The 72,089-nt window shown below is 34.1% G+C and overlaps 6 protein-coding genes and 1 long non-coding RNA gene across 7 annotated transcripts; 5 read left to right on the top strand and 2 right to left on the bottom strand.

Moving 5' to 3' along the window:
* Nucleotides 1–1,422: 1,422 nt before the first annotated feature.
* On the bottom strand, nucleotides 1,423–2,023 carry LOC130629985 (uncharacterized). Its single transcript, XM_057443381.1, has 2 exons — nucleotides 1,970–2,023; nucleotides 1,423–1,722 (listed from the first exon to the last, which is right to left on the bottom strand). The coding sequence occupies exons 1-2, from the start codon at nucleotides 2,021–2,023 to the stop codon at nucleotides 1,423–1,425; spliced, it is 354 nt and encodes a 117-aa protein (XP_057299364.1).
* Nucleotides 2,024–13,248: 11,225 nt separating this feature from the next.
* On the top strand, nucleotides 13,249–18,067 carry LOC130629967 (uncharacterized). Its single transcript, XM_057443361.1, has 7 exons — nucleotides 13,249–14,164; nucleotides 14,207–16,412; nucleotides 16,544–16,640; nucleotides 17,236–17,310; nucleotides 17,394–17,462; nucleotides 17,959–17,984; nucleotides 18,043–18,067. The coding sequence occupies exons 1-7, from the start codon at nucleotides 13,249–13,251 to the stop codon at nucleotides 18,065–18,067; spliced, it is 3,414 nt and encodes a 1,137-aa protein (XP_057299344.1).
* Nucleotides 18,068–29,402: 11,335 nt separating this feature from the next.
* Nucleotides 29,403–31,172, bottom strand: LOC130649419 (uncharacterized). The gene is made up of 3 exons (XR_008983045.1): nucleotides 30,791–31,172; nucleotides 30,651–30,704; nucleotides 29,403–30,577 (listed from the first exon to the last, which is right to left on the bottom strand). It is a non-coding gene; the product is annotated as an uncharacterized LOC130649419 (long non-coding RNA).
* Nucleotides 31,173–40,963: 9,791 nt separating this feature from the next.
* On the top strand, nucleotides 40,964–41,851 carry LOC130629956 (uncharacterized). Its single transcript, XM_057443351.1, has 2 exons — nucleotides 40,964–41,132; nucleotides 41,624–41,851. The coding sequence occupies exons 1-2, from the start codon at nucleotides 40,995–40,997 to the stop codon at nucleotides 41,849–41,851; spliced, it is 366 nt and encodes a 121-aa protein (XP_057299334.1). The 5' UTR covers nucleotides 40,964–40,994.
* A 93-nt stretch (nucleotides 41,852–41,944) lies between these two features.
* Nucleotides 41,945–43,112, top strand: LOC130641433 (uncharacterized). Its single transcript, XM_057448273.1, has 3 exons — nucleotides 41,945–42,053; nucleotides 42,227–42,310; nucleotides 42,434–43,112. The coding sequence occupies exons 1-3, from the start codon at nucleotides 41,949–41,951 to the stop codon at nucleotides 42,605–42,607; spliced, it is 363 nt and encodes a 120-aa protein (XP_057304256.1). The 5' UTR covers nucleotides 41,945–41,948; the 3' UTR covers nucleotides 42,608–43,112.
* A 592-nt stretch (nucleotides 43,113–43,704) lies between these two features.
* LOC130629948 (uncharacterized) lies at nucleotides 43,705–46,032 on the top strand. Its single transcript, XM_057443342.1, has 3 exons — nucleotides 43,705–43,726; nucleotides 43,807–44,741; nucleotides 45,520–46,032. Exons 1-2 carry the CDS (start codon nucleotides 43,705–43,707, stop codon nucleotides 44,673–44,675), a joined length of 891 nt encoding a protein of 296 aa, XP_057299325.1. The 3' UTR covers nucleotides 44,676–44,741; nucleotides 45,520–46,032.
* A 137-nt stretch (nucleotides 46,033–46,169) lies between these two features.
* On the top strand, nucleotides 46,170–48,442 carry LOC130641353 (uncharacterized). Its single transcript, XM_057448161.1, has 2 exons — nucleotides 46,170–46,379; nucleotides 47,115–48,442. Exons 1-2 carry the CDS (start codon nucleotides 46,295–46,297, stop codon nucleotides 47,363–47,365), a joined length of 336 nt encoding a protein of 111 aa, XP_057304144.1. The 5' UTR covers nucleotides 46,170–46,294; the 3' UTR covers nucleotides 47,366–48,442.
* The last annotated feature ends 23,647 nt before the right edge of the window (nucleotides 48,443–72,089 follow it).

Genomic DNA, 72,089 nt, shown 5'->3' with positions numbered 1-72,089 from the left:
GCATCCACTTTTTTATCCTTTTTGTCTTCCTCTTCCTCTTGTTTATCATCTTTTGTGTCGTCAACTCGTGCTGTGTCATTGTTGTCTTTACCGTCTGTGTCGGCGTCAGTCATCTCACCGTCCGCAATTACATCCATACTTACAACACCATACATATTCACCTCCATATTCACCCTTACAGCCACCCGCAATTCCTACTCAACATTCCACCCCATTACTTCCTGCACTGCTTCCACTTCGAACACTTTCACACCGTGGTTGTGATTCAACAGTGGCATCGATACCGATGCCACAATGTGACTTCTAAAATCCTGATCAGGTATGACAGTTCTCCCCCACAGCACTACGATACGAAAGAAGCACTCGAGCCTAAAGACATGGGATCAAAGACGTTCTCACTACTCTACTTTACATAGTTTCGGTCATCCTGGAAACTTCTCTTAGCAAGTGCTCCCATTGTATTGTCAGATAAATTACGTGTCCAGTGCAGGCTAAAAATGTTTTTTGGGAAATTTGGATTATTATGGGAGGTTGAACGCCAGTTTTAGCCCTTAAGTACAAGTAAACCGTATCGTACATTATTATTTTTTTGGAAACATTGTATACGGTCCGTCGTCATAAAAGTTTACAGAAATGTAAAATAGATCTGATTTTGAGGGGCACATCCAAATCAACAAATATCAGTTCATTTAGCATGTTGTATATTACCACTACCCATAAATCTTCCACAAAGGGGTTATGAAGCACAAGTTATTTAGTGCACACAGTCTTCACTCATTAGATTACAAAATATAAAAAACAAACAGTTCATTATACAAAATAACAGAAAAAATTTACAATAAAATACACGAGGCTATTCGTAACATCACATGTTCTTACTCATGCAGCACTAAAAAGTGACATACACACGTTTTTGTAGAATAACGAACAACAAGATCAACAAGAACAACAACCAAACATCAACAACAACAACAAGAAGAAGCAGGCCAGGCGGAGGAGCCTGAACAACAGCAACCAGCACCACAGCAAGGACAAGTGTGGAGGAATGGGCAACGATACTTTGTGTATCACAACGTCCGAAGGGTAAGTAACATAAAATTATTTTCTCCTTACGGTTCTTTACCATCAAGTTATTATCGACGTTTTTATCAATTTAGAATCCGAGAAGAGCCGTCAAGAGAGTGGCGTAAGTATTTTTCTTGCTATATATTTTTTTATGTCAGCCACTCATCCGCCAATGCATGCTTTAAATAAAGTATCCAACTTTCTTACCTCAGAAATCGTCTTGTACTAGTATTTGAAAAAACTAACCACATTAAATAAAGAACATGCTTCAGCAAGCAGTCGCTTACCAATATTCAAAAGCAGAAGGACTATTCAGTTTTTATTTCTTTCTTGTACACCAAATGATGGCCAGCCAGTTTATGTGAGAGAGTGACGGAGGAGGAGGGTAAACCGAGATCCATCAGCACCACTACCGCAGCCACCAGCTCCACCATCACCACCCCCACATCCTGCTACACCAGAGCCACCACCACCACCGGAGCAAGCACCACCACCAGTGCCAGCACCACCACCACCACCGGAGCCAGCACCACCACGGAAGCCATCACCACCACTGGCGCCAGCACCACCAACTTTACCTGGACCACCGCTACCGCCACCACCACCATTAGCTGCACCACCTGCAGCTCCTGATGCACCCGCAGCAGCTGAGCAGTTCTATGTTATTCCGTATGTATAACGTTTTTTCTGCGAATTTATCAAAATTAGGAATTTCTTTTCGCGCGTTTACGTGATTTACGTGATGAAACCAGTCTCGCTAATTTGACTCAACCTACTACACAAGTAAGTTTAATAATAATAAATATTTATTTAATAATAAATATTTAATAATAAATAAAATGTATGATGTATTTAAAACTTATCCTTTATTATTTAGCGCACACCGTTATGGTTCAGGAGGTACCTGGATGCAAGGAAGGATCGGATTCGTGCATTGGAGACTCGTGTTAAGGTACATTTAATTAACAACGTCGCGAAAGAAGGGATTCATGACTCTCAGATTTTTATGAACATCCTTAGTTTAGCATTTTTTAACGGCGTTACTGACGAAAATCAATTTCAATCTCTTAGCAAATCGGTAGAACAGTGGAGATTTGTCTCTTTGAGGAGTGACCGCATAGAATATGTGTTGCTTTGTGATTGAAGTGGACTTCCCATTTATAGACGAAAGGAAGACACGAAAATATCTCTCTTGTGCGAATAATTCCAGAAAAGTCATACATATTTCTTTCATTACTATTTCTTGAAACCTTGCCCATTACTTTGCATGATGTAATAAAATTCACTTTACGAGGACTATTAATTTGATTAAAAGCGTATGATGCCGTAATAGCTACAAATAACAGTCCCTATGCACGCCAGTTAAAAGTTACTTGAATGTCAATTACATGCTCCAGGCAGAAAAAATTGCTTTAAACTGATATTTCCTTTTTCTTACTTAAGCAATGGAGCAAGACTTTCAACGGAGGTATGAAACCAGGGTACGCCTACGATCTGTTTCTATTTGATGTTCTGCCTCCTCATCCTCCACCTTCTCGTCTTCCTCGTCTGCAATTTCTTTGTCTTCCTCTGCCCCTTCCTTACCGTCCTCATTGTCCTCGTCTTTACCTTCTTCTTTGCATTTCTCACTTCTTTAAACACCTTCATCCACTTCTTAATCCACTTTTTCATCCTTCTGTGTCGTTGTTGTCCTTGTCTTCATCTACGTTGCGTCAGTCTTCTCACCGTCCACAATTACATCCATACTTACGACACCATGCATATTCGCCTTCATATTCACCCTTACGTCCACCCACAATTTCTTCACAACATTCCACCCTATTACTTCCTGCACTGCGTTCATTTCGAATTCTTTCACACGGTGGTGGTGATTCAACAATGGCATCGATATCGATGCCGCCGCCGATCACCTTTGCAAACACAGCCATCCTCTACACGTTCTTTATCGTCTGTTATAGTTCCTCGCCGTTCTATACGCACACACATTGTACCCGTCCACTCCCACACCACCGTTCCAATATTGTTCTTCAAAATCCATTGCCTCCTTCGCGTCGGGTTCCCCATGATAATGCTTGGTCGGTTGGTCAAGCATTAAGGGACCTGCGTGAATGGGTCAATGAATTTTGGAGGCGGTAAATCATTTATAAATTTGGATAATAAGGAATGGTGGTTTATATTTTTTTCTTGCTTTACTTTGAGTGCTATTGGATGTTTTACTAATACCTTCCAATTTGTTTTTATGTTTGAGAAAGTACGCATCCTTACGTAAAGTTTTATACTGTAGTACAAATGTTTTCCTTTGTTCAAGAGTTTGTAGTAAGAAATTCATACACATCCACTATGCAGGTTTTTGCAAGCAGATGTCTAACATGTCTAGTTTACGCAACACTGAGTTGCTTATCACTTTAATCCTGCTGTCCTATTCAAACTGATTGCTGTTTTACCTATCTCCGTCAGAACTTCATGACATTGCAAAGATCATGCATTGCATTTACATTATATCTAATTACCGTTTATGACAGATGGCAACACACATACAGAGGAATGCTTTAATTATTGTTTTTGTTGTATTAACATATTGAAGATTTTTTCAGTCAAAAAGTAATTAATGTATTCTGTTCTAATCATGTTAAATATTGTTTACTTGCCTTAGCTGTCACTATTTCTAAGAAGGGAGAGAAGGTAAAGGGGAAGGGGATAATTTTTTCTCGTTCTATTATCAAAATCGGTAAATTTACGACTATTAACTAAAAATGGTGAAAATTTTCTGTACAAAAGGTTGTCTTCAACATTTTAAATAACCCATTTGATATCAATTGTTAACAAATTGTTAATAAAATTTTTTAGGACGAGAAATCGGTCGAGAAAACAAGCTTTTGATTTATTATCTAAACAATAAAAACGAAAGTAATTCTAATGCTTTAAATCCGGGTTCTCTTTCCTTCTCAGATACAGGATGCATTGACATTACTTTCTTAAGATCATTTTACTCCAAAAAAAAGTTTGAACTTCGAGTGTTTTTTTATTTTTAATTCGACAAAAAAATACACTGGCTTATGATATTCGTGTCTCAGTTATATTGTTATGACAAACTATATTATTTAAAATTTGTACCTGAGTTGTCAAAGGTGAGAACACAAAAAATGTCAAAAAACGAAATTTGGAACAGGGAAAAAGTGGCTTAAGATCAAGAAAGTTCTGTAATTAATTTTTGAGGTCTTTATTCATTATGAAAATCAATTTTTAATTGTCTTGATTTTTTGAGTTTTAACATATTATATTTGTCCATATTTGTTTTATATCTTCTAATAAGTTTTGGGAAAGTATAACTGGAACTCAAGATGTTTCTTTATAAAAATGTAAAAAAAATTCCACGTTTTTTAGTAAGGAGAATAATTATTTTATATCTTCTGGTTACAAAGAGTTATAAATTGTATACTCTATATCTCATCAAACCGTTTTGCATAGTAAGATACCTCTATTTCTTAAAAACTTTTGAAAAAAACCATCCTTTAAACTTGTTAGCTAGCTTCGGCTGTCGACGTTGCAATTTAGTTGCATTTCAAACTTAGTACACTCCAAAATAGTTATAGAAAAACATTTTTTATTTAAATTATTATTTTGAAATTCAAAATACGTTCCAACTTGTTTTGTATGGTGGACCAGTGAAAAATGGGCAACATTTCTTATTCTGGACCAAAATTTAAATGAACTACATAGCAACAGCAATATCTACTTATCTTGTCGCCATATAAAGGTGTTGTCTTAGGAGAGTATACTAAAGTTCTGAAGTAGTTAAACAACTTAGCCAGTTTATTAATTTGCGACGAAAGTATTTAATGGTTTACGGATAAAAATCGTATTTCATTAATCGATCAAAAGTTTTTCGTCAACAATGCCATAAATCCAAAAGCTAAACCTATTTTATCTCAAAAAAACCGTTAGCTTAAACGCCCTATTATGAAATTTAACATCCAAATAACCCGTTAGGAGCAAGTGGTAAATACAGAACTCTGACGACTATGATATACAACAATGCAAATAATTTGTTTCTATCTTTTTTTTACTAGAAAAATGCATTTCACCAATTGATAATACTCTCCCTCTAGTTCCTATTTAGCCACAAATCAGTCACACAATTTTTTTAAACCTTATCAAGCACGTTACAATCAATTGATTTAATTTGGTTTTTTAATCCTAAGATATGAGACATAAGCCAAAATAATGACGTCACCATCTATTCCCAACTATGAAATTTGACTTTCAAGTTAGTAATGAAACTTTTTATATACAATTCTATTCTTTTGTCTTCATAAAATAAAATTGATCTCCTACTAAAACTTTTATTGTCATAGCTAGATATAACAGAAAGTTTAAAGGTTTACACCCGCAAAACAGTATACTTAGGAAGTTATAAGAAAAGTTTCTTGACCTAAATATGGGTTGAAATCGATGTTTGGTCAAAATAGACATTCCAAATCACATTTGAGCGTCACCTTTGGAATAACATCTGAGCAAGATGCATTTATTTAAGGCCAAAAGTTTTACGCAGTTAACAAAAAATATAAAAATGAAACAGTGTGGCTTAAAAAGGACTCCCACAAGTACATGCTTTTAGACTTGTGTGGAGACAAGTAATCAAAATCACCGAAACATAATAGCTACACCTTTTCCATGTTCACTATTACAGCAACTAGAGAAGAAATGCAACATAAATCCACTTTAAAAATGATTTCTTTGTTGATTTTTTTTAAAATTAAAACAGATGAAGATGAAGAAGTAGGTTTCTAAAATTTGGCATGTTTTCTTCATAATAAGAAAGCCACACTGTATTTTGATAGTATACTTTTATGTAAAACGTAGGTTGAAAATCCAAAAAAGTTAAAACTGTAAGCGTTTGTCAGTCAAAATTTTAACAGTCCAAGAATTTGGAAAGAAATTATGCAAGTTTCAGGAGTATACAATAATCTCTAAGAGCATAATAAAATAAATTAATATTTCACTAACCAGGCGGACAAGGAGATCAGAATTAAAGTTAAAATCTCATAATTTGGTTTGTAGTAGTTATCGCTCAGCGGCTGGAAAAAAGCTTTTAAGTGCGATAATTAGTGTATGTTTATCATTTTATTTTTTATGCTCGATATATTATTCAATCTAGTTAAAACATTCCTCGTTTAACTGCAAATAAAGTTGCCACAAGAAAAACTAATATATGTTACTGTTCAATTTAAATCATAATTAATTTCCCTATTTTGTATAATCGAATTAAATGACTTTCCAATGCGTTATAAATCTCTATGGAGTCACAAGGGAACTGAACATTCTCGACGGTGGAGAGCAACATCTTCCTCATGAGAATTTAACGACGCGGATAATGTAATTTGTAACGAATGAATATGCTTTAACATTTTCCCTTTACTTATTTAGATGTACAGATGAATTACTTCTTTAAAAAGCGAAGACCGTGGGGATGGCGGTGTCGTCATTGCTAGGAGGATGGTTAGTTAAAATTTCTTTAACTCGAAATTTTGATTTGGAGTACAAAAAATGTTCCCGTTCTTCACTAGTTATAGAAAACCATTCATTAGCTTTAACTAGTTTTATGTACATTGGCAAACGTGGCAACTTTAGTTTAGCTGTACTTATCAGCCTACTTAATGCTGTCATTAGTGATTAAATGGTATTGACTGTCTTTCTGTGAAAGTTAATTAAACAGTTTCAGACATGGGAGAAATTTTAAAGAATACTTGGTGATAATAAATCAAGGGGTTTCTTTGCTTTTTGTATTACAAAAAACAGTGGAATAGTGAAAAGAAATATTAGATCAGAAAAATTTTGTAAAAAGGAGACCTAAAAAAAGTAATTGCTAAAAACTTCCATGGGGGTGGTATAAATATCATCCCCTCCCACCCCTAAGCTCGAAGGAGCCTCAAAAGAATTCTACCCCAACAGTAAGGTTCATCTATCAAAAGCAAAAAATAAAATGGAATCAACAATTCCACCCAAAACTAAGAAAAATATAATAGAAAGCATATAATAGAACTTTATAAGTTTTTTGATAAGTGAAATTTTATGTAAGTTACTTTCATTTTATAATCAGTTTTCTATAGTTCTAAATTTCATGTGAATTACATTTGTTTTATAATTCACAATTTCTTCCAGGAAAGAAGCGGAGACAGTGTTGCTGCCGCAGACTTACCGGTTGGCAAAGGCCACCAAAAGAAAATGGTATGTGGTAGTTAGAAATGCTAACAATGTATTAATATGTAACTAAAGCTGAGGAAATTCTTTTTGTTTTCCTGCAACTGGGGAATTGAAGGAGATGATGTTGGAGATTACTTTGTTTAGATAACCAATAACAACTTTTTTTTCTTCCGATCATAAATCATAAAAATGTCTAGAAATATATTTACCACTGATATAAATAAAATTCTGTACTTAATTTAATAAAAAATTTTTTAGAACTTTGATTTATCGCAGTATCTTATGGAAATGTTACGTATTTATAAAGAAAATAACCTATGGCTGACAAAGAAGCCCGCCATTCCCAATTTTCCCGAAGCAGTGTTTTTAAAGGAAATTACTGCCATTACTCTGTTCTTACTGACTTTTACATAAATAACCTTTTGTTATCGTGCTGATGTATACACTTTTAGTTTAAATAATCGATAGTTTGTATATTGACGTTTAAAGCAAACAATTACACTTCGTTGGTTCTGAAAAATAAAATAATTAAAGTTCAAAATAATTAAAAGTCGCGTCGGGTCAATTGAAAAAAGTTTTTTCTGCGATGTAGAATCTTTTTAGACAACGCATAGTGATTTTTAGAGAATCGCAAACACCAGTTTAAGTGTGAGTACTAGACAGGAGGTGGAGTGTAGTACAACACTCACATTTAATGTAATCTTTGTCTACCAACAAAGATTGTATAATATTAACACTCAATGGAATAAAATGCATGAAGTTGACCTATTTATTCAAATATTATTAACCGTGCTGTATTCCAGTATTATAAAAGCGTGCTTCTAACTTTCAAAAACAAACCGTGCTACAATTTGGTTAAGCGGGATTTCACCCCATCAGCCGATTTGTTAATACTCCAATTAATGTCCTTTAAAAGGTGGATTGAAGAAAAAAAGTGATGACGATGATGCTGAAAATGATAATGTCTTTGGTATGTAAATGTTGAAATAAATTATTTTATGTACAATTAAAGATTTCAAAATTCTTAACTAGTGTTGGTTCCAGTTTTACTAATCGGTAATAAATTGACCAAATCAAGTATCACCACACGTTCTTAACCTTATTCAAGTCGGACTAAAATGGGAATGGATTGCCGGTGGGAAGATGAATGCAACGGTGTTGTGGCGGTAAAAACTGGTGTGAATGATGCTTGTCATAAAAAAGTCATGCCTGCATAATAGTGACGGTAATAATATTTGCTAGCGTCAGCATTTTATATTCTCTGAATTTTTAGAAAAACTAGTCAGTTCCAGAGGGTCGCCCGTCTTTTATATAACGTATTTTGTGTTTCCGTAGCAGGACGTGTCCGCGTCAATCAAACAGTACCTGTGCAGTTAAAACAATTGCCAACCACTTTATTTGCAGAAAACGTGTTCAGTAATTGCTTAAGAATATTGTTGTAGCCAAACTGCATTTCACGTTTTATGGAGCTAGTTAAATAGCCACAGCTTCAACACAAAACCTCCCTAACATTTCACCTTATTACTTCCTGCACTGCATCCATTTCGAACACTTTCACACCGTGGTGGTGATTCAACAGGGGCATCGTTACCGATGCCCAATGTGACTTCTGAATTCCTAACCTTTTCTATATCCAGACATAGGTATGGCAGTTCTTTCCCACAGCACTACGATACGAAAAAAGCACTTGTGCCTAAAGACATGGGACCAAAGGCGTTCTCAGTACTCTATTTTACATAGTTTCGGTCATCCTGGAAACTTCTCTTAGCAAGTGCTAGATTCTACATTCCTTTAAATTTTATGTATCAAATTCGAACTGTTCAAACAATTAACCTATAAATTAATAGTCTTTGGTAAGTAAATTTTCTTTTCGTACCTCTTACCTCGTGTTTTCATTAACATAAATAAATTATTTTATGTATAATAAAAGATTTCAAAATCCTTTACTAGTGTTGGTTCCAGCTTTACTAATCGGTAATAAGTTGATAAACAATTATTATACAGGATATAGAATTTCAATATATATAATATTGCTATTAACAAACGTCCTGTCTTTCAAAACAAAAATCAAAATATAGTAAGGTAAAAATATATATTATATAAGCAATAAAAATAAAACTAGATAAAAAATCTTAAAATTAGCTAAAACTGCCAGATTGTGTGTGAGATGATAGAATAAACAGCAAATGTCTAACATGCTACAAATAAAGTATCACAACTGAAGTAAAGTCTCCGCAGGAAAAATAAGCACGTTAAATCAAACAGAACACTATGTACTATCAAATGGAGTATGGGACTATCGGATATAAATCAAATGAAAGGTTAAAAATCTTTAAAACATTTTTCCTAAACAAATTAAAATTTTCAATTTTACGAATATTAAATGGTAGCTCGTTGTATAGTGTAACACCCATTGAAAAGAAATCAGATTTTGCATATTTGAGTTTTGTTTACCGTACAGTTGTATGTTATGCAAGAAAAATCATTCCATTGTAAATCTTTCTTTTTGACGAATCGTCGAGATAACGTTGAAGAGAAGACAACATACGTAATTTGGATATCCAACGTAGTTCTTTTCTTAACCTTATTCAAGTCGGGCTAAAATGGGAATGGATTGCCGGTGGAAAGATGAATGCCCCGGTGTTGTGGCGGTAAAAACTGGTGTGAATGATGCTTGTCATAACAAAAGTCATGCCTGCATAATAGTGACGGTAATAATATTTGCTGGCGTCAACATTATATATAGCACATTAATAATGACGTTTTTAGTTTTTCTGTCGTTCTTTCTTTTAAAACTATTTAATTATTTCATAACTTTTTTTTCACAAGTTCATACCTCACAGGGTCGCCCGTCTTTTATATAACGTATTTTGTGTTTCCGTAGCAGGACCTGTCCGCGTAAATCAAATGCAGCGCATACACCAACGTCCGAAGGGTAAGTAACATAAAATTATTTTCTCCATACAGTTCTTTACCATATTATCGACATTTTTATCAATTTAGAATGCGAGAATAGCCGTCAAGAGAGTGGATCGGTACTATTATTTGAAAATAGGATAGCACAATCTTTTTCAGTAACAACTTTTCTTGAAACAATTGTACAAATTTAAGCTGTTCTTAAGTTTGTAGTGATATTGTGCGATCGTTTGTTGAACAAGGCTATACTTTGGCTTTTCTAAAAGAGTTATTGTAGAATTTAGCATCCGAAAGACTATTCAGTTTGTTAGGCATCTTTGTAAAAAAGCGTTGTACATATATTGTAGCAAATTTTATTTTTGCGTTTGATTCTCAGAAATACACTTAATACACATAATTTGTTTCATTCAACCCAAAATTGTGGGGTGAATGAATTTTTGTAAGAATCTTGATGCACTCAATAAGGAAAGAAAGAATATGTATTATATACATTATTTCTTTCTTGTAAACCAAATGATGTCCAGCCAGTTTATGTGAGAGAGCGACGGAGGAGGAGGGTAAACCGAGTTCCACCACCACCAATACCGCAGCCACCAGCTGCACCAGCACCACCACCATCACCACCCCCACATCTAGCCGCACCAGAGCCACCACAACCACCGGAGCAAGCACCACCACCAGGCGCCAGCGCCAGCACCACCACCACCACCACCACCACCACCAGCGACGGGAGCTATCAGCATCACTGGCGCCAGCACCACCAACTGAGCAAGCACCACCACCGCCACGACCTTTAACTGGAACGCTACCGCCACCACCACTATTAGCTGCACCACCAGCACCTCCTAATGCACCCGCAGCAGCTGAGCAGTTCCATGTTATTCCGTATGTATAACGTTTTTTCTACGAATTTATTAAAGTTATAAATTTCTTTTCGCGCCTTTACGTGATGCAACAAGTCTCGCTAATTTGACTCAACCTACTACACTTTTTCATGAAAACGCATTCGTGCGAGTTTTTTATCTATAATACAGCTCTCAAATTGCTCTCACAGAGCTTCTTTTCTACGATTGACAATTTTTTTCCCTTTCACTAGGCTGGATCCACCGTAAGACTTTCAGGCTTGGTTTAAGTAAGTCTGACTAATCTTTTTTAAATAAAATGTATGATGTATTTAAAACTTATCCTTTATTATTTTTTATTTGTTAACTAGAGGTGTCCGCTTTTTAAAGTGTCGAAAGTCGACTGTGACATTTATACTATAATTAATCTAATCGTTTTGGGAGAGAGCAGACGTGTTCTGGTTATACTAGTGATGCTTAATGGTTTTGACTTGTTTTTTGTGGTGAATATTGAATTTTTTTTTTTTCAAGTTATGTACTTTTTGCTTACATGTTGGAGAAATCTTTTTTACACTCAAAACACATTTTTTCTCTCATAACATCGAACGGAGAAACCAGGCATTTATATCTGTTCATCACCAATTAATTGATTATCTAGAATCAAATAACTTACTTTCTCGAAATCAATTTGGGTACCGTCGAAAACGATCAACGGAGATGGCGACTACGTTATTAACGGACAACATCAGGAAAGAAGTAGACAGTGGCAATCTAGTTGGTGCAATTTTTGTTGACTTGTCAAAAGCATTTGACACTCTTAGTCATGGATTATTACTGTCAAAATTATGTTCTTATGGTATTAAAGGAATTGCTTTGAATTGGTTCTCAGACTACCTCTTCAATAGAAAGCAGTATTGCGTAGTAAACAACGTAGCATCCGAAGAGAAAAGTATTGTCTGTGGTGTACCACAAGGATCCATCTTAGGACCTATCTTGTTTTTACTTTATTTCAATGACTTTGAAGAGTGCGTTAAATATTCTGAAGTCATAGAGTTTGCAGATGACACAGTGTTATATTTTGCGAGCAAACGGTTACAAGACATCGAAGACAAGTTCAATTACGATCTCGAGAAGATAGCCGAATATCTCAAAGATAACGAATTAGTAATAAATCTCAGAAAAGGAAAGACCGAGTCAATGGTATTTGGAACTCAAAAACGACTCTCGATGTATTCACGACAAATGAATTTATATTACAATGACGTTCCAATATCTTCAACTACACATTATAAGTATCTTGGTACTGTTTTGGATCCATCTTTGAACATGAACGAAAACTTCAACACGATTTACAAAAGAGCTTCGAACAAGCTACGTTTGTTAAGTTCACTCAAAAAGGTCTTACTGCGGATGCTGTTAGAAAGATCTACACAGCTATTATTTTACCAGGATTATCCTATTGCAGTAACGTTCAGCTCAAATTCAGTGATACTCAAATAAAGAGACTCGAATCCATTGACAATCGTGCTAGAATTCTGACTCAACAAAATGTTCCTGAGATCAGAAAAGAAATTGAAAAACGAGCTGTGCTGTTTGTTAAAAAATGTTTGGATGGTAATGTCTGTGATAACTTTCAAGACTACTTCACTGTGAAGCGTCATCAAAGAACAACATGAAACAACGGTTTTCTTTTATTTATACCTAAAGTGAAATTAGAATTTGCAAAGGGAAGCTTCTTTTCAATGGGTGTGAGTTTATTCAACTCTTTACCCATTGGAATTAGGCAATGTGAAATTTTTGAGGAATTTAAAGCTTTGTGTCAAGCACATTTTGTTTGATAAGTGTATTTGTGAGTGTGTTTTCCATACAGCCTGGTTTAGCTTTTGACACAATCTTTTTGAGTTTTGTGTTTACATTCTTTTTCAACTGAGGACTCTATATAGTGCACCGTTTTGTGACAGTTTCTTAGTTTGTTTCCCTGTTTTTCTCGATATAGTCTTTCTCTCTTTTTGTCTCTCATTTTATTCCGTACAAATATACATAATCTTCACATTACATATTTACTTTTTATCTATTGTATATAACCATTTTAAATGAATATTAATATTTTTAACATTTTATTTTCAGGACGCATATTTATAACAGTGTTTTATATACTGACATGCAAATCCTGTATAAACATTCGTTAAATAATAATAATAATAATAATAACTTTATAAACATGAGAAATATTGTCGTTTTAATTGCTTTAATTGGCATCTTTCACACCTTGTCATTTAATGATGTTGCATCTCAAGATAATACAAACGTTTATAAAGCAAATGTTATTCGTACAAAGATAAAGAGAGGTAAATCACCTATCGTTTATTATGCGAACTCTGTATCAACATTTAACATAATTTTGTCAGGAGATATTCAAGAGAATCCAGGACCTGGTTCATCCAAGTGCACTGAGTGTAATAAAGGAGTTGGAACAAATAGAAAACGTTTACAATGTATTAAGTGTTTTTGTTTTACACATGCATCATGTTCTAACCTTCCCATCTTTGAACAGAATCGTATGACATCCAGAATTGTTGTTAAATGGACATGTAGTGGATGTATATTATCAGAGCTTCCCTACTTTGGCGTACGTAATATCGCATTTAACACAGACACTACTGATGACCCAATAACTACCGAGAACAGTCATCTAAAGCTTTTAAACAAGCATCGCAATCAAACGTCTATCGCTCATTTAAACACCCAATCTCTCTTATCGACATTCACAGAATTCTCTTTAATGTTAAACATTTATGACTTTGACATCATAACCCTAAGCGAGACTTGGCTTCAAGACAACAAGGAACAGTTAGATTACGTCAACATACCAGGATATAAGACACTTTTCAAAAACAGAAAATCTCGAGGGGGTGGAGTTGGGATTTATGCCAAAGATTCTCTACACTTTAAATCGAGAGATGATTTGACAAAACATTCTTCAATGGAAGTTTTATGCGTCGAATTTCGAGGTCGGAACAAAAATACACCCTACCTTCTAATTACAGTATATCAACCAAGCTCAAAGGAAGAGCAAAAGATCGAATGGCTCAATAATTTTGAAACATTGATAGCCGAAATATCTATTAAATGGAGCGGTGTCATTATTGTAACCGGTGATATGAACATTGACCTTTAAGGCCAAGAAAAAGAATCCACCAAACGTTATAAAGACATACTAAATTCGTACAATTTGTATCAACATGTCAATAAACCAACCAGAAAGGGAGCTACTCTCATTGATCATATTATTACTAACATTCCTGGTAAAGTGACAAACAGTGACGTGCTTATTACTGACGAAATAAGTGATCATGACACGCCATATATTCTACTTAGCATTAAAAAAGAACGTTTTGAACCGCGATATAAATTCGTTCATGACGAAAAAAATCTGGATATGAATTCCTATATCGACGATTTTTCAAAATTACCATTTAGTTTGATATTTACATTCGATGATCCAGATGAACAAATAGATACACTGAATCATCTCATATTATCCTGTATTGAACGTCATGCCCCACTGAAGCGAGTAAAGCTAACTCGCCCGATCGCTCCGTGGATGAAAGACCCTGCCATCCAAGACAGTCGAAACCAACTGGAATTTTATCGTAAAAAAGCCCAAGAAGATCCAAATTACAAAAATGACTATAAAGAAAAACGCACTAATTATCGAAAGACATTGAAGGAAATAAAAAACTCGTTCTTCAAGAAATCGTTATCGTCAAAGGATCAAAAATCTGTCTGGAATACTATTCATCGTATTCTGAGCAATCAAAAAACACGAATCAAACACGATCCTTCAGAAATGAATGAATATTTTAGCAATCTAGCAGCAAACCTAACTGGAAAATCAAACGTCGAGTCTACATTACCAGATGATATCAAAACTACTGAAAACGAACAATCGTTCAAAATTCAACATACTACTTACAATGAAATAAATAAAATACTAAAAAACCTCAAGAATGACTGCTCCAGTGGTCATGACAATATTCCAATACGATTTATCAAGCCAGTATCAGAATTCATAACATCCCCTCTGGTCCATATTATTAACAATTGCATCAACAAAGAAATATTTCCCCAGCAATGGAAGATTGCTCGTGTTTGCCCAATACCAAAGATCGACACACCAATTAGCACAAAGGACTATCGTCCAATCTCAGTACTGCCAGTATTGTCAAAAATCTACGAGAGAGTAATCTTATCTCAGTTATGTGAATTCATCGAAAGTAATCAACTTTACAATGAAACACAATCCGGTTTTCGCAAAGGTCATACGACTACCACATTGATGCTTAAGCTTCGTGACGACATAAAAAAAGCAATGGCGAAAAGTGAAGTGACACTCTCTATCCTCATCGATTACTCCAAAGCTTTCGACACGATTGATCACAAAAATCTGCTGCTGAAACTACGTGATATGAATTTTTTATTTCGTGCTTTAAAGATATTATCAAGTTATCTGAAAGATAGGAAACAATACGTTCAAATTGAAGACAAAATTTCATCTTTAAAATCAATGTTTTACGGTGTACCACAGGGTAGCATACTTGGCCCTGTCCTGTTTAACCTCTACGTCATCGAGTTATCAAATCAAATCAACTCCGCCAGTATCCAATATGCTGATGATACAACATTATATAAACACTGCAAAGTCAGAGATCTATTTCAATCAATCAAAGATATGGAAAAGGATGTAGATAACCTTCTAGCTTGGTCAAAAGAAAACAATCTTTTGTTCAACAGTGACAAGCTTAAATTAATCATATTCCATTCTAAGCGACTGAGAGCATTTGATTCTGACCGAAGCTATCTTTGTCGTTGTGCTGGTATGTCAATCGAGCAGGAAGAAAATGTTAAGTTACTTGGCATTCAATTCGATCAAAATCTATCATGGACCTGCCATATAAACAATGTTATAAAATCCTCGCACTCAACACTACGTGCTCTACGAAAGTTTAGTCGTTTCACACCTTTCCATGTACGCAAAACCTTGGCGGAAACGTTGATCTTATCAAGGATAAGTTACGGTAATGTTGTCTTCTCGCAAATACCTGATTATCTGATATGTCGGCTACAAAAGATCCAAAACATGGCTGCTGGTTACGTTCTCCGCCGTTATGCTAATCTGCAAGAAGTCACGAATCTAAAATGGCTTCCCGTAAAAGAACATATTGAATTCAGTATAAGTAAACTTGTACACAAATCGAGAATTGATAACAACCATCCAAGCTATCTAAACGTAGAGTTTGTTGTACCAACACGAAATTTGAGATCTTCTACGAAGGAGCCTCTTGTTAAAAATGTTGGAAATGGCACTTTTCAAAACCAAGCACGGTGTTACGATGAAATCCCGGATAGTATAAAAATTATTGAAACTCTAGAAAAATTTACTAAAGAAGCAAAACAATTTTATCTAAATAAGGCAGTCGCTAGAGTCTTATCTGTTTGAATTCTGTTCGCCGAAGTTTGGGTGCCAATATACAATCGACCTGTTCACAATCTACCCTTACTCATTTTCAGCTTGTGTTTACTTTTGCCTTTTCTCCTTTTGCGACTAGCCAAGTATTTTTTTTTTTTTTTTCATAATTCAATTAGTTTATTTTATATTTTCTTACTTCCAAGGCCATTTATCGTTTTCTCTGGGTTTTTTTTTCTAGTTACTCCTATCTAGGTTGATTCCAATATCTTCTCTATTTATCTTGTCGATTCGAGTGTTTCAATTTCTTTCGAGCCTTTTAAGTTTATTTTTAATTTTGCTTTTCATTGCGGTTTTTATAATGTATATATATAAAAAGATAATATTTTTTTTGAACAATTATTTATTCTTTATTTATAGTTTATTTATATTTTCCTTACTTTCAAGGCCATTTATCGTTTTCTCTGCTTTTTGTCTAGTTACAATTTAGGTTGATTCCATATATCGTTTCTTAATTTCTCGTCGATTCGAGCGTTTCAATTTCTTTCTAGCCTTTACAGTTTTTCTCATCGCGGTTTTCTTTTTTATTAAATGTATAGAAAAAAATTTATTTTTTGAACACTTATTTATTCTTAATCTATAATTTTTTCATTTTTATATTTCATTTTAGGGAGAAGAACAATTTTGTACAAAATTGAACCCAAATAAATGTTAATAATAATAATAATAATAATTATTTAGCGCATACCGTTATGGTTCAGGAGGTACCTGGATGCACGGAAGGATCGGATTCGTGCGTTGGAGACTCGTGTTAAGGTACAATTAATTATAACAACTAGTCCCGAAAGAAGGGATTCATGACTCTCATGAACATAGAATTAAGGTTAAAAGTGTTTTAGGCCAATTATAAAAAAACACGTAATAGCGATATTTACGCGTTAAAGCATGTTTTGTTACTTCATGTGAGGGTTAGTACAAAGTAGAAAAATCGCTTTCTTCATTCACTTTTTAACTTGGATAGAACTTTTAACCCCAATTTTTGCTAGATAATATAGGCTGTGATAGAAAAAAACTCGACTAATAGTTTTGTCGCTTTGACGAGTGACCTAAGTTCCGGTGAAGATACTTTTCCGAATTGCCAACTTTATGATTTCGCCGAATTTAATTTATTTCGACTTAAAAATGCGGCAATTATTTTCACGAAAATATGTCTCTTCTGCAAATAATTCCAAAAAAATTTGCCAGTCATACATATTTCCTTCATCACTATTTCTTGCAACCTTGCCCATGATGACGTAATAGCTACAAGTAATAGCAATAATAGTAATAGGTTCTTGGAACACAGATAGAAAAAAAGAAGCATCCACAAATGGTTACTAGGGACACTAAAAATATTTCTTGTTATATCTTTTGAAGTGTACGATTCGATGTTTAAGTCTAAATGAATTCCTTTTTCTTACTTAGGCAATAGAGCAAGACTTTCAACGGAGGTATCAAACCAGGGCATGCCTACGATCTGTTTCTAGTTTATGTTCTTTACTTATTTAGATGTACAGAAGAATTACTTCTTTAAAAAGCGAAGACCGTGGGGATGGCGATGTCGTCATTGCTAGGAGGATGGTTATTTAAAATTTCTTTAACTCAAAATTTTGATTCGGAGTACAAAAAATGTTCTCGTTCTTCACTAGTTATAGAAAACCATCCATTAGCTTTAACTAGTTTTATGTACATTGGCAAACGTGGCAACTTTAGTTTAGCCGTACTTATCAGTCTACTTAATGCTGTCATTAGTGATCAAATGGTATTGACTGTCTTTCTGTGAAAGTTAATCAAATTCAGACATGTGACAGAAATTTTTAAAATTACTTTGAACTACAGTTGAAATCGTGTTATGCAGACTCCTATATTTTATATTTTTCATTAAACAGAATCTTCGTTCCCATCAAAATTTACGAGTGTACCCTTACGAGCCAACTCTTATAATTCGAAAGATCGTGTAAATCTATTATTAGGTCATTTAGTTAGGTTTTCATCACGTTACTCCATTATTATTAGGTTGCTCTCAATTCGTTAGTTTTGAATGTTCATACGTATTTTAAGGGTTCTTAATTAAATTTACAAAATAGCATTTTACTTTAAAAGTGAAACCAGACGAAATCAAATTTAAAACGTTTAGAGACTATAAAAACATTACATTTGTTACATGCATTTACATTTGCAAAATTACATTTGTTTTATAATTCATTTTGTAAAGAGCCTGTAATTTAAACGACAATTTCTTCCAGGAAAGAAGCGGAGGCAGTGTTGCTACCGCAGACTTACCGGTTGGCAAAGGCCACCAAAAGAAAATGGTATGTGGTAGTTAGAAATGCTAACAATGTATTAATATGTAACTAAAGCTGAGAAAATTCTTTTTGTTTTCCTGCAACTGGGGAATTGAAGGAGATGATGTTGGAGATTACTTTGTTTATATAACCAATAACAACTTTTTTTCTTCCGATCATGAATCATAAAAATGTCTAGGAATATATTTACCAGTGATGTTTTTGATAAATAAAATTCTGAAATATCAGATGAGTGATTGGAGAATGTAAATAAGTAAATAAGGACTAATAGTACATTAGCGAAGATGAATCCATTTAATCAGATTAAAAAGTTTTTCTTTTGCTGTGTAAAAGATGGTAGCTCATTATTTTGGTTTATTTGTTGATTCTTTCTCTGTAATAATAGCCGGCGTATGTCTGTTTGTGCGTCTGTTTGTATGATGGTCAGGGAAACACGAAATGCGATATATAAAGGACGTGCGATCCCGTGCATTTTTCACAGGTAACGACTAGCTTCTTTAATGAGTCCGCAAAACCACACGAAAAAGCGTGTAATTAAAGACGGGCGAGCTCGTGGATTTCTCTGCGGGCTGACAACTAGTCTCTATAGTAATAGCCGTCGCCTGTCTGCTTATTCGCGAGGAAAAAGTCGTGTCACGAAAACGCTAAACGCAATGTTTAAGGACAGGCGAACCCGTATATTTATTTACGGGCCACCGATTAGTCTAAATTTATAACGCACACCCGTGGATTTTTCCACGGGCCACCGAAAAGAAGTTAATAATGTCAATACCAAATTCTCACTTGCACAAAAATAATCAACGCTATAGGTATTTTCGACCTCTCTTGATTTGGTTTACAAGTAAGAACGTGCATATATATTATGACGAGAATAGAAGACGCAATTGAGGTACCCTAGAGCGTTTGGCAAGAGAATTTTCATAAAAATTAAGCAATGTTTGTATTCAAATTCAGGTTTATCTCTTTTAATTTAATTCCCTTTTAAATTTCATGTTATTATAGGGAGAAGAAAACCATCGAAGTAGGTTGCATACTATACTATATTTCCTTTTTATGGCGTCTAGGCATTCTTTAACGACTTAAAAACATACTCCTGGATATTTCTGACAATAAAAATTATCTCGAGATTTTCACGTTCAACTACTGAATTAAGTACAACGCTTATCTTCACTACGCTGTCAAAATACTCAAATAATTTTCGCTCTAAATATAGGAGGTGAATTGAAAAAAGCATTAGCTTTTTTTTGTTATTTTAGAGAAAAAGGAAAAGAGCGACTTCCCGGCAAATGCCAAAGATGGCAAAATGAAAAAAAAAAACAAACAAACGAAGAAGTCGGCAAATTAAAACATAAGTATTAATTTGAAAGCGTGTTACATTCTCACCTTTATCGGTTCATGGAGTATTACAATGGCCCACAACTGCCAGAGAAATATAATGTAACATGAAAATCAATGTTCACGCAAATATTCTGTCAAAACTACGAAAAATGATTTAGGCGAGTTACATTTTTGTTGTGCGAGTAAATACATGACTAAAAGGAAAGAAGAGGACATAATAGGTGTGGAGGTTGGCTCTGTTGAAGAGAAGCTAATTCAAAGTTACCGTTTGTGAAGAGCTATGGGACTCTTCTACGATGTTTCAAACCTATAATTGACACAGAAAAAGTGTGGAATTGAGGATATGAACCAACATGTTCCTTTTTATTTTTTCTCCCCTGACATTAATCCTGACATTTATTGTGTAGTTGTGGGCTTTCCTAAATCATAGCTGAAAATTTACACTTTACAAGAACTGCCTTTTTATGTAAACCTCAAAGTTTCTTCTTCTTTTTTAGATTACAACGCTCAAACAAGATCTGTAAGTATTCATTATGGATTTCTTACGTTAATTTCATCACAAAATACATTTTAAAAACAAAGCTAAATTGTATTTTGTTTTGTCTTCTTGAGCTGTTTTTATGCATTATATTGAGCATTTCAGACAAGCTAAATCATCAATTGGTAACATTAACAATTAAGTAAATATTTAAAAAAAAAAACATGTTGATAATTTCTATTGCTTCTTATTATGTTAACATGTACCCAAGCTAATCATTCTTTTGACTGAACCATAAAGAATACCGGAATATCAAAAAATAAAAATAATTATGATCAACTTTTTTGTCTGTTAACAACTAGTCCTAAAATTTTTATAAGTAAATAAGTACTAGTTAGTTTCTGTTTACGTTACGACGTATGTTAACGCATCAACTAATATGCCTTGTTTTTATTGCACAATGGAGACAATAAAATCGATTTGGAGGAATTTGGATAAGGTAGATTTTAGAGATCTGAAAATTCTCCAAATTTGAAATTCAATTTGAAAGGATGGAAAGCATTTTTGATTTAATAACTACAAGATAAAAGGAAGAACAGCAAACTGTTCTAAAACTACTACTACAAAAAGTAGCAGTAACGACAAGTCGCGTGTAAAAAAAAAACATTAACGATGTTCTGCGACATAATGAAATCTAACTTCGTGTCTACTACGACAAAGTGTTCTTTTATCAATTACAGAAAATATTGCACACTCTGGACATTTCTTAAAACCGGAACATGCTAAAAACATTAAATAATCTCATTCACCTTTTTATGGACACACCTTATTCTACAAGAACTATACAGCTTTGCAGATTTAATATTTGTATTGTTTTACAGAAAACAGATCCAATTAACCTTTTTGCATTTCATAGGTGGAAAGGGAAGTCTTTTTTTCTTCCTTCTGTAATTCCTAAAGTTGTGCAATTATAAAAAATATTTGTATAACTGCGAGGGATGTAATAAAACTGACGAGTTTGAAATTCACGCGAACGCACAGTGATTCCAGCGGATCGTAAGATTCACAAAAAATAGCGAGTTGAGAAAAATAGAAGACCATAAATTCCTGGTAATATAACATAGAAGTCTATGTTTAACGTAAAGAAGAATTGATAACGAAATTTGCGCAAGATCTATTCTTTAACGCAAGGATACGAAGGACTGAGATTAAAAAATTGCCACAGGATAGGATACCAGGAAGGGATCTCTAGCAGGATACCCTGCTAGAGACTCCACGCACAACCTGGTCCCCAGAGGTTCTTTTGTTTTTACATAGGCTTCCACATCAACGAAAACATCCTGTGGATGATAATGGTTTATGCAGCTCGTTTTTTGTTTCTTAGCTGACAAGAGACTGTAGTGCAAGTAGACGTTTTAATTATTCACCAAAAATTAAACCTACTTGCAATAATATAATTTTCTTTTTTTTCTCAATGTTTATTTCCCCCAACATGTTCAAGTTGCCTTTTTGCTATCCGGGATGACATGCTGGGCTTAATCCGAAAAAAATGCTATAACATGGCGGCGGTTGTCGAGGAAGCCTGTTGTAAACACAAGAAAATATAGCTTATATATTTACTTTATTACTTCGAATTTTACTTTATAAATGTTAAAATATTAATTCTCCATATAGTTCACTACTTCCATTACTTCCAAAAAAATAATCTGCAAATTCACTCACTCGGAAAAGTTGTTGTCATGGTAACACTTTAGCATAGTTTTCAAAAGGAGAATTAATTTGGATTCTTTATATATCATTTTAATTTTTTTCGCAATTTTCTTAATTGCCCACAAAAATTGTGTTTTTTGTAAATACAAGGCAATAAAAAAGTGTGCTAATATAAATTATTTAGTCATAAGGTCCATCGAAAAATCTACTTAGGCAGCAGAACAGAAGAACAATAAAAGAGCTTCCGCCATTCCAATTTATGATCACGTAAGCAAATTGATTAAGATAGTAAATATCAGTAAATATCAATTCTTCGTGGCATAATCATAACAATCTCAATAAAATTATTATATTGTTTAACGATGTACATAATAATTGTTTAATATTAAATTTTTCTTTTTTAGTTTCAGTTAATACGTTGAGAGTCGGTAAATAATCATATAGGATATACTAGTATCTATACACGCAGGAAAAGTACTTAGGCATTTTGGAAGAAAGTAATTACCAAGTCTCTCTTCTTTTTGAAAATGCAAAGTATAGGGTCAAAGGGTCTAAAGGAAACATTTATTTTACAGCAGGAAATATTCTGCAGAAGGAGAATTAACAGCCAATAGTTATGGAAATACATGTTTCAACTACCATTAATTGTACCATAATTTTGTTAAATAAAAGGATTAAGGAGACTAAAATCATTATTTTTATTATTCAACGACCTATAGATATAAAACACAGCTATTTCAATTCATAGTGATTCTTGGAAGATAATGAAAAGTAAAAAGGCATATTAGTCTCTATTTCTCCTTTCTCAACTTAGATAGAGTTAATACTTTGTGTAATATTGTATTAACAGAAAATGTTTTCTTTTTTAATACCACTTTATATACTATAAGAATTACATTTATTTAAATTATATACAAATTTCTTAATTATTATTTTGTGCTATATATACACAAGTTTGAATCGTTTGATAAATCCTTTTTTGTTTAAATTTAGATGCAGAAAATAATTAAGTAAATTTCCTTTTTTGCTAATTTTTTTTTAACCTAAATTTAGCTTGCAATGAGATTAAAAAGCTTACTATTTCTATTTATTATAGCGAAAAACCAAGCCTTCTTATTGCGGGAAGCAGTCGTGCTGCAAAACATGTGCAGATAATAATGTAAAGAGAAAGTGATGTCATGGCTCATTGTGATAATGGTACAAAAATGTTAAACACATCATTTGGATAATGCAATGGTTAGTTACAACATATCTTCTCGTTTCTTTCAATCCGATCCGTCGCACCGATTGTATTTTTTTGGAATACGTTTCACCAGCATAAACGAGCCAATGTAAATTGCTCACATTTGGTCCAGCCACTCTCGGAGACAAAAAGAATAGTCATCACAGTTCAATCACTTTCATTGGCTAATATTTTAATGCCATAACAAGGGAGTTTAATCTAGGCTACCTGTTACAGCAAAAGCTATCATCTATGATTATACGCCTTATTCCTTTGCATTCTTTAGATATAATTTTATTTAACTTCGTACTATCTAGTACGTAATTTCATAAGCGGGCAACTTATCTGCTTTTGCTGTGGTTCGTCGACGTTATTAAAGACGCAGGAGAGCTTTAATTCCATTAAATTAAATTCCATTAAACAGGAAAATAAACAACGTCAATCCATATAACAACTTTTCACTATCACAAAGTATTTTTGATGAATTTAAAACGATGTCGGTTGGTTTGTTTTACAAGAAAGTGATATAAGTAGCTTTTATATTATTCCTAAATTAAAATTGCTCAGAATATTCGAAATACAAATTACATACAATTGACAATCACTAAAATATAGCAGGTGGGCTTAGAGAGGATGGGAATATTCTGAATTTATACGTCGATTTACAAACCTAGTTTTAAAGCACCTTACCACCTAAAAACATATCTTCTAAGGCTATATATGAATAACATTTCTCTTTACATCCTGCAGATTGGGACAGTAAGTTTACGTTTTTCGTATTTTTGTATTTTTTTTTGTTATATTATAAATTTTAGCAACCTTATTTTCTGTTTCGTCAATTTTGTAAGTACTGTAGGCATATTCTTTTTTACTTCTAACTTATTTCTTTATTATAGACACCCTGCCAAACATACCTGGTACGGTAATTTTTTACTACTGTGTTAAGAATTTTAAGGATTTGATAATTCAAATAGTATTAATGTTTCCCTTTCACATTACCTTCACAATTTTGTAGTTTAACGAAAGAAAGCAGGTGTCTGAAGTTTAGAATATCCTAAGAATATGTCTGAGCTTAATAGCTGAAATATAAACATTTGTATGACGCACAAAATTGGTTAGAAGTTTACTTTTTTTATTGTATATCGAACGAACTGAATTTTTTTCTTTCCAAGCAATGGGCCTTTACATGTAGCCGAATTGCCATTAACTAGCTATAGTAAATTATAACTATTTGTCAAATAGGTTAAGAACATCAACGCTGAAACGAAAACACACAGCGTGTGTATCAAAGAATTTACATAAACTGTAAAAAGTAATTTTTCCGTTGTTACTGTTTTTAACACTACAGATTGTGTGATTCAGTTTTGATGTCGTTATAAACCTAAACCTAAAACCTAAACGATCATTTGAAATATATTCGATTCTTAAATTTGAAAACGCTGCATTGTTAGCTTTGATTTATTTGATTTTATGCGTGATTTTCTTGATTATAAGTTATGAAAGGAAAATGTTCTTTTAATATTTTGGATTGAAATATTTCGCTTATTATTATTTTTTTGTTAGATTTTTTGTTTCAGCGTTTACAAACATAGAATAATGCAGATTGTGAGCAACCTCTATCCCAGGGCTTTTTTTCTTTATGCCATCCCGTTGTAAAAGAGACAAAGAGCCCAGGGACGAGGTTTAAATGTGAGGTTTGAAAATTCAAATTACTGTGTTGTAAGTTTTGTATGTTATCCTTTACATCGGTTTAATGAGAGATTCAATGGATTCTTCGACGGGAATTCAGCTAGTACACAACTAATTTCGCTATGAATATAAAATGTGCCTTAAAAGGCGGATTGAAGAAGGAATTAAAAAAATTTGTTTTCCTTGTTATTTTTGACAATACGGAAAAGAGCTACTTGGCCAAAGCCGCAGATGGGAAAGAAGAGAGAGAAAGCCCAAGATAATTAAATAATTGCTTGAAAGGTAATCACACTTGCTGTTCTCGCTAACAGAAATTCGTCCCCAGCAAAAAAATATTTTTTTAATAAACACTAAGCATTAAAAATGTTTGCATTAGTTGATAAGATCCAAGAAACAATCCACAAGGGCAAAAGGGAAATAGAAAATGCAGGAAGTTTTAAGCTTTAACCGTCCAAAAAGCGTGTAGTTTTGTAGGATATTCTCAATTTAAGTACTGCTAAAAGTCACGGAAACGTTTAGGCATGTGCACGCAACAACATGACTAAAAGTAGAAACAAAGAGGTATTTGATGGTGTTGACGAGTGTTCTGACGAAAATTCAATACGTTTCAGATGTCAACCTATATTTTTTTGAAGAAAAGTGTAAGTAGAAGTCTAAAGTAAGAAAAATAAACAAATCATTTCAGGTAAAAAATCAACTTGATTACGTCATGGGATGAAAAATCTCGTGATGGAGAATTTTCGTGGGAATTAATTCTCGCGAATTTAGCGAGGTGGTGGTTTTTGCGAAAATAAGATTCGCCAAAAATGTTATGTTTATAAGTTTATGGTTTGATTTAACGTGATGGCCTAAATTTACAGAAAAAGAGAAACCTTACACACATTTCGCATTTAACTTTGAGTTGGTTTGAATTTACAATATAGGAACAGAATTGGGTGGTTGTGTTTGTGAAACGGAGTTAATGTGATTGTTACTCAATTATTATTAACCGCAGAAATCATTCCGAAAATTTCAGTTCATGTATGCCCTGAAAAAAGTTATGAAAGTTTAGCATTTAAAAGGACAGTCACGATATCAAATATTTAAAATCGCTACGTATATATCCATATTAACAAACATTTGAAAAATTCTTCGTTATGAAGTATTCTTTTAAATATTTTTAAGTTTCACATTTTATTGGATTTTTCCACATAATATATTCTTGAGTATCGGAAAATCAATCATCTACTACCAAGAATTTTTTGTAGCATTTCTTGTATGATAGATCGAGTCAAAATTTTGCATCTATACCATCCGTTGCTTTTAACGAGTCGTGAACTTTATGAGATATGTCGTAAATATCTTGACATATTAAATTCTCCAACAGCAAAAACATTTGACCATGTTTGTATGTACCATTCCTTTTATTAGACAGCACCAAGCGAAAGATAACTGTATTTACATTAGCACTGCAATGCGATGCACATTTTTTGTAAATGTAATACATCAGTAGCCGAACTGGTTTAAATCAGTGAGTGATTTTTATCAATATAGAAGGGCAGCATGGCTCAGTTTTTTTCAAGTTGAAATAAGATCCTATGCAAACAATTGGTTTATGTCCATCTACAGGAATTGCTCAAACAGTTCTTTAATTCCATCAAAGTAACAATTGTTCTTATCTAAAAATATACAGGTATTTTAATATTTAAATATACATAAACAAGACTTTTAAAGCAAGAAGAAGATACTTTTGGCTAATACAACAGTTCAGTTACCAAAGCAAATGCGTAGGTTACTTAAAAAAACTTAAAGTCAAAAGTATAAAATACAAGCAATATGATAAAATTATATTTCTCTCACCTTGTGAAAAATTGGCATCCATGAACTGAAATTTATCTGAAATTTCAAAATACTACAACACAAGTAGACACCAACTGCGTTTCACAAACGTTACCACCAGTTGTAAAGTTATACTTTGATACAAATAATTTTAGCAATTGAAAACGTGAATGCTATGTTTATTTTTAGCTCTGTTTATATACAGTGTACCCAGGTATAAATTAGCTAGAATTATGAGCGAGTAAAAATAGGAGAAACGATGCCACCAAAACATATCCTGGTTAAAATTATTAAAAATCATTACAATTGGTACTTTAAATCCACGTCTGACAGCAATTTTTAGTTCAATTGAAAATTATGCGACGGGAACTTTCAATTGGTTTGGTAATAAGAATTGCGGTAGTAGTAATATGCTATTTCAGTGACAAGTAACTTCTATTTTAGTTTGGGTAGCAACATTTGTAAAAGAAATGCTGTACAAGAAGCCCAAAATACCGTAGGAAAGACAAATCCAAAATAGGTGAAAGCTTGAAGCTAAAAAATAGTGTATCGTAAACCAACACACACTGACCAGTACCTTGATTCAAACCATCAGAAATCTTGTAAAGAAAGTGCCATATCTTCATTACTGAATCGTGCCAACAGCGACAAATCCAAAATAGGTGAAAGCTTAAAGCTAAAAAATAGTGTATCGTAAACCAACACACACTGACCAGTACCTTGATTCAAACCATCAGAAATCTTGTAAAGAAAGTGCCATATCTTCATTACTGAATCGTGCCAACAGCGTAGTCAGTGACAAACAGGAGAGGAAAGAAGAAATTCGACGTAAGGAATGCATTAATCGCAATTGGATACAGTCATAAAGTCATCACGCAAGTAGAAAATAAAATGAAGAGAAAATGCAACGGAGACAACAAGGAAACATTAGAGGAATTTATCGCATCAGCATTCCTACCCTTCGTACCAGGTACCAGCGAGATCCTTCGTCGAGTTTTAAGGCAACACAAGATCAAATGCATTCTTAACTTAAGACACCCTAAGAAGCGCTTTGTCTAAACCAAAAGACAAAATAATCCTGGAAGAAGAATGCAATGTTGTTCACGAAATCCCGTGTAAAGATTGTGATGCAGTGTACATAGGCGAAACAAACACATAAACAGCATCTCGTATCAACTTCCTGAGATTTGGTTACCAGCCCTACAGAAGAAGTAGTTACCTACATCTAGGTCCGAAAATGGTAATTACCGTAATAAACCGTAATTATCAGCTCGTTTCTGACTGGTTAATTTTATGAATTTCGATCCTCTGCAATTATATAAATACATGCTTAACATCATTTTACTTTGCCCGATGATGGAAGAAGGATCTCCCTAAACGTCGCCTACTAAACTAATATGTTCAAGACGTTATGGGCTTGCTTTCCATGTTAAATGGAATTAAATTGTATGTCGTAATAAGTAAATTTGTTTTTTTTAGTTATTGTAACTGCCACCAATGTGTAAGTAATTTTAGCTGAGAGGATTATTTTACTTTCTGGAAACTAACTCTTATTCCGCATCTGAGGAAACGATACTGACGTTAACAAAAGGAAAAACGGTATGTAATTTTCGCGACAATTATTTCCCGCAAAGTTGGCAAGTCCCTATGTCTTGGCAAAAATATATTCCGCACAATTTAATTCCCTGAAAGTATTGTTAAAACAATCGGCAAAATATATTTGTTTTGTTTTGTTTTCCATACGGAGATTCTTTTACCTATACCTTCATTTTTACATAGCTGTATGTATATTCAACATCAAGAGAATAATGACATTCATTTAATTCAATGTAATTCCTAATGCAAATAAATGTTTTAAAAAATACTATAATAACTAGTCGATAATGTCAAATCGCATTGAATCCCACATATAACCGACAGTAACAACACTTGTTACAATACCGACAGTCACAACAGCTATTGTGATGAAAACCCTGAATATTTTAATCTGAAGTGTCAATAAGAAAGGCTTGCAAGAGCAAGCACATATCTATGAAAATCTTTATACATTAAGTGTTTTACCAAATTAAAGAAGAGTATACACGATACAATACATTAGCCGCATTAACTTTTCGTCATTTAGAAAACCGTCCAAACATACTATTTATATCATTCTCGTATAAGAGTCCCTGCAACTGATTATTAAATTATTGTGTACAGTATACTGTACACTTTAGGAACAAATTTACTTTCTCTCACTGACTTTTCTGATTTGAATATTGTATCGAAGGTAAAATACCTCCAACGTTATAATTACAATTTATATAACCTTAACATTTACTTTCATTGTGATTTTCGCGGGCTAGCACTATATTAAACAGCAGACGCAAACTAAAGTTTTACAGCTACTTCATAACAGTAGGCAAGCCTTGTTTTCACATCATCGAAACTAAATGCTGCGTAAAATATGAAATTATTTATTTTAATTGAAAACCAACATATACAAAGGGAACTGATTTCTTAAAATTGCGAATTTCTTTAAAATCGCGAATATTAGGATAGGTGGCGAGTAGAATTTATTCAGCACTTATAACTTTCTGTTTATTTAATAGAAGGCGATGGAAAAGAAAATTGAAAAACTGAGCGTTTATTTTTCTACTTATTATTTCGAAAAACAAAAAACATTATATCACAACGCAGAAAGTATAAAACTATTTCATTTGGCGCATAAATAAATTATATATATATAAATCAAATAAATTATATTTCCAGTCGAAGACCAGTTTTCAGATCCATCTTGCGTTTTAATGTAGTCCATTTTATTAGTGCGATATTATTTTAAACATAGCCTATTTCTAACTTCTAGACACGACAACGGGCTCAAGCACGATGACAACATCTAAGTTTGTTTTTACAATTTTTATCAATAACTTAGTTGGTTAATTCTTTATTGAAAGTTTTGTTAAGTCATTTCTTTAAAACATTAAAAAATGCACGATAAAAAATGTTAAGTTCATACTCCAGCAGAATATCACCTCACTGTTAGTAAAGTTTCTTTCAAATCAAACAATTATTTTAAAGTGAAATTTAAATTCTTGATTGCATCTTTGTTATTACTACTACAAAATTAGCAACTAGAGCACGTGCTCTACAGCAAAAAAATTAATTTCTCGAATTGGAAATTATTTTTACAGTTAAAATAAATATGGACTTCCACAAATTTGGCCGGTCCCTGCTTATCAGTTTTTTTTCATATAACTTTCAATTTTTTGAAAACAATCTGTCCTAAAGGCTTGTTGCGGGAAAATAAATACGCGGGTAATTATATGTTTGAGTGTATTGCAGTTTGCTGTTTAGCGGGCGTGCACGGCTTTATAGCACACGATACGTAATATATTAAAAAATAAAAAAAAAACATACAGCAACCCAGATCGTCGATTCGAACCTCCTCTGGGCTACCACAAGTGCTTTTTCCACCTCTCCATAAAATGCTGGTAAACCAAACTAAAAAAGTGATATAGCAAGTTATAACTTATAAAGATTGGAAGATTGTTCGAATTGTAAAAATTCGACTTACCATCCTTCAGTCTGACATAATTTTTTTCTTGCTTCTGAAGTTTTATTTGTCATTCTATAAATAAATTAAAAACCGATGCACCGTTCTTTGAATCAGGTAAATGAAAAAATAAATATTAAATCAGTAAAAACGCAACTTACCGTCCTCTACTAGAAGCTTTTTACCCAGTCATGTTACTTTTTCTCATCGTCAGAAACTCTTTCCTCTTGCTCAACATGGTTGATCTCGACTAGGCGTGGAATAAAATCGTTCTGGTTAAATAATTTCTTTTCTTAAAATGTCATGGGATATCAGTAACCGTGGTATGTATTCCCTACATGAGCAAGATACAATGTCATTATTAATTCCTTAATGGGTAGTTATAATTAAAGCGAAAAACCATTAAACTTACGCTTGGGAAAAATGTTTTTATAAGATATAGGAATATGAATTTTATAATTACGGAAAGCATGCGACGTAAATATTGTAATACTGTTTGAAAAAGATGGTTGAGAACAATCATCATCAAATTTCTAAAAAAATCTTATATATTAATTCCCTTGCGTGACTAAAACTGTGAGTCCACGACACGGAAATCACGGGTTACTTTCTTATGACGTGGCTGTACGCTAAAATTTAACTAAAAAGATTAGGGATGTACTTCATAGAAATCGCACATAAGGTGTAAATATATAACCCGCTGCTAATAACGATATAAATATATATACCCTTATGCCAAAAAACTCTATGTTAGCATATATATATAGGTATCGCTACATATGAAACGGTATTAGATATTCACAAAGCATACGGACTGTTAAATGAAGTTCCTAGCATAAAACGGAAATTGTGTTTACGAAAAAGATGGCTGTTCTTTTTGAGTATTCTCTACTCTTTCATTCAAAATAAATCTTTAAAAAAACATTTGAAGAAGAGCATGGTTTTATAAATTAATCATAGCAAGGTTCTGTAAGGTTTTTTCATGTTTTATTTTCAGTTTTTACTATATTATTGTTGCCAGACATGTTTTATAGCTAGCATCATAAAAAGCCAACCACCACCAACAACTAGCTAGCTAGCTAGCTAGCTAGGAATATATATATATATATATGTAGCCATGTTCTTTATACCTAGCTAAGTCTCCAGTTTATATTTAAGTGACTAGCTATTAGCTGCTGTAGCTAGCTAATGCTAGCTTTAAACTAAAGATTCCCAGTATATATATTCCCACAAAACCCATCAAACGTTATTAACCCTGAAGATTTTAAACATTTTCCTGGGTTTTTTTGGTTTGCGAAGTTCTTTTCCTTCAAATATTCTGGAAATAAAGTTCAGAAATTACTTATTTTTAAAATGTAAATTTAATTTGTTTCAAATTGTGGTTTTGACATTTTCATGTAAGAATTTGTGGGCAAAAACCTTAATCAGCATGCTAAAAGAACTGACTTTTCTTAATTTAGAATTACTAAACACAACCATTTTCTTACATTTAGTGTAAACTTTTGTGCGTATGGCTTATATTTAATACACCAAAAGAGCTACTTTGTTGATTTAAATTTTATACTCTTTGTAAGCTATTTTTTTCTTCTTTTTGACATTTTGAATTAACTTATTGTTGTAGAAGGCATATAATATACATGCATATAAAAAAATGGAATTTTGCAAATTTCTGTTTTACCACTCAATTTTTACATTTTATAAGTTATTTGGAACAGAATGGTATGAAATAGACCAAAATGCCTGATCTTAGTTGTTTTTAATTTACAGGCTGTGTCTGTGAAACTTTAAGGGGAACATTTGGTGGAAGACAATGACATGACATATACTGATAGAACTGATTTTTGTTGTGTTAGATGTTATATCTGAACCTTTTTGACATTTTATGTTAATTTTGCGAGGAAGGACCATATATATATACAGAAGAAGAATTCAATTTTACAGCAAGCTTTGTTTTTCTATATTTTGTATAAATTCTTACTGGGGAGGACTCCGTGCAATATATCGAAATGACTGATCCTTCTCGATTTAAATTTGATGTGTTCTAAATCGTATATAGTTTTGGAAATTTTGTGTAAGATTTAATGGGTAAGGGCTAGATGCAATATGTCAAAAAAACTTTTTTTGTTGAATCAGAAGCACTCCCTACAACCATTCTTTTTTTTTACAGTTTGTGAAGCTTTTGTGAGGAAAGAGTGTATGCAATATTATCGAAATAACTGATTTTTGTTGCAAACTGTCTTTCTTAGGCATTTTGGATTAAAATATTGTTTTAGAGGGCATATGCAGTAGATATATATATGTACCGAAATAATTAAATTTTGCAAACTTTGATTTTGTCGTTACCTCTCATTTTTTTCATTTTGATTAAACTTTTGTGGGAGACCGTCGGTATGCGAAGGACCAAAATAAGAGATTTTAGTATTATTTAGAATTTGTATATATTTTGTGTTGCAAAATTGGTGCAAAAATTGACATAAAATAAACTTATATACAGATTGATTGCTGTTGTTTAACATGACTCATTATGACTTATATATATATTTTATGAAAATTTGTGACTGAATACTATGTGAGATTTGAAATTTTGTTTACTTTATTGATGGTAAAACAGCATGCAAATTGCTAAAAGGACTTTATTAATTTTAGATTTAAACACCGTTATTTTGTTGGTATTTTGTCTAAAGTTTGGTGAGGAAGGACCGTATGCAATATATCAAATAATGTTTTATTGCATTATAATTTATCCTTGCAAATCCCTTTTTAACACCTTAAATAAAAATTTCTACTTAGGCAAAATTTATTGTTTATTTTTCATATTTTGTGTCAACCTTTGGCAGGGTTTGCAATAAACTAACTGATTTTAACATATACAATGAGAGAGATTTGTGTTTGACATTGATCAGCTTTTTTGTATATATGTGGCGTTTTGAGTGATTTAAATTTTATGGGTGAGATGTATGTTGAAATGCTTTTAAAAACTTTTTTCCGAATAATTTTCGCATTTGTCAGATGGTCAGAGCAGTAATTTTAGTAGATTTAGATTTTTAATGTCACATATACACTGCAGTTGTTGCACACCTTTAATTTTTTTGGTCATTTATATAATAATGCAGATGTAAGATGCGCATTGCTGTATTGTTTGTTTTTTGATGGACATATATCTGCTACATAAATTAAATGGAATACAGTGGATTCTTCCACGGGAAACAGCTAGTTTAATATAAAAAGCTGTCATGACACTTCGTTAAAAACTAATGAAAAATTCTACAAACATTCTTATCGTGTTTAATATTAAATATTGCTAAATTTTGTCTATGTGCATCTCCTATACATAGCTATGATGTGTCGACGGTAAGATGAAGGCCGGATGTGTTCATTGTTTTAATACTTTTTCAGCTTTATATATATTCTCATTTGTGTTCCTCCGAGAAAAGTGAATTATATTATCAAACTTACGGCAGAAGAAGCAGAATCGATAAAAAATTTCATGATTATTTTCACTTTTTTTGAACAGGCCCGCCCCAAAACAGTTTGATTTTGTAGAAAATCGAGTTTTTTTCAGAGAAACCGATCTATAGTGGCCGATAGTCACGAGATTTTATTTTATTTTCTTGAAATTCCATGGGACATCCGAGTAACCGTATAACTGAATTCTATACATAAAAGGATACTATGGAATTATCAATTCATTACTGGGTAGTTATAACAGAAGCGAAAAGTCATTATACTAAAAACGTAATGTTTGAAAAGCACGCTTGAGAATAATCCCGTTATTATCATAGCACTTTGTCAAGAAAATAATGTGAAAATTCTACTTACAGTGCAGAGAATTATTCTTGTGTTTCTATGCGTATGATGTTCAACAAAATAATGCGACAAAACTTATTGTACGTCTTAGTTTCAATGTCAATTTTTTCTCGCAAGAACACATTGAGATGGTCACTCTTTGTTGAGGCCAAAAAATAGTTGTTTTTACGTAACATCAATAACGGTAGCAAAAGCATACAGGGAAAGTCAACACTGTTGTAAATCCAGTGGACTTAACGTATGCAGCACCGTAACACTCTTTTTTTCCGAGCTTGTTCGCCTATTCAACAATTGACTTACCTTAGATTCTTCAATTTTGAATATTCAGTCCTTAAAAAATAAAATTTGGAATTGATACGTACGGTTTTTACTGCTGGACATAAACTGTAAATTGATTTGCATTTTGACATGCACATATGTAAAAGTTGCTTTGTCTTGAATTATATAACTAATAATTTGTGTGCAAACTAGCCGGGGGACCCAAAGTCGAAACGCGAATAACTTTGTTACCAGTGAAGGGACTAATATGAACCGTAAACTGTGCCACGCATTCAGGTGAAGCGCTCTAGTATTGGTTTTTATTTGTAGAATAAGTTTTTTGACAGCAAAAAAGGTATAGTTACTTTACTTCATTTAGCATAAGAATTATTGATTAAAAAGTTTGGTGTAGATTAACTGCATTTGGCTACTTTCCCTTTTAGGCCAAATATATATAAATAAACAGCTAGCTAGATAACCACAAACCCAAACGTAAAAATAAATCTTTTTGGTCAGAATAAGAAGCTCTTATATCTAACTGAAAAAGAGATTAACAATAAATGAAGCTAGTTAGTTAGCTTGTCAAAGCTGGACTTAACTATACTTCCTCAAAATCTACGTTTGTAGCTAAAATCTTAAAATAGGAAACGTGACATTATTTTTAGCTTAACATACAAGCCATATAAAAAGCACATAAAAAGTTTCCAGGAAAAAAAAATTGAGGATCAAAAATGGACTGATTCATGGGCCTGTATTTATTGACTTGGCGAGGCAAAGCAGAGGCATGTTGACATGGGTCAAGCGAGACGAAACTCAAAGCAGATATAATCCAAAATGACTACCATACGAATTTACTGGATCAAAGGTGCCTTATTCTAAAACCTTATTATAGGTACTCTACCAGGGTAGAGCCAGGGTGGTACCTATCATTCTACACGACAGCTAGAAGGTTTGCTAAAATCACCACAATTAACATTTAATTACCACAATCTCTATAATGATACAGAGACTGTTTCTGTCCGTAACAGGCAAAGTGGATGTGTTCATTTTTCTTTGATGGTGCCGAAAAAGTGATGTCTCCGATGTTAAATTTTCTGACGTTACGGTGCGACGAAAGTAACACAATTTTAACGTCAATATCCTATATTAAATTAAAGAAGCCTTTACAGTGCACTTAAAACTTTGAGGCCAAATAACTTGGAAACGAGGTGGTGACGTCAATGATTTTTGACCGCGTGGGTAACTAAGGACCACCTAGGACCAATTTGGCTAGTTTTCGTAAACCTAGATTCCCAGATCCGTTTTGGAATGGACGGGTTGATGACGTCAGCAAAAAATTCAAATCTTAATATCTCTGCAACCGTTTATCAAAAGTGTATGATCCTATGCATTTTCTTGATCAGCGTTTCAAGATCAATAGGATGAAGATATTAGATATATAAATTTCTAAAAATCTTTTTTTGCGTGTTTGGCATTTGTCGAAAACATTTGATCCTATACATTATTTTAATCAGTTTTCACCCCTACACATTACAGGCAAAGAATAAACTAAATTTCGACAATTTTATTTGGATCTGCACTGCTAAAATCAGCCAAAAATCTAAAAGTAAAACAACTCATTTCTTCATTGTCTTTCTACCTAAAGTGGATTTCTCCACGGGCTTAATCGAATGGTTAACAATTAATTGTCTTAGTTCCTCAGCAAAAAAACGTTAATATTATTTTAAAAAAAATTGGAGTAAGGTAACGGGTGTTATCAATAATCATAAGATATCAAATTAAAATGTTTTCCCAAAGCAAAGACGGTAATTACCCAAGAGTATGCGCGTTTTCGATGCCCTCACAATATTATGTCCTTGTGGATTATTGACAGTTAAAGTTTGCGATGCTTTCCACGCGACCGAAGACCGAGAGTTGCCAAGTATACGACACGTGCATTTATACTATTCTGATGCGCATGCTAATGTTGGTATTACATTACAGTGCAGAATCCGAAAAGAAACTTCGATCCCGACTTATCGCAGGACGTCGGAAACAGCGCTTTTTTACATCTTCCTAACAATAAATTAAAACATAAAAAACAACAGTATTGGAGTAAAGAATGTAGCCAAAAGTTTTCCGTTATTTTTTAAACAATTTTTAAATGTTCGAGAAATGTTGTTTTTCTTGCAGTTTGGTAGGATAGAGAAAGATGCCCTAAAAATTGTAGCCTGTCTTTGTTTTCGCCGAACGACAACTTAAAGAAGAATCCGGCTTGAATTTAAAATCAGTGGTACACACACACTTTCGTAACCAAGTTAACGGACATGCGGAATTACCAGTGTGAGCTATGTATAGAATATGAACTTCTCTTAGCTGATCCATGAAGGCTAATAATTCGCTGATGCGAAAGTACTCTGCGAATCCTTACACGCATAACAGTATAAATCTCATGTGCATTAATTTTGCAATGTCTCCGTAATATGCAATTATATCTTTAATTATGTCAACTTTCTTATCGAACGTTTTACTGACTAATCGTTTTGCACAGGCTAACGTAACAACTGAGTGGTCTGTTGGCGACGAAAAACCTCCATTCCATGCGAAATACCCCAAAAGTGCTGAAATTTTTGTACTTATTGAACTTCCTTAAAATAAATGCATACCCATATTTATGTCGGCAGGACAACGGTTGGTTGACTTCTGTATATTTACAGCTCCAATCTACCCATGTTTGCCATATTTTTTCGTATTTAAATGTTTCCTTCGCATAACCCGCTTGTAAAAGTTGAGGTAAATTTGCTGCTTTCGACTTAAGTGCAGTGTTTTGTATCGCGTCTAGGTTTTCCGAAATACCAACATTGATGTGATCTGTTCAGAATAAAAAAATGTAAACAAACCAATGTTTTAGAAAAATTTACCCTTAGTGGTTCTTGATGTTGCTTGTATATACGCCCACCTGGTAATTTAACACAAACGCCTGTCCAGCGTTTTACAACACACGCCCATCCGGCAGTTTCTCACATCTCCCTATCCGGAAGTTTCTCACATACGCCCGTCCGGCAATTTCATGCATACGCCCGTTCGATTTTACACCCGTGCAGCAATCGCCCCTGTGTCAAATTCTTTGCAGAGTATATAACAGTTAATTTTTACTGTGTATTAAATTCCACAAACAAAATAATAGATTTAAACTTGGCGAGGCCTTTGAAACAGATTACAAAGTCGTAAATATGGGTTTTGTTAGGAGTCAAAAATAGGCAGGAATATGATGATTGACACATAAGGTTTAATAATATGCCTTAGCTGTCGCAAATTTTCAGGTGATTCAGAACATCATCCACCAAGATGTTGTTAGGGGGTACAACTAATTAAAATAACACTGAACCAATTGTAAGTAAACGCGTTAACACCAAGCGGATTCGGACAATTATATTTTAAGTTAAAGTTGTCAAGTTTCTTATTTGTCTTTGGCGAAACGATCGATTGTTATAATGTGAAACTTGTGTTGAATGTAATTAAATGATTCGTATTCTATCGCCCAGTTGCCAGAATCAATATTATTGATAAAAAAACCTGCTCTGTTATTGACCTAGAATTGGTTGAAATGGGGTGTTTGATGACTTATATAAAGGTGTTCCTTCTATATTTATTACAAGCTTGATATTTTCAGCGGAAATATAACGTCGCAGTTGCAACTTCAACCTAACGTTGCTGCAACGTTGTTTTTTAGTAGCGGTTGCAACGTAATATCACGACTAAAATCTGACGTCGCTGCAACGTTGTATAGTGGTTGTGGAAATTACTTACGAAAATTATATTTATGGAGATTTGTTTGAAGACACAGATATCTTATCGCCGTGACTTTAAGTCAAAGAGAGAAACACAGGTCCGTAGCAGGAGACGCTTTTTTGGCACAGTATGATGTATCCTGTTAGTGTCGCTTAGACGCCAGACAAAATCTTGAGACTTAACTTCCTTGATTTCTTAAAAATGCATTCTCTGCATAAGTTTTGTCCCTATTATCGACAAAAATATTTGGGAGCCGTGTCCTCTAACCCCTACGCTGCTACGGCCCTGAAACATAAGACCTTGGGAACGAGTTTGTCTTTTTATTTTGGCCAGTCTGACTTAGAGTAGTGTTAATAATATGTATATCTAAATGTTGCATGGTAAGTGCGACCACGATATATTATGGCGCGCTTCTTTCAATGAGGGCTCCCTATGAATTTTATTTGAAACATGAAATATGTTTGATGGGTGTCCTGGTTATGTTTATTTGTTTTTATTTTGTATCAAATTTTTTACTGCAAAGTTAGTTTTATGATTGTTAGGATATTAACTTGTTTTTTTAATGAACTGGATGAGTTTTTTTGCTAAGAAAATCTAGGATCATCTGACTGGCAGTCTTAAAACTTCTAAAGGATAGCAAATAAAAACAAACCTAGCACACCCACAAAGTTAGTAATTTTACATTAAAGAATTTCAAGGTGCTTTATACTCACTAGTTAAAATTAAAAATATCTTGTTGAGGCAGTCTACTGATCGTGTTGCAACAACTCCAGAGTTTGAAAGAAACAGAGAGCATAGAAGAATGTGACAAGTATATAATTGGCGAACAAAGATTACTTCGAATCAATGGTGAGATTTTTAAAAACCTAGTGTTTGGAATAATATTGATACATAGTATAAATATTGTATAAATAATAAGCCATTTTCATCCGAATATTCAAGCATGTAGTTTCACTCACCCTAACAAACATTATTAAACTATGAAGTTTTTACCGGAGTAAGATGTGGCCAAGCTTGGTAAACAACTCACAGATAAATTAAAATGGCTTCCAAAGCGATTAGTAACATTGTTCAATTTATACTCAGGGTTTCCGCTGAGTCATTCGTTCGCGTCTAAGCTTTTGTTTGAGAGAAACTCATTTTAGTAACCTCTAAGAAGAAACCTTTTAGCCTATTCACAACAGCACACCACAACATTCTGCCCCTCGACCGTACTGAATGTGTGATGTGAGTCTAATCCCTTAAGATCTAGATACATCTCTCGCCTTCAGTTTTATAATTCCATAGGAATAATTCATAAAAAGCGATCTTTCACAATTCAGGGGGTAAAATTACCAAAATTTTTTTAACTTATAATAAAATATCAGCCCGGCCAAGTTTAATTTATTTTGGTCACTTCGGCGCTCCAGGTAAATATGTCACCAGGTAAATATGTCACACGTGACATATTATTTTAGCCTCACTTTAGTGCCTATCATCCACCATCTAATATAAACAACCGAAGCGAGAGACCGCATGCTTTTTGTTGTTCATTTGGTGTTGGGAAAGGAAACTAATATTTATTCATTTTATAGAAATTAGTTGCAAATAAGAATTTTTTGTCAAAATTTTAGTTGATTTTTAATCGGACAGTACCTTTAAGAAAACAAAAATTATAAAAAAAAAACATAGAATATAATCAATGTTATATTTTGTTGGTTAAATGTCAATCTAAAATTATACTAAACAAGTTAAATCAATAGCGTTACTTTTGACCACCATTGGTAAGGTCACTTGAAGTTGATTCTTTTTTTCATGGTAATTTGTTGCAATGAAACTAAAATGTGCGATGCGTAATAAAAAAAAATAGTTATGTGGTTAAACAATCAAAATAACCTTTTTAAATTGGAGAAGAATAACTTTCAAAACAGCATAAGAATAATACTTGCTGCATAACTTTTAAAAACAAGTTTTTGAGCTTGCAGGTATTTTTATTTTTTAACCTTGAAGCTAGTTACATTTTTTTAGTGAGACAAATTATTATTATTATTTCTTTGCAACTAAAAAATATAAACTGTGTAAGTTATGCGAAAATACATAGAAAAATATGCTTGTCGTAACATCCTCCTCTGTTGTTATTTATTATTATTTTATTATTTATTTATTGTTATTTATTATTATTTTGTTGTTCCGACCATACATTCTGGAAAATTTATTTTTATTTTGTCGACCAACAGACCGTAAGCTGCTATCAACTTCGCCCGTAAAACAACTAATTAATTTGAAGTCACCTTAGCCATACAACATTCGGGGAAGGCTCAAAATTGAGAACTGTGAGCGTTAAATTAAATTATGACTTTTATGTTAAAGGATGACCAGACGCTGGCAAAAACAAAGGGAATTAGTACAGAAAGCAATTATGATGTGCTCAAAGGTAAAGAAGAGATTCAAACAAGTTTCTGACAATTTTAAGTTTAATCATACCACCATTCAAAAAGAGATGAATAAATTTAAGACAAACTGTAATCGTTGAGTTAAATTCTGACTTATATGTTTAAGGGTGTCCAGACACAGGTGGAAAAAACAAAGGGGCTTGATATAGAAAGAAAACTTGACGTGCTCGGATGCAAAGAAGAGATACAAATAAGTTTAGAAGGACCAAATATGAAAGATCAGTCTTCAGTGAATGTAAGTTTTATTGATTCGATAATTTTAAGTTTAATCATAAAGCCATTCAAGCATACAACATTAGATGAAGGTGCTCAACACAAACACTTTTCGCGGTAAAAAAGCTATCACTTTCACGAAAGTTTCTTTTGTAAAACATGCAAAAGTTTTTTTTCTGCGAAATATGGAACTTTTTTAGAAAAGGCAAAAGTTGATTCCCCTCAAAAACTAAAACAATTTATCTCCATTTTTTGTTTAAACATCAATATACGTAATATCGTCAATCTAAAACTATAATGTCATTATTTTCTATATATATGAAACTTTCAAATTCACAAAAGTTTATTACTGCGAAAATTTCTAAAAAGACTGAAGCACGAAAGTTAATTTCTGAAATTTTGCATTGATTTTGGTACCTCGAAAGTTTTTTCCTTAAAGTATGTAATATAAAAACAATGGATCAAAATTGAGAACTTTAAGCGTTAAATTAAATTATGACTTTTATGTTTAAGGATGACCAGACGCTGGCAAAAACAAAGGAAATTAGTATAGAAAGCAATTCTGATGTGCTCAAAGGTAAAGAAGAGATAGAAACAAGTTTAGAAAAACTAAGCATGAAAGATCAGTCATCTGGGAATGTAAGTTTTATTGATTCTGACAATTTTAAGTTTAATCATACCACCATTCAAGCACACAAAATTAGGCGAAGGCTCTTTACTCAAATGTATATTGTAAATTAGATGAAGGCACTTGGCACAAATATATAATAAACAATAGGTCAAAATCTAGAGCTGTAGGTGTTACTTGAATTATAACTGATTATTCAAGGATGTTCAGATGCTGGCAAAAACAAAGGGGCTTATTGAAAGCAATTCTGATGTGCTCAAAGGTAAAGAAGAGATAAAAACAACTTCAGCAGAACCTAATCAGTCTCCATTAAATGTAAGTTTTAAAGTCTGGTGATTTTTAGTTTGTTCATTAGGCACACAAAATCAGGTAAAGGTGCGTGGCTTTTTACTCTTAAATGTACGCAAATATATCAAAAAAATTCGGTGATAAAGGTGTGCATTTATCACAGTATTTCTCTCTTTTTACCTCCCAACTTTATGTTTTAGACAACTATTCTAAATGATTCGGGTGTTCATGGTGACTTTCCGACTGTTTCTGATACTGATGACGATGATACACACATAGACAAGGTAAAAGATGAATGATACTGATACTATGCTCTCTTTTCCAATGTGTTGCAGGAAGTTAGTAGATGTTTTTTCTTTTAGAATAATTTCTGAAGTTATACAAGGCAGCAAATTCGTTTCTCATAGATGGAGGAAGATGAGGATAGTGGTGATGATGACAAGGATTCTGACTTCGATGTATCCAGTGAAACCATCTCAAGTGAAACAGAATTTTCAACTAGTAGTGACTATGAGTATAATAGACCTGTATCACCATCACATAGAGATCTGTTAGGTCATAATGCCAAGGGTAAGAATTGATTTTTTGTTTTAATTTGCAGAAAAAAAGAATGCACACATTTTTATTAAAATTCAACAATTAAAGATTGCAAAATAGTAACTCTAAAATATTTTTTAAGTGAAATTTAATGCTTAACCTCCTTGAATAAAGACCCACCTTGAAGCAGATAAGGTCTATTTTTTATGCCTATTTTACAGAAGGGACATTTGTGTTTTATACAGAGTTGTCGAGCAGTAGTGATGATCTTTTTGACTTGGATATTCCTGTGTCTTCACCTAAAAGAAAGATGCTAAAATTTGACAAGAAGCAGCCGTCGAAAAAACCTGCATTGCCAACCTCACTGTTGAATAATAAACTGTTGAAAGTACCTGCATTACCCAATTCACTGTTAAATAATAATGATGACAAAGGTGAGGTCTTTTTTTCTAGCTTGATAAAGTTACTTACATGGACAAATTTGTTGGATAGAGCTTGAAACAATGATCAAAATGATTAGGTTCAGACACTTTTATGAGCAGTTGTGAAGTTACTTTAAAGGAAAAAACTTTTGCATAAAAGATTTTGCAATTTCGCAATTCTTTGGCTCAAATCGTGAAAGTTAGGCTCCTCGAAAATTTCCAGAAGGCAAAAGTTTATTCCTGCAAAATAGGTTGACATTATGTTAGCATTCTTTTTTGAAACATGGTATTGTTTTACATAGCAACTAGCAGTTTACTGAAACACATACACAAAAAAAATAGGACAAATGTTGTTGACACCACCACGAGTTTCTCATTTAAAGTATCATGGCTTCTTTTTTACCAAGGATCTAGTTGTAAAAAAATGTGAATTTGTTTTGGTTTAGTCCATATCACTTGAAAGTTAAGTGTAAAAGCTGTTTCAAACATCATTTTGAAAAATAAGATGTGATTAATTTTATCATTTTACTTAATGAGAATGTTATGAAAGTTAATGATGCATTCTGTCTTAAATTTTGCGCACCCTGGTTTAGCCTGCACAAGAATTCTTGGAATTTGAAAAAAATATGGGTGGAAGAAATCTGGAATAGTAAATAATCTTAAGCTAATGCTTGATCTGTTCTCAGCATAGATATTGTACTTTTTATGTCAATTTTACAATGAATACTACATTGTCCTGTTGTATAAAAAGCAAATTTAGCCTTTCTTAACCGCGCAAATTTTAGGCCACGAAAATTAAATATATATTTATTTATTTTTAGTAATAACAGTGCCAGTTGCATTAAAAACAGAAGAAGGAGACCGCATTTATGACAGGAGGCATTACTGTTTGTATTGTGGAGAAGCAAGCTCCAAAATTGGCAGGCATTTGGAGAAACATAAAAATGAGCCAGATATTGTAAAACTAATTTCTTTAGATAAAAAGAATGACAAGAAGGAACGAAGTTCATTGATAGATAAAATACGTTTCAGGGGTGATTTCTATCAAAATTTAAAGGTTTTAGAACTAGGAGGGGAGCTGATTGTTTATCGCAGGCCAGCGGAAGGGATGAAAGTGTCATACAAGGATTATGTGCCATGCAAACATTGTCTTGCATTTTTGTTCAAAGATGATTTGTGGCGACATGTACAAAAGTGTGAGTATAGAACAAAATCAAGATCGGATGATGCAGAATCTGAAAAAAGATGCCAATATCAAGCCGAGATGTTATTATTTCCTAACAAGGCCAAGTTGACTGATTTAGAGCTAGAAGAAATTGTGGTACGTAGAATGAGGCGAGATGAAATAACAGATGCTGTTGTTGATGATCGCCTAATTCTGACATATGGGTCATTCTTGCTCAGTGGGAAGGGTGCTAGGAAGTCAATATATATTTCTCAAAATATGAGGTTGATTGGGCGTTTACTGATTGCCCTGAAGCAAATTCATCCTGACAAAATATCATTGATTGGATTTCTTCAGCCACAATATTTTGACGCTATTAAGAACTGCACAAAAGATCTTGCAGGGTACTCTCTTAAAAATGAAGATGGAGAAGCTGTGCCGTCCTTTAAAATCCCTTCATTGCCCTTAAAGATGGGTGATGCGTTATATATTATTGTTGAAGAAATATACCGAAAGAAAAAATAAAACAGGAACAGTACACGATGATATTTTGAAATCACTTACACCTCTTGAAAGAAAGCTCATGAACCGGTAAGATTATTATTTTTGTACATACTTTTTCCATAGTGATAAAATGGTGATAAATAAAAAATTAAATTTGACGTGGATTTAATTTGCGGATGATGAAGAAAAATATTGCATGGTTTTCAAATAAAAATCGCTAATTTCGGCAAATTTTCTCCAACCAAAATTTTGTATAAATAAGGTACTTTATTGGATGATAATTTCGCGGTTTTACAATGAGGTCCTATAAACTGAGAAATTAAAATGCCGCGAAAAAGGGGTTTAAAAGAACCTCAAAATTAAAATGCATAAAAAATAGATTTGTTTAGAAAAAGTGCTGTTTGTTCTAGTGGTGACGGAGTTCGCTTCGCAGTCATGAGGTACGAGCACCTGTCATGAATTTTTGGTAATAGAAGCATATTTTTGAAATTGAGACCTTTCTCTGATTTTCCCTTATTGCTTCAACCCCAAAATTAAAATGCTGCAAAAGGCAATTTTGAAAAAAAAACACGCAAAATTAAAATGATCACTAATTTCCATGCAAAAAATTATTATCTCAGAGGTATAACTTTATAACAGAGCAAGTCATATTATTATTATTTTGATTTGCCCTGTTATAAAGTTTAATCCTGTGTCCCATTTCCTAAAAGAAAATACCAGTCAGATTGCAATATTCAATGGTATTTGGAAATTAATGGTAGTGGCTCAAAAGGAATTTACACATATCATTGGCTTTTCTAACCAAAGTACTGCTAAATGTGCATAAGCAGCTTATTAATTGTATTTTCTTTATGTTTTTGCCTAGGCTCGATCTTGTTCATGTCCGAGGGAAGAGGGGACGACAAGTCCCAGTGCTTCTGTTGCCAGATGTAGTTGTAGCCATTGACACCCTAATCTCAACAAGAGAAGCAATTGGGATAAGTGGTTCAAATAGATTTTTATTTCCAACTCCGTCAGGAGGATCCGAAAACCCATTGAGAGGGTATGTGTGTATTTCCAATGTAACCAAGAAAATTGCAAATTTGGAGAGCCCAGAACGAATCACAAGTACTAAACTCAGAAAATATGTGGGTACAGTGGCGCAAATCACTTGCCTTAATGATACAGAAATGGAATGGCTGTCTAATTATCTTGGCCATTCTGTAGAAGTACATAAAAATGCTTATCGTTTGCATGATTCTGCAGTCGAGTTAGCAAAGGTCAGCAGGCTCTTGATGGCTGTTGACTCAGGCCATGGAGGTGAAATGTCAGGAAAGAAATTGAGTGAAATTGCTGTAGCAGGTCAGTTTGACTTATCTTTCTTTATGCAATAAATTGGCAATTGAAATTTGAGTTAAGGACGGTTTATCGTGTAAATAGGAGAATTTTTAAACTGTTTTATCCAATCTTATATTTTGATCTTTTTGAATAGCTGGGTGTGTTTTTTCCATATACTATTTTTAACATTGCACGTTATTGCATTGCTTTGTGATCAATGAAAAACATTGATTTGATTTTTGTCATGTTCTTGATTGTTTATTTTGAATTGATTGTGTGCTGCTTGGATTTTGTTGAGTTTGCTGCAAAAAATCGTTATAGAAATGTATCAATCATCTTGTGACGAAGTACCCGATTCTTGTGACAATGAAGAAGTAAAAGAAATGGAAATATCTGAAAATGAGGAGAGTGAGTTATTCCTTACCTTACTTGATATATTTTAAAGTTGAGCACTAGATTTGGTATTAAGTTCTTATTTTGTCCCATTGCTTACAGAGAAAACATAAAAAAGCGTTTTGATTAAGTCAATTTTATTAAAGAGTAAGTCAATTGTTAATCTTAATTGACTTGGGACTGTAATTTATAACTTTTTCCTCCTGAAAGTCTGTACATTGTGGATTAGTTTTCGCGGATTTTGACATTTAACCTAAAATTCATTCTGTGCGAACTATCTTAAATTTTCGTCCTCAGGGGGGCAAGGTTCTTCCAGAATAATCAAGCTTGTTTAACCTCGTTGGAGATTTTTCTCTGCACTTTTTTTATAAGAACATTGCGGCTGAAAATTGATAAAACATAAAAACAATGTCAAGGCTGAAATTTACCAATTTCCCCCTTTTCTCTCAAAAACAACAAAAATGGGAAAATCTTTCAAGGCAGAGTTTTTTAAACCTTCAAATTGATTGATTGACATATAAATTTTAAAATTGGTAAAATTTGGTATGTTGAAACCAAGTCTACGTAGGAAATTAAAAAATTAAGTTTTAATCTGCGGTTGAAAATGTGCACACGCCCCAATATGTCTGCTTATGTCCAACAAGTCCAATTGAAAATTGATCCATGGCAGGTGAATCCGCTGTCAACAAAAGCACGTATACATCTAATTACAAAGTTAGACTACAAGTTGACTACTCTGATTTTTTTCAGCTCACACGACCTATGAATTGATTAAAAAACTTGCTCCGAAAACCAAAAATGGACGCAATTGGACTGGTTGGTCAGATGACGAAAAAAAATTATTGTTGGACTCGTTTCACAAACACATTATAGGCAAGTCATTGCCAAGAAAGGCTGAATGTCTCAGTTTGATTGCAAATAATGAAATGTTGCAAAAAAGAAGCTGGACCAATTTAAAGGATTGGGTACGGAATGATAAACGAAAAACTGTCCCAGCTTAAGCTGAAGTTTTGACACGTGGTTTGTTTTTATATAGCTGTAGATTTATTTTGAGTTGCTTTTTTATTTGAATATGGTGTATTTCTTACGGAATTATAAACGAAAAACTGTGTCAGATTAGGCTATAGTTTAGACTTGTTTTTTTTTGAATAGCTGTGGATAGCTTTTATGTGTTTGTGAATATGTGGATGTTTTTCTTTTCTTTTTTGCGAAAACTTTGCGTCAATATATCGAGTTCTTTTTTTGTGGTGTTACCAAGATTAACTCAAAAGTGTTCTGACTTTTCAAATAAAGGAAATGCACCTGTAGTAATTTGGGCGGTTTAGCTGAAAAATGATACTAAGTTTATTCAGAAATCCATCCTGTAAGTCGAGAGTCACTTGGTCCCCGTAGACCAGAAAGCTACAATTTCCATTCTTGCTTTCGATACCAATCATTACTGGGGACGATTCCCCTTTTTTTATGGAAGTATTTGTTATTAAATTTTCGTTAACTTCTATATTCTGTAAGTTGTTTAGATTGTTCTGTTGCCCAGGTGGAGTATTATAAATTTAAACAAACTTTATGGTCTTTCTTTTGGCAGTGGTTGATTAACCAAAATAAGAACGTTCATTCCATTTTTTCCAAACAACCAAAAGTGGATACAGAATCATTTTATGGTCAGACTTACATTCACAAAGACTTTTGAAACTGGAAAACGCAGTTCTGTTTGTAAGTTTTCCAGGGCATCAAAATTTAAGCAAAACTTCGTGCTTCATGTTCTAATCATAACTGTATCTCGGGACTCACTGTTCCAAGTCGACCAAACCATTCCTTTGAAATATGGCTGAAAGACGGCCTGGTTAATGCCGAAAGAATAGACCTTTAGTTTCTTGCTTTTTAACATTCGCAAAATATTTTTTATTTGAACAAACTTTATTTTTTATAGTTTTAGTTTTTATAGCGACAATTTATTCACTTTGAAGTAGGGGATTTTAAAACGTTTTGTTGGGTAAATTCGACCCTTTTTCTTGTTTTTCAACATCGGCAAAATATTTTTTTTGCTCGTTTGGTAGTTTTAGTTCTTATTTTGCTCAAAAGAATTTTCGGGTAATTCAGCGAAAAACATAAAAAAAATATTAGGCTCGAGGCTTTTGTTCATTCAATTCGTCAGTCGTTATCCATGAATGACCTAGCTATATTCGCCGTTATTCATTTTCCGCGTGATGTATTTCGTTTCATAAAGACCAAGAACGAAGTCGTAATTTGTTGATTCGCCATAATGGCAATTCGGTCATCTCCACATAATTTTGACGATTTAACTTGTTTGATTTTAGTTTTCGTAACATATTACATAAAGAAGTTGCGACAAAATACACGTTTTAGCATAATTTCTATTCGCATTTTTTGTCCCCGCAAAACATACACAGTTTGTCCCCATAAAACATACACAGAGTTTGTCCTCGCAATGTCCTCGCAAAACATACACAGTTTGTCCCCGCAAAACAGTTTCCATAAAAACAACCGTGTGTTAAATATTAAAGTTGTGTGTAAAAAACACAAACTGCGGTGACACTTTAGATGACGTAAAATTAATGCTTATTCGGCCGTTTCAGTCGTTTAAACGAAAAAAACATTATGGGCCGCGAATTTTTGTCCCCACAATTCAATGTGTCCCCAGATTGTTGATCCACGACGCGTGTGTGTCCCAGTAAATACGGTTTTGTGAAAACACACACACACACACAACACAGATTGCACAATCCCAACCTTGACACCAAACAGGTTTCGCCCCAAAGCCTCAACCAAGGGGTGTCAGGATTCCAGGCGGGGCACCTCTAATCCGAGGTCCACTAAGTGGTCATCAGGAGGCCCTGGAATCCCCTTCTGTCATCAAATGTTCTGTAATCCGTGCAATCATTTGACATATAAAACAAGGGTTGACTGGGGTAATAAGTGGGATCGTCACACCCAAAGACAAGACTTGTAGAAACCTGTAAAAAGGGAACTAAGCAAGTCAAACCCCCTTGCTATGCGACGTTTTTATTTCTAAATTTTTTTTTTTTAATTTTTCTATTTTTATTTTATTTTCTATTATTTTAAACTGCCTGGAAGAAAAAGACGTAGGATAGTTTGTTGTTAAGTTCCTTCCGAACGTCACATTGTGTCACAGCTCTGTCATTGCAGTGAAGCCACTGGTCTGTCTTTAGGTCTTAAACAATGGCTGTATAGTGCCTGTTATTAAGAGAACGGGAGTGGTTTATAAGCGCTCTGACTATGAAGTGCTTACGGCTTCTTACCTCAGGGTCGCTGGTAAGAGGAAGGGATAAGAAGTCTGGGAAACATGAAACTGGCGACACTTGTTTTGAGATTTGACCATTTGACGTGATGAAACGTTTTAATTGAACTATAAGGTGTGAACCACTGTTCAAAATTTCAGTCTCTCGTGTTGCTGTTTGATGGGAATTACACAGAGGGCAAAACCACTTATCATTCCCTGTCAAAACCTCGGGTTGTAAGAAGAGGTTCAATGACTCTTGAATTGTGGGTCTTGGTTTCACTTCAAGAAATAGAGACATTTCATCAGTAGAGTGCGATTGGAAACATTGTCACAAGTGATTGTAGTTCTAGTACAAAACTGGAACATGGTGGTAGTAAAAAGCGAGTCTGTAGCAAGTTCACTTAGCAAGTAACCTAGGATCTCAGGCACATCATGCTGTGTAAAAATATCAAAATTACCTTTTACTTTACTTATAGCATTTTTTAAGGCTGCAAGGAAAGCGGATGGATCAACTGGGACTTTTGACAATTGGTGGAAAACATTCGAGCAAGCTGAACCAAGAGGTGACAAGGAAGGATTTTCTAACTTGGATAACTGTAGGTATAACGTAATCAATTTACAAGAGGAATTCTTTTAAATTTATCAATTCTACTAATGAGAACATTAACCCTATTCAGTCCGGGGTTTTTCGAACATACTATGACCCAGTTATTGAGGGGGGGGCGAAATCCCCGCCCCCCCCCCCCCCCTCAATAACTTTTCATAGGATTGTTCGAATTGAATCAAACTTGGCACACTTATAGAACGTCATAAAAGGAATAAAATGGTGGCAATAAATTTTTGCTTGCGTCAGCACATTTTCTGTGACGTCATCAGAAGCTTATAATTACTTTTGTTCTAGAGCAAATTTTTACATTCTGTTTGAAATTTCTGAAAGCTAAATAAAATTTTTTTAACATATCATCCGGTTTTTACATGGATCGAATAAAAAATTGCCCGAAAATCCGTTTTTTTCCCGATTTTCGGGTAAAATCGGACGAAATCGAGAAATCGGATTAGTCACGTGTCAAAATTATTCAAATTGATTCTTCTTGATGAAACAATGTTGTGTTGCAAGTTTTAAGTTCTAAGGATAATCCTAACAGGAGTTATTATATTTTCCCCATTATAAGTATTTCATAGAGATTTTACGGGGTAGTTTCGAGTAATGGCCAATATCAAAGCCTCTGAAAGGTATGGGACCTAAAAATTTAGCATGCAGGTGTCTAATAGATAAATGTTGAAACTCAGTAAGTATCATAGCCATATAAGAAAGCAATCAGGAGCAAATAGGATTAAAACAAGAAACCATAAATTGTATAAATATTACAGAAGAGAATAGGAGTAACTACATCGCAATGCAGATATCACCAGCCTTTTAAGACAGAGATGTTAATGCAAAAAGGAGATGTTTCTCCGAAGAATAAGAAGCAACTGGAGAACTTCTGTATTCTCCGCTTTACAGGGATGATCGAATAGCTATTGGGTTACGGCTGTACTGAAACCAACACCTATGACTTTGGAAACATGAGATTTGGTGAAACTCACTCATGCTTGGTATATCGTGTGGGCCCTTGACTAAGCATCCCCTGTCTCCTGCAAGACACCAGCCACATATTGACACCATTTGCCAAAACCAATTACTTTTGTTAAACGTTGGAAAAAGAAGAGTCGGCAACTACAAATCCTATCGTTGTTGCTTTTACCTACTGACACAGAGCCCAGGGCTAAGAAAGGTAGACTTGGAACCCAGCCCTTAGAAAGGTTGTGACAAAGAATACAAAGCAGACATGAACTTTTGAGAAATTGTATCGTAATGCTTGGGCTGACCAAAAAACCGCCCCTGAGAAAGGTAGACTTGGAACCCAGCTGCGGCAAACCCAGAAAACCATTACTTCACCACCCAGTCAACTTTTATGCTTCGAAATCTGCCACGCTTCATGCTTTGGAATACGACTATTCATTTAAGAACATCCCTACACCGGACAAGAACACTTACCTACCCATACGGATTTTGAAAACGACATTCTCAATATTGTTAAATATCTTTTAGTCGAAATTGAAAGAAGACATGCCGTCAATCACCAAGTCGCCAAACATATTCGTCACAAGAGCACGAAGTTACTCATGGAAAATATCACAAAAACTTTCCGACAGGCTTCCGGCAAAATCCAACAATCAATCAACGCAGAAGCTAAATGTATCGCAAAAAAACTAGAAATCGATCACCGTATTGACTGTCTTGCAAAGACGGACGCATATATAACCCTCAAAGATCACAAAGACAGTGCAAACCCATTATGCCGTTTAATAAATCTTTCCAAAAGGGAACTTGGTAAAATCAGCAAGTCAGTTCTGCAATGTATCAACAAACAACTCGTTGAACGCCTGCAACTAAACCAGTGGAAAAATACGACCAAAGTTCTACAATGGTTTCATTACATCGAAAACAGAAATGAGTGCACCTTCAGCCAGTCTGATAAAAAGGAATTTTACCCATTTATAACAACATATATATTGAAATATACATTTTAAAAAACGCAATTTCTTTTGCTCAACAACGTATCGATACACGCGACGAAAACATCCGCATCATAAAACACTGTCAGGAGACCTTGTTGTTTAAAAATGGAGAAAGTTGGAGAAAAAAAACAACGGAATATCTATTCCACATAACCATGGGAAGTTACGATGGCGCTGAGGTATGCGAACTAGTAGGACAACCTTGTCGAACCATCAGTCAAAAGATAACTTTGGGCTGTATGGCGACGACAGACTCGTGTTGATAAGAAGTGTTTCCCGCAAAAAATTTCCTTATCTTTAGTATTACTTTGACGTCAAAGAAATGTCTAACAATTGCTTACTTTAAAGAAAGTTACTTATACATAGAATTACCTAAATACTTTTCTTACGTTACACACAAAACAGTCATGCTATGTAACACTTGCTCTGCTACTATCTTCAATTTTTTCTTCACTCACACAGGAAAAATTGTATCAAATCATCTGACCAAGTTTTTATAACACTAGGAAGGTGGTAAGAAGGATGAATTTATATTGTACCTTGAAAACAAAGTTCATAACAAGCTGAAGTACAAAAAAGAAAAATTGTCGACAGTTGCCAAATCTGTGCACAGTGATATGCGTCCAATGGCTTCGCTTTACAACATATTTCTTTCCTTTGCAAATATTACAAAATATCACAGATGCAACATATGATCTCAACTTGAGGCGTAATGTGAAGAGTAAAAAGCCTGCTTAATGACCTATTAAAGCAGATATCACAAAGATAAGAGAATATGTCATCAACGCGATGGAAAGCTTTGAAAATGATGAATTTAAGATTTGGAACACACATTCGTTTGTCAAAATGCGAAATTGCGCATGCACATGTTTAACATTATTTAATGGTCGTCGAGGTGGTTAACCTGCCCGACTTTTGCTACGTGAATGGAAAGAAGCGGAAGAGGGAACTTGGCTGGATAAGCACAGATATTCTGTCTCTGAGGAAGTGGAAAATTTGAAGATCATACCAAACCGGGACGCAAAATAACGACTAAAATTCTACATTGTCATTTACAACTTTACTTCATAAATAATTTTATATCAATGAAGCTTTTTGATTGGTTAAAAACCACGTTAAGTTACCAGGCTGTCTTTTACCTAAAAAAGCTATAATAATGAGCCCCCCTCGATTTACCGCCCCTCTCGAATAAGCGCCCGGCTAAAAAGTCAAAATCTTATGGAATTGGTTATAAAAAAGTCTATATTTAACTGTTATTTTTGTGGAGGGTATCAGCTGTAAAGTTCTGTCATAAAAAAACATTGCTCGTCTTGATAGAAATACCTCTAACATTCACAGAGGAATGCTCAGAACACCTGGACATATGCCACCTGGATATATGCCACCAGAAGTGTTGGTCGAATAAAGGGAACAATGTTGCAGAATTTTCTTCAATTGCATTTAGTAGAAAAATAATTCAGGATGTACTAAATTGATGATGGGGTGACGGAACAGCAAGCTGTATTGATAACACTTGTCATAAGACAGGTGGTAGTTGCTATGTAGAGGTTATACCCTCTAAAGATTCTGCATTTCTACAAAATCTACCTTGTTGCAAGGATTTAAAAAAATGGGACACAATGATCATGCTGCAATATTTATTTAGCGACTAATGTGGCCAAAAGGCTTTCATGCTTTAAGCTTTCTTGCAGTCAAAATGCAGATTTAGGAGCATAACTCAGAGTTAATTAAGAAATAACAAGATGTAATTCGATGAATTTAATGATTAAAGCGCAAAAATTGATAACCATAATTACCATTTTTCTAAATATCTCAATAATAGATCTCGAAATACTATGTTTATTTCTCCCACTGATTCAACTGAAGTTAATAAGCTAATATCCAAACTAAACCATAACAAAGCTATTCATATATCAGATTTCAAAGTTCAATCATTAAACTTTCTAGATATGTAATACCCAATACACTCGCACGCATTGCAAACGCATCATTTGTAGAAGGAGTATTTTCAGATAAACTTACACTAGCTATAGTTACACCAATACATAAAGCAAATTTTAAACTTCTAGTTCAGAAAGGCCTAAGAAACACTGAACGCTGGTATACCCTGGCTTAAGGGGAACGAAACGGTAAACAAACTCCTGGAATGCTATTGTCAGTGACGCATCCCGGCAGTGGTAGCCTAAGGTGGTGTTGTCTGTTGTGTAGCCATGTCGAGGAGTCAAATGGGTTATTTATAAAGCACGTAAAATCGACACACAGAGGTTATGAAAGGAATACGCTTTGTATATAAGAATTGCCAATTTAATTCAGAGAAATCAGGACCAGGGGAGGGCAGTACGGATGGATTCAATGGGTGCTATCGGGAGGAGGTTCGAACATGGCTACGCGGTCTGTCTTTGAGAGAATGGACAGAGGTAAATCCGCTGAGTCAACCGACGCTTGAGTGTGCATCTGAGTTGATTGGATGGGAGGAACAGTCATCCAAAATAGATAAGTTAGAAATCAATGATAGTATTGCTGACAAATTTACGTATGTCAACACCAGGATTGAATATGTTTGGGAAATGGATTGACCATTAGAAATGGATGGATAATGGAAACAGAGTAAATAATACAATGCGCTTTTTTTAAGGTATGACATATATACAATTTCGTTGAAAAACTTATTTTAATTTTATTTTCTAGCATTTTAGTATTTTATTTATGCAAATTGGAATAAAGTTAAAAAGTTAGACTTGAAACAGCATGTTTGCTCTAGTTTGTTTCCCCTTTTTGTTTATTTATTATTTTTCTTTTATTTACATTTTTCAGTTTTTAGCCTGAAATTTTAAAAATTTGTATTAAAGGATATTTATCTTCCATAGTAATCTACATACCTTAATTTATGCAATAATTTAATTACATGCTTTATTGATTTGGTGCATGTGTGTTTCGAGCTAGTAATATATTGTCACTTGAGGAACGAAGAAATTTGTCGATACAACCATGATATGATACCATTGATATGATCAATTGATTCATGCATATATTTTCTTTGTCAGGTAATTTCAAGCACGACTGGTGGAAAGAAAAATGTAATCAATCTATTTCAGAACCTTGTGGATGAACTTGCTATTGAAGTTGTGGACAAAGGACTTCAGAATATGCTGAAGGAGAACAAGGCAGAAAAAGAAAAGGCCATTAGAAGAGTATTATCAGGTGTATCAAGATTGCCTGCCAAGAATTACTTTATACCCTAATGGAGATCAACAGGCTAACATATCAAAAATCCCTTCAACGATCTGCTAAGTCCATCCTAGGAGTGTTGAGTTGCCTGCATATATGTCTTTAGAATGAGTCCGAAATTAGAAAAATTATATGGAATGTACTTCAATCTATAACCACACATTTACCAGATATTGCAAGAATCATTTCGCCAAGTTCTCTAAAGGCGCGTAATCACCCTGTAGGCTATTTTTTTGATGTGCCTTTTTAATTGTAAAAATTGAAAGATATACACGAGAAAACATTATCCTGAAATTTTATTAAAAACTGACAAGCCTACAGAACCGTCATTACATTGCACGAATCATGCGATAATAAATGCACAGCAAAATGGATCGCATGGTTGCTGGATTTATGCCATTACAGAAAAAAAAATGAATGAGGGAGCTGTGTTTCCATCGTAATGCTTTTATAAATATATCAACAAAGTTCCGAAAATGATAAATCAGATAAACCAATCGCAGTTCCTGTGTTATTCTTTATTATTTAAACGTTTAAACTTACTGAAATCAGACTTCTTTGCAGCATCGACCTTTTCTTTTTCTTGTTTCTGAAGATAGCTTAGCCTCACTAGCCCGGCCTACCTGACCTTTTTCCTCCCCATTCTTCTTCTGCAGTTTTTAAGTGAGGAAAGAAAAAAAGAGTCAGGTGGACCCTGATTTCAATTTTTGACATTTAAAAAAAAGAACTTTGAATTTTCGAAATTTTCACGCATAGTTTTGTAATTACTCATAATTATGCGAATTTAAATGCTACTTAAAAAAGGGTAGGGGTAATAGAAGCAGTGATCAGAAAATGATAAACCTGTCACCCTAGAAAGGCCTTCCAGCACTTAAAATAAACTTTCATACCAAATGCAATGTTATTGATATGTTTAACGAACCAAAGCTTCGAGAGCAAGCATATGAATACACCGCAACATGATACGGTTATACAGATTTACCTCAATGATTGTGCTTCTGTCGAATTTTTCTCTCCTTTTTCGAGAAATCTCCTATATATCTCTCCTTTTTAACTGCGCTACTTTGTCCACTCTGTTTGTTGAGCACTTTGTTTTAAACGCTGTGGACATGCTATAGATGTATTTCTTTGAAGAAACTGTGGTTGCTTTTTCATAGGACGTATCAGCATGTGAGGTCACAAGGAACGTAAAAAAGAAAACTTGCGGATAAGCCTGGTGTTTATCATCAGTACTTTTACTTTTTTTAGTTGTACGCTATGTCCTGCTCAATTAGCGAAAGCCATTTACAGGAGGTAGGGTGTTTATGAACATTTTATAAGCAATAAAATGGAATTATGGAGTTTGGAATATGACATAAGAGTAAAAGAAATGACAATAAGCAGAATTATTTATTAAAAAGCAAGAACAAACCACCCTAACAGCTAATGGTCATGGAAACCATCTCCAAAAGTTGCCATCTATTCATATGTAAATTAGACGGCACCGGTTGAACAACTTATTACTTAATTCTCGACAACTTAAAAAAATAATGTTAACTAACATTGGGGTCTAGGTTGATTAAAAGGCTTTTGTTTTGATTTCTTTTTGTGGGTGAGGCTCGTTGAACTTAAATTCAAATTCAAGGAGGGTCCACCTGAATCTCTTTTGTTTGACTTGAACTTTGGATTTTTTCTACTTTTCACACCCCTATATCGTGTATTCCCTGTGATGGCGAGAGCGTCAGGAACCCGGGCTACGCCTCGCTAGCTGTCTTACTTTTTAATTATTTTCCTTTGTTCAAACAGTTAGTCGTTTCCTTACGGAGACATTATCAGATCTAGACAATTAGAATACCTAAATTTTTAGAATGTGCATTCTCCCTCGTCGGGCTTTTTTGCTTATAATATGCTACTAAAAAAAGAACAGGTCTTTCTGGCTCTGGCAATGGCGAATAGAATAAAAAGAAAATTTTTAATTTATAATGTTAACAGAGCAGGCAGTGGAAATTCATTAGTATATTTTATATTTTTCCTCTTTTTTACTAGATAAGGAAAAGAAATTGGATGAGATAGATAACAAATATTAAAATGACGAGAGGTTTGCTGCCTATTTTACGTTGGAAGAAGTCGGCGACGAAGGCATAGATGATAAAACAAAAAGAGACGACGTAATGGACCCACACAGGACGATAAACATACAAAAATTATTAAAAAAAGTAAAGAAAAAGCGAAATTAGAAAACGTTAAAAAAAGAAAGTTCAAAAAAAGGTTCAAAAAATTATTTTTTTTAATTAACGCATTTTTATTTAGGGCGCTGGCGTTACCTCTGTTGAAGGGGAAGGTGATATGGTAGAGTTACGACAGGAGATTATTAAGGACGTGACAGAAAGTAAATGCGATAATTGCAAAGAAATGCTTGCTTACTTAAAAGTTGTTCTGGAAAACAAAAAACAAGTGAGAGAAATGCAAGAGGTAGTTATAAATATTTTCTCACGTACTTGTATATCAACTGATAGAGTATATTAACTTTTTTAATATAATAATCATTCTTTGCTTCCTGTTTTGGCTCTTCACGAAACGCCATGATGAGTTACGGAAAGACGTTAGAAAATGATGGTAAGAGCTCCTGATGAGATGCCTTACAAAGCAGCTCCAACCATTGTTGGCGTTTGTTAACAGTACACCAATTAACACGACAACAATTAAGCCGATCCTCGCCAAAGAAATCGTCAGAGCATTGCTTTTATCACCCATCCAACTTTCCTTTCCTGGCCATAATAGCAGCATCGCAACAACACATGTGTTCGATCTTTCTAATTCTCTGCCACCTCCACCTGATCAGCCGCCATTATCACCGGCCAGCGTGTGGCCTGGGTGGCGCGTGGCCCTGTGGTTATGGTTCACAGTGCGGCCATGTTTAGCAGGTGTTTTTACCACAGCTACGGGTCAACCCATGCCATGTGAGGGAAACTGGCTAGGTAAAGCCGGTGTATACTTAATGTATACATTGCGAACACAGGACCCACATTGTTACCATGTTTCCAACACTGAAGTGGCTATAACCCGATTAAATAATCGAAATGATGATAATAATCCACTATTCCAAAGAGCATAAACTTTGCTATCAAATTTTGCCTTAACACCTAAAAGAAAGAAGGCAAAATCAGTTGAAACCTTTTCCACCTTACGCCAATAACAATCTATTCTATCCGTCATTTAGCCATCAGCCATTCTTCCTAACTTTGCCCCAGACTCAAGCGCAAGAATACTGGATGTTGAGCAATTTAGAAATTTTTAATACAAAAAACCAACACGTGTTTAACCATACTGTAATTCCAATGTCACATGAGCTAACAACAAAGGCTGTGGAAGGAATAATTTGTTGTCATCCAGAAACGGTATCTAATTTATATATGGCACTGTGTGACATGATTTGTAATAACTTCTAATACTGTGTGAAATGTAGATTATGGATGCCAGTCACGTGAAACAGCCCTATTTCATAGGTATGAAAGTAACGCCGACTCAGAATTTTGGATGCCAAGAAAGGATTACATATCTTACTAATATTTTATAAATTGCAGCATTCTCATTGTAGCAGGATGCCACTTTTATATAAAGGACATTCATTGAAGAATTACACTGCCCCCATTAGCAAAAAAATCAAAGCTTGATGCCACTGGAGAATAGGATAAAGGTTTGACTTCTGGTAGATCTCCTTGTGTCATCCTGGATTTTAACTGGCACTTAGCTTTGGTTGGAAGAATATAACAGTGCTCAAATAACCACAAAATGGTGTCGTATCACTCTGGGATATTTAATCAAATTCACCAAGAAGATATCTTACTCAGTAATGATAGGGGCATGATGAAAACTGTTTTCGACAATATAGTTCGCTTGGTTGAGAATAGTAATAATTTTGCAGCTTTTGAACAAATATCGAGTGGGTCATTTTTAGATCGCTATTCTCGATCATTTGGAAATTGATAATGAGGTGACAAAACAGCAACATGTAATGATAATACTTGTCTAAAGACAGGTGGTTATGGCTATGTAGAGGTTATACCCTCTAAAGATTCTGAAATAATCCAAAATCTTTGTAGGTGCAAGGATTTGGCGAATTACACGATGACCACTTTGACTAACAGTAAAATAACACAGTACACAGGAACAAAGAAGAACAACCTTTGAATACAACAGAAAATTTGAACAAAACAATGATAAAAACAGTCACAGTTTAGAGACAATAAAACCAAGCAATTCAGTGCATAAAATAAACAAAACTTATTAAAGTGAATATCCTTTAACGGGTAAATTTTTCAAAGCAATTCATTACGAATTCGTAGATAAGAACAAGCAAGCATGGTTGTGTGCGCCAGAACGTGCGACTCTGGCAGTAGCTTTACACGTGTTAATGGGCCCTACACTCAGGCTTACACAGATCCTTGCTGCAATGGACCAGCCTAACAACGGGACTAGATTATTGTAATTGAGGTTTTATGCTACAAAGGTCAAAAAATTAGCACAAATAGAAAAAAATATATAAATTTTCTTCACCGATCCACTTTGTTGCAGAATAGAACTTCTACTAAAGAACAGTATGTAAGCTGAGCGATTGTTAAGTTGCAATGAATCCACCGCAGTAATGGCACGATCGTCACACTTGAGCCATTAAAAGCATTGCAGCTACCAATTTTATTACTGCTATGAAAGCTTATGCTGAAAAATAAAATTGCTGAGTATATATTTTTTAACTGAACTTGATAACGACAGGAGGTTTTCTGATTTTTTTTTTAACTGAAGTCGCTATAAAGTTTTTTTACAAAATGGTGTTATATATACCTATACTTATGTGCGACACAGTCTACCTGTACTAGGCCATTAGTGCGGTGGTAACAACGGGCTCTTTCCTGTGTTTCTGTTTAACCAAAGTTGTGATAACGTTTTTTACAGAAAAAAAGTACACATTGTCAGGGAACATTCCCTGAAAAATAAAAGGTTGGCCAGCTGGTTTCGCTATGACGGGGTAACATTGAATTGTAATCTGTGTTTTTGTTTTACATAAGTTGTCGAAAGTTATTTTTTGAATAGTATATTACACCGGAAACACCGTAAAGTTGTGTGCACTTCACTTCATTTTCTACACACTATATGGCTGTACTAAAGCACTTATCTGGTGTTTAACACTGGGTAACACATCTACTTGCGGCTTAACCCGGCGTTTTAACAGAGTTATCCTGTGTTTTGTAAATGAAAGCTGCAATAGTTTTTTGGAATAGGGTCTTAAGCCTAAACGCATATGCCGCACGGTTTACCTGTACTAAGCGCTGGGTCCAGTGTCACAATTAATTTGTTAACATTTATTGAAACTTATTTCGCAAAGTAAAATTAAATTGACCAATTGTTTTTCCGGCTAGTTTGTATAATTGTTGTCATTCGCGGAACAAGCTTCAAGAAATGTTTCCGACGCGTAGTGTGAAACTAGACTGATTTTATGCAATTTAGCAACTTATCAAGACTCTCTCTAAAAATATCCATTTTTCCATGTGTGTAGGCTTGATTTTTTTAAAGAAAAATGACTTGGAAACAAGAAAATAAAATGTACAGCAAGCATTGAACAAATCAATAACAGTCTTGATTGTTTCGTAAAGAAATAGGAAAACATTACAATTGCTGGAATATTTTTTAATCAAATTTTTAAAAGGGAAGTAAAAACTTTTAAACCGAATATTGCTGTTGGATGCGTTTCTAATATTTATGTAGGTATGGGGGGACCAATAGGAATGAACGTTTACACAGGGAATTAAAAAATCTGGTGAAAAGAAATAAACTTGGAGTACAAACAGCCATTTTTCTTATTGCCATCCATTAATTGCCGAATTAATGGTCATACAATTGCACCTCCAATTGGAAAAAGCTTTGGTACTATACTTTCAATGCATCGACTGACAGGTTAATTCAATAATTGTCATTCAAAGATTGATGCTGTTGAACTTGCCTAGGAAAGCTCGCTGTTGAAAAAATCAAATGGACCCACAGATCATAATTACAAAGGATACTCAAAGTAAGTTAGCCTTATGTTACCACACAGGACACAGCCTGATTTTCCATTATCTATATATTAATACACCTTGTGTGTGTATGAGCACGGTGAGGCCATGGCACAAAATAAATTTTAATAATTCGATTCACCATTTCTTTGGAACTACAACAATGAAACATAATATTTGGTCATGTTTTGGGCTATTCTTGAATATTGCCGAACAGCTTTCATTCACACGGATTTTTGACTTTTTGATATTAAAGGGCAAAAAAATTGGGTAAATATTGGACCTATGTTCTCGCCTCGTTCATCCAATCCAATTTAAACAGTTGTTTTATTCTTTTAGGTTGTTGTTAAATTTGTCAAATCCTGTTCTACCGCAGCTTTGGAGGCTGATGTTATGGGGACGCAATCGGGACATGCCAACATTGTGAAGGTAATTTCCCTATTTGATGTAAATATCTTCAACATGAGTCAAACTTGGTTCAATAATTGCAAAGTTCACAAACCTTTCCAGCACTGGATAAGTTGTACTGTTTGGCCATTTTCTTTTTGGCCAATAGCTTTTCACAAACTTATATGTCCAGTGTCGCAGAAATAATCGAAGTTTCTAGCCAGTGTTTTAGGAGACCAAATTTGGACTAATTTCCAAAAGCTGAGTCAATCATCCATTTTGAAACAAACGGATTGATAGCGTATTTAAATACATTTAAATCCCAACATCTCTGTAACAGCTCCTCACAAAAACTTATTTCTTAAAATAACTTTAACGCCGAAAACAACCTATTTTTTGCCTTTGTTCTTCTGCCTGTGTGGATTTTTGCACGGATCTTGTATACAAATATTTTCATTTAACATCAAAATCAGGAAAATAATGTGTAATGCAATATAATTCTGGTAAGTAATTTGCTAATTAGTAATTTTGGTGGCGGTGGTGGTGTTGCTTAACATTGTTTATGTACATGATTAAATCATGGCAGTTTAGACAATGCAAAACACTAAAATTTCTTTTTATACTCCTAGGATACATTCGAAAACGCACATCTAATTGGGTAAATGTCGGAACTATGTTGTCGCCTACTTCACCCAATCAGACTTAAGGTTGTTGCTAAATTAGTAAAAAAAATAATTTTCTGCAGCACCATTGTAGGCTAATTTATGAAGACACTTTCGGGACATACCAAGATGATTTTCTTATTTGATATAAACACCTTTAAATGCGGTTCAAATTCTTTTTTTCTATGTTGCAGGATGTGTCCGTACATAAGAATGACACATACTTCGGTATTGTCATGTAGAAACATGGTGACATCAGCCTCAGTTATAATTCCTTTATGTTGAAAGCTACAAGCCCGGATGAACCCAATTAACCTTTTCTTCCTATGTGTGTACATAGCAAAGACTTTACTAATATTTGGAAGAAAGAAGTCGAAATTATTATCCGTTAATGACTGTGCTGGTTAAAATTTTGCTGGTATTTCCTAATATTTCCAGCCAGTTGAACTAGAATAAGTTGGTAAAGTTCACAAACGCAAAATAACAACTAAAATTCTACACTGCCACTTACAGCTTTACTTCATAGTGTGCTATATCAAAACCACGGTAATTTCAGACTGTCTTATAGACCTTTAGCTTGTTGAGGCCAAATGCCTCCAACACTCAAAGATTGAAAGTATCTCGAAATAAAACCAAAAATTCCAAAAGAAAAAAATTCCAAAAAAATCATTTGATGGTAAAAATAACTGATTACTTCATTTTTATATTCAGGTGACGAAAATAATACGATCAATCCAGCGATAACGAAGTTACAAACGAGTTTGTAACTGAAGAGCAGCAAGGTGATCTCACGCCATTGAAGATAAGAAGAAGATCCATAATTAAAAAAGGTGAAAATTGTTTTTAGACGGGTACGATGATTATAACTAGTTGATAAGGCCCGTGGGAAATCCACTGGGGCAAGATAAAAATGAGAAAAAAGCGTCATTTGAATTGGATGACGTCAGCAACCTATCCACACAAAAAAAAATTTAGAACCTTGTTTCACATTGCCTCTACTGTGCAGACCTTAAATCGCTCATCAAGAAAAGGTATATGATCATGTGCTTTTGATTAACGGTTAATGAGATATAAGGGATTAAAAATTTTGCTGACGTCAACAATGACCAAAAACCCTTGCCTACATCGTATATATCTTAAAACGCTGATCAAGAAAATGTATAGGATCATGTACTTTTAATATACGGTTGCAGAGATATTAGGGTTTAAAGGTTTTTTGATGACGTCATTAACCCGCCCATTCCGAAACGGAGTCGGGGACCCAGGTTTGGGAAAATTACCCAAATTGGTCCTAGGTGGTCCCTAGTTAACCACGCGGTGAAAAATCATTGGCGTCACCACCTCGTTTCCAAGTTATTTGGCCTTTTTAGTGCACTGTAAATACTTCATTAATTTAATAAGGATATTGCCGTGACGTCACAAAATTTAACATTTGAGACATACTTTTTTTCGGCAACTTCAAAGAAAATTTCGGCAACATTAAAGGAAAATGACAATATCCACTATGACCGTCACAAACACTCCGTATTATTATATAGGAAAATAATTTACAAAGAGGTGGCTAGCCATCGCAATGATGAACTCAACCTGTTAGGTCTTTGGAAATAAGAAAAAATAAAAAGGACACAACACATTTGGAAAGATAAACAGAACTTTAACCAAGGGCAGGTAGGTTTCGACCCATATTTCTGAACCTAAGTACCCTGGATATCTAGCTGGGTCACCTCGAAGAGGTCCGCGGACGGTCATCAGCAGAAACTAGACATCCCTTTCTTCCTAAAGTAACTTTGGCCACTATTAGAAAATAAGTTTGTCTAATTAAACAAGGTGTGATTTCAGTTTAGTAAAAATCATTCATGTCATTCATTCTTATTTAGATATTGCTTCCCATATTCAAGTGGTGAGCTCTGGCGATGATGAAAAGGAATATACCAGCACAAGTAAAAGTTGTTCTACTACTCTTTTGAATATAAGTTGTGAAACTATCTTCCGTAACACGAAGCGTACAATATAATTAGATACACTGACTGTTTCCAACATTTCTTGAAGTTATGGCATTCGTTTACCAGGTATACGCTACAACAACAACAATTTAGTGCTTCCTGTATACTCCAGTGGTAAAGAAAGCTGTTGCTAGAGCAGAAACTACTAAAATGGTTACTCCAGTTTATGTTAAATATAAAGTCGAATTCATTGTTGACACAAACAAACTTGGAGATTAGTGATGAGAACGGTGCCAGAAGTGTCAATATTCCTAGTGACTGATACCCAATTGAATGACATTAACAGGTTTTGTACTAGAAGTCGTTGTTGGAGTGTTCTGGGTGGCGATGTTACTATAACAGCCTTCAAGCACCCACTTCTAGTACAAAATGGTACAAATGATCATCCAGTTAAGTTGGGACCAATGCTAATTCATTCCAACGAGACTTACGATTATTATTTTACATTGCCTTCAAATATGGTAAGATTCCTACCAAGCTTAAAAAACTTGATAGCATTTGGAACAGACTGTAAGAAAAATTTTTACGATATATTCATTGCAACGTTTAATTCCACAAAGCACTTGTTATCTAACATCCAAAGGAGGAACGTGCTAAAAAAGTGTTAATTAACAGAGTGTAAACATTATTGACGGTTAACAAATCTTGTTAACTGCCAATATCAATACCGTCTCAAAAGATGCTTATGTTTTTTTCTTATCATTATACGAACGCTACAAATAACTTCGTTATATGAATGTCATACAAAGTGCTTTAAAATAAAAAATATAAACTTTTTTAAAAATATGATACAAATTTTTTTTTATTATAAGAAGAAAATGATACGAACTTTAAACAAAGTAAATTGCTTGGGACGGCAATTTCATCACTTGTGTGATTTCTATTTAGTTCAAATGGTAATTTGTTTTTATTTGCTGCAAGCGATGTAAAGGTTGATGCAATCATTTTATTTTCAAGTGATCTTAATGGCTATCGCTCAAAAGCTCCCTTACAAAGTTAAATTCACTCAACTTTCAAGGGAGCTTTTTTCTATTGCCGGATCCAAATATATCTGAATCAGCACGTGTCTACGTTTGAATATAAATACCCTAGATAATAAGTCCAAATAAAATGACCGAATTTCGTATAAGGAAACGAACTTTATATTAGTTAAAAAAATTTAAATAACTTTTGATACAAACTTCTTTGAAACGATACGAGCTATATATACGAATTTCATTGAAATAATACGAACTTTATAATTCTGATAATACGAAAAAGTTGTATCAAAAATAAAATGACAGAAAGAATTAAGCGATACAAAGATTCAGTGCATTTGACTTAAGTTTAAATTGATTGGCAACGTTTAAAATTGGCAGACAACATATTTAATTAATCGTTATTTTTCTGATTGACCGTCAATAATTTTTATTAACGGTTAATTTGTCTTTGATATTTATGAAATATCTGTAACGACCGACAATTAAAATTATTAACCATCAACTAACTTTATTAACAGTCAATCTTTTAAACTGACTGTCAATTAAATCTGTTATCAGTTAACAAGAAAAGTTAACAGGCAACAAAAAACATTGACCGTTAATAAAATTGATTAAAGGTTAACGTGAAAACGTTGACGGTGGCGCTATTTATTAAAAGTGGGTTTAGTAGTGTAAATGGTCGGATAGACGTGCAGTTTATTATTAAACACATGAATCAGTATAAAAAAGAACATATATGGACAAATATGCTGGCTTCCACCAGGACAGCGTGTGGTTTAGGTAATCAACCAGCAGATTACACACAAAATAACAACAAATCAATTATTCTATGGTTAAGAGAAGCAAAAGCATTGGCAAGTTAACTTTGAAAGAGATCATCAAATTGATCCAACACGGGGTGAATAAATAAGATGAGAAAGTTAATCTTGAATTAAATTGAAATGAAAAACTTCACGCTAGGATAAAACGTAAAAAGTGAAGGATGATTGATGATGAGGTGACAAAACAGCTTGCTGTAATATTTCTTGTCTAATGACAGCTGGGTCTACTATAGTTAGAGGTTGCAACCCTCTAGAGATTTTTCAAAAAAGCAAAATCCCCCTTTTCGCAAGGATTTCCTAAAAACATTGACCGTAAAAGGCAGAAAAATACAACAGCGACAGAACACAACACTAAACAATAAATATTAAAGCAATTCAAAATGAATTGAATAGGTACAAATGAGATAAATAAAACTTATCATAACGTGAATATCCTTAAACGGATAAATTTAAAATTATTTTTTAGCGAATGTGTTTAAGAAGCAAACAACTATCTGCGCGCCAGGACTTGTGACCCTGGCTGTAGCTTTCCACATGTGTTATGGAGCTCCAACACTCAGCCTTACACAGATAATTGTTGCTGTGGACCTGCCTAATGACAGTACCAGCCTGTCATAACTGGGGTAATATGCGTGGGCGTAACACCACGAAGACCAGATAAGAAAATCTACCCCCCTTGCAAAGCTTCTTCTAAAATGAATAAGGGCAGCAGGATTGTCAATCCTGAAAGCAAAGTGAGCAAACTACGTTCAACTATTGTAACGTTCCTTTTCAGGAGATTTAATTTAAAGGTTGTAGGACTTGGAGACGGTTTCGGTGCATAATTATATTGCGTTTTTTTACAGGTGATTGGAGGATTGTCGAAAACTACAGAGCTATGTCAACTGCACAGCGAATCGCCGCAGTCAACAAATTTAACAAATTGGTTATGAGTGATGAAACTTTCTTGGGTTATGCAACTCATGTATTTCCATCTTTAAAGCTATTCATGAGATTGCACTGGCATATCTGAGTAATAAACTAACATTGATTAAAAGCAACCAATGTCACAACACAGGATCATCCACAAATAATATGTTAGTTTTCATCGAAGTGGTGCAGTGGTTTTAATAGAATAATAGAAATAATAGAATATTTATATACCCAATAAAACATCTTATAACTTTCTTACATGAATTTCAACAGTTTTTAAAATTCCAAAAAGTTTACCCCCGTCCGAAAAAAGCAATACCCCGAGCAAAGTACAAATTTTTTTTTTCATCAGATGCAATAATAATAGTTAGGAATAGTCACAAAATTTTAGCACTTAATCACATGTGTATCTAAAGTTATGCCTAGTCAAAAAGGCTCTCCTTATAAAAAGTCCAGAGACTTACTTCCTTTCTTGACTAGCAGAGTCTTGTTAATTAAGGTAAAAGGTAGGTTATATGAGGCCTGTGTAAGAAGTGTTATGTTGTACGGTAGTAAGACATGGGCAGTGAAGCAGTAAGATCTTGACCGTTTAGAAAGAAATGATATGAGAATGGTTAGGTGGATGGGTAACGCCAGTGTGAGAGACACAAAGAGTTCAGATGAGTTAAGTATCTGTAAAATGTTATCAAGATAAGAAGATTGAATTGGCTGGGGCATTTGGAAAGAATGGAGGAGATATAGTTCGTGGGGCAAAGCCCAGAGGCAGAACGAGAAAGATTTTGCAGGAGGTTATAAGGTCAGACTTGATACAGAGGAATTTTAGTTTAGATCTAACACAGTCTAGATCAAATTGGAAGAGGGTCATTAATATACCCCGTCCAACCCATGCTAACATGGAAAACGGACGTTAAGCCGAGGATTCTTTTTGACTAACATTAAAGTAACACGGTACAGAGGAACAAAGAAGAACAACCTTTGAATACAACAGAAAACATTAAACAAAACAATGATAAAAACAGCTACAGTTTAGAGACAATAAAAACAAGCGATTCAGTGCATGAAATAAATAAAACTTATTGAAGTGAATCTCTTTTAACGGATAAATTTCAAAGGAATTCATTATGAATTCGTAGATAAGAAAAAGCAAAAACTATTTACATAAAAAGGCACTAAGAAGAAGCTTTCCGTAAGCATAAGTACCTCTTGGTGGTGTACTTTTGTGGTCTAAGATCCAATGCCTAGTGAAAGGGGTTAACGAAGAATCACAGGTAGATAGACGAGTTAGTAATAACAAAATTGATATACAAAGGGTACGGTCAGGGATTATTGGCGCACTTTAATTCTATCAATGACAGTTAACTTTAAGATGTATTCCAACATCAGCTGCAATGTGTTAGCACTTCGCCGTAATATATCGAAAAGAAATAACAAGCGCTACAGACAAAATACTGGCTGGTTGCAATTTTGCTTACAACTTGCAAAATGCAATCTATATAATAATACGCCAGTTCCGTGTGTCTGTAACAGGCAAAGTGGATATGTTCATTTTCCTTTAATCTTACCAAAATTTTCTTTGAAGTAACCGAAAAATGCATGTCTAATATGCTAAATTTTCTGACGGTACGGCGCGACGTCAATAACACCACTTTAACGTCAATATCCTATATTAAATTAATGAAGCTGTTACAGTGCACTTAAAACTTTGAGGCCAAATAACTTGGAAACGAGGTGGTGACGCCAATGATTTTTCACTGCGTGGGTAACTAGGGACCACCTGGGACCAATTTGGGTAAGTTTCCCAAACCTGGATCCCCGAATCCGTTTCGGAATGGACGGGTTGATGACGTCATCACAAAACCTTCAAATCCCAATATTTCTGCAACCGTTTGTCAAAAGTGCACGTTCCTATACATTTTCTTGATCAGCATTTCAAGATCTATATGATGAGTGCAACGGGTGTACGAATTTGTGAAGAAATTTTTTTTGGAACTTTTGATAGGGACTTTGCTGACGTCAGCAAAATTTTAAAGCCCTTAAATCTCCTTAGGCGTTTGTCAATAACATAGGATACTATACATTTTCTTGATCAGCGTTTCAAGATCTATACGATGAATGCAACGGGTGTACGAATTTGTGAAGAAATTTTTTTTGGAACTTTTGATAGGGACTTTGCTGACGTCAGCAAAATTTTAAAGCCCTTAAATCTCCTTAGACGTTTGTCAAAAACTTAGGATACTATACATTTTCTTGATCAGCGTTTCAAGATCTATACGATGAAGGCAACAGGTATACAAATTTCTAAAAAAAAGTTTTTGGGGTTTGACTGGCCATTGCTGACGTCAGCAAAATTTTAAAACCCTTATATCTCATTAACCGCTCATCAAAAGCACATGATCATATACATTTTCTTGATCAGCAGTTTAAGCTCTACACAATAGAGGCAACGTGGAAACACAGTTCTACTTTTTTTTGTGGATGGGTTGCTGACGTCATCAAAATTTTTATTCTGCCTCAGTGGATTTTTCCACGGGCTTTATCGACTAGTTTCTAATAATCAGACATTGGCGCAATACTTTAGCAAACGTTTTGCTACACGATTATGTCTATTGTCAACAATTTTACGAAACTAACAAAAGCGCCAGCAGTATAGCCTAGTTAACTAAGCTTTCTTCTTCGATTTGATAAAACTAGTATAGAAAGTGTTGCGGAGAGGTTGCCAAGGCAAAGGCATTAAGTACGGCAAGGAAAGGGCACGGCAAAGGCAGACAAGGAAACAGGAAGAGGAATCAGCAAGGCAGGGGTAGGCAAGGCATGGGAGGCACAGGCAAGGACATAGTTAGGCAAGCACCAGAAAAGGCATAGGAAGGGTAGGCAGGCTCCAGAAAAGGCATAGATAGGAAGGTTAGCAAGGGCACGTAAGAGGAATCAGCAAGGCAGGGGTAGGCAAGGCATGGGAAGCACAGGCAATGCAAAGGCATTAAGCACGGCAAGGAAAGGGCACGGCAAAGGCAGGCAAGGAAACAGGAAGAGGAATCAGCAAGGCAGGGGTAGGCAAGGCATGGGAGGCACAGGCAAGGGCATAGTAGGCAGGCACCAGAAAAGCCATAGGAAGAGTAGGCAAAGGAACGGTCAGCGCTGGCAAGGCAATATATCTAAGTTCTGTGTCATATTAGTCCAGGGGTATAGAAAATATCGAGGTTCAAATTCAATGAAAAGGGTATTAAATTTATATAAGGTCTATATACAGTAAATCATCTTAGCAGAATAATGTGCCAATACAATACAATCTGGTTGTTGTAGGTGCAAGATAATTATGTTTTTCCTAGCCCTGTCTAGGATTTGAATGATTTTGCATGAGTGTCATAACCATTAGACCAGCAGGGCATAAATATATATACAAAACTTTACAGATGAATATTATATACACTTGGAATTTACACCACAGAGAAATCCTGGGTTGTTAAGACACAAGTAACAGTGTTACCTGGCATAAAACGCTTGATGAAAAAATTAATACAAATTATAAACCGTGCCAAAACAGTCAGGTGAAGCGTTTTAGTGCAGGTATGCAGTATATGGTAAATCGAGTGAAGCGTACACAGCATTTAAGGTGTTTCGAGTGTAATATATTTTTTAGAAAATAAAACACAATTTATGCGTTTTTTATTGTATTTTATATATGTAATAATGGTACATTCAGTCAAAAACAATGCAGTAAATCGGATTTTAGCATTTCAGGTATAGGACCACCTTAAATGCCACAAAAAGGGGAGTGAGAACCATATTTTTGTGGAAGATTGTAGTTACATTTTAGGCAAGTCACAAAAGAAGTGGTATTAGACAGGTCAAGTTGTAGGTCAGTAAATTGTGTTTTTTAACACTGGCAGTAAGAATGCAGCAGTTCCGGTAGCGCGTAGAAAAAACATGGGTTCGCCCGTTCTTTTATATATCGCATTTCGTGTTTCCCCGCACTAGCAGACGACGGCTACATTAAATACAAAAAATTTCGGACGTTTTTATTTTCAGACATTTGAAAAGTCCGAATTTAATAACGTCCGAAATTTTTTGTGTCCGAATTTTTCAAACCACTTTTTCGCCAAACGTTTCAAAACACTTTACTTTTTCAACGGAACTTTTTTTTTAAGATTTATTATCTATACAAAATTCATAGTTTTCCTCGGTTGCTTCGAAATTTTAAGAATTTTGGTGTATCTCTATTTGGAGCTTTACAAGAGTTAAGCAAAAGTCCGAAATTCGGCTGAAAAAACGCCCGAAAATTTAAGGTCCGATAATTTGAAGTCCGAATGTTTTTGTACATAATGTATTATTATAGACTAGACTTTAACCCATGGAAAAATGTACGGGGTGGCCCGTTCTTTATATAGCATTTTTTGTTTCTGTACCACGGCGTTTTTCTCGCAGAGACAAAATATGGGTATAATTAAAGAGACTGGGTGACCCGTCCTTTATATATCGTATTTCGTGTTTCCGTAACAGAAGAACAAACAGACAAACGGAAAAATCCACGGGTTCGCCCATTCTTAACACGACTTTTTCTTCGCGCACAGGGAGAGGAATACGGCTATTATTAAAGAGATAGGTAAAATTACTGGACCTCCAGGGTTGCCACTTATATTTTCAATATGCTCTTGCTGACCTAATTGTAAAGGGGAGTACAAAAATATATTTCGGGAAATTTTTACCACTCAAATTACCAACACCTCCCCTTATTGAAAAATGTTTATTAAAAAAGTAGCCCCTCATCCTCACGAAAAATGTAAGTATACTTAATAGAGTTTACTACGTTATTACAGATGACGATAGTCACATTTTAGTCAGTACAATATGGTCAAGAAAATATCGCTTGTCTTTTTTCCCAAGG

The sequence above is a fragment of the Hydractinia symbiolongicarpus genome, chromosome 1 (genome assembly GCF_029227915.1).
Source record: "Hydractinia symbiolongicarpus strain clone_291-10 chromosome 1, HSymV2.1, whole genome shotgun sequence".
NCBI lineage: Eukaryota > Metazoa > Cnidaria > Hydrozoa > Anthoathecata > Hydractiniidae > Hydractinia > Hydractinia symbiolongicarpus.
This window is presented reverse-complemented; position numbering and strand designations above follow the sequence as displayed.

What these genes read in the sequence shown, in the direction of transcription:
- LOC130629985 (XM_057443381.1), bottom strand. Translation starts at nt 2,023, where the DNA reads ATGTACCTTAACACGAGTCTCCAATGCACGAATCCGATCCTTCCTTGC. An exon ending in CGATCCTTCCTTGCATCCAG is followed by an intron (nt 1,723 to 1,969) that starts GTACCTCCTGAA and finishes GGAATAACATAG; the next exon opens with AACTGCTCAGCTGCTGCGGG.
- LOC130629967 (XM_057443361.1), top strand. Translation starts at nt 13,249, where the DNA reads ATGAGAAATATTGTCGTTTTAATTGCTTTAATTGGCATCTTTCACACC. An exon ending in CTCCTTTTGCGACTAGCCAA is followed by an intron (nt 16,641 to 17,235) that starts GTATTTTTTTTT and finishes ATAATTATTTAG; the next exon opens with CGCATACCGTTATGGTTCAG. An exon ending in GAGCAAGACTTTCAACGGAG is followed by an intron (nt 17,985 to 18,042) that starts GTATCAAACCAG and finishes TTACTTATTTAG; the next exon opens with ATGTACAGAAGAATTACTTC.
- LOC130629956 (XM_057443351.1), top strand. Translation starts at nt 40,995, where the DNA reads ATGTTTAAGGGTGTCCAGACACAGGTGGAAAAAACAAAGGGGCTTGAT. An exon ending in AAGATCAGTCTTCAGTGAAT is followed by an intron (nt 41,133 to 41,623) that starts GTAAGTTTTATT and finishes TTTATGTTTAAG; the next exon opens with GATGACCAGACGCTGGCAAA.
- LOC130641433 (XM_057448273.1), top strand. Translation starts at nt 41,949, where the DNA reads ATGCTGGCAAAAACAAAGGGGCTTATTGAAAGCAATTCTGATGTGCTC. An exon ending in CTAATCAGTCTCCATTAAAT is followed by an intron (nt 42,054 to 42,226) that starts GTAAGTTTTAAA and finishes TTTATGTTTTAG; the next exon opens with ACAACTATTCTAAATGATTC. An exon ending in ATGATACACACATAGACAAG is followed by an intron (nt 42,311 to 42,433) that starts GTAAAAGATGAA and finishes CGTTTCTCATAG; the next exon opens with ATGGAGGAAGATGAGGATAG.
- LOC130629948 (XM_057443342.1), top strand. Translation starts at nt 43,705, where the DNA reads ATGAATACTACATTGTCCTGTT. An exon ending in GAATACTACATTGTCCTGTT is followed by an intron (nt 43,727 to 43,806) that starts GTATAAAAAGCA and finishes ATTTATTTTTAG; the next exon opens with TAATAACAGTGCCAGTTGCA.
- LOC130641353 (XM_057448161.1), top strand. Translation starts at nt 46,295, where the DNA reads ATGTATCAATCATCTTGTGACGAAGTACCCGATTCTTGTGACAATGAA. An exon ending in AATATCTGAAAATGAGGAGA is followed by an intron (nt 46,380 to 47,114) that starts GTGAGTTATTCC and finishes GATTTTTTTCAG; the next exon opens with CTCACACGACCTATGAATTG.